This window comes from Microcebus murinus, chromosome 1, assembly GCF_040939455.1.
Source record: "Microcebus murinus isolate Inina chromosome 1, M.murinus_Inina_mat1.0, whole genome shotgun sequence".
Taxonomy (NCBI): Eukaryota; Metazoa; Chordata; class Mammalia; order Primates; family Cheirogaleidae; genus Microcebus; species Microcebus murinus.
In genome coordinates this window covers 81,869,124-81,941,212 of record NC_134104.1, presented here as the reverse complement: position 1 = coordinate 81,941,212, position 72,089 = coordinate 81,869,124, and the positions used below count along the sequence as shown (strand labels likewise).

Sequence of the window (72,089 nt, the reverse complement as noted above, 5' to 3'; positions counted from 1 at the left end):
AAAACGTTATAGACCAGAAGAGAGTGCCATAATATATTAAAACTGCTGAGGGAATAAGAAACCTTAATCATAGAATATTATATCCTGCAAAAATAACCTTCAAACATGAAGGAAAAGTAAAGATTTTCCCAGACAAACAAAAGCTGAGGAATTTCATCAATACCAGACCTGTCCTACAAGAAATGCTAAGGAGTTCTTCAGTCTGAAAGGACATTAATAAACAATAAGAAATCACCTGAAGGTATACAACTAACTAGTAACAATAAGTACACAAATACAAAATACTCTATTGCTATAATTGTGGTCCATAAACGATTTGTATCTTGAGTAGGAAGACTAAAAGACAAAACTATCAAAAACAAATGCAATCATTTTTTGAAAGACAGATAGTATAAAAAGATATGAATGAAAACAACAAAAAGTTAAAAAAGTAGAAGGGGTTGAGTAAAAGGGTAGAAAATCTATTAGATCTCTCTTTGCTTGTTTGTTTATAAGCACAGTTATCATACGTTTAATTCATTATAAAATGTTTTTTGCAAGCCTCATGGTAACTTCAAATCAAAAAACCTACAACAGATACACAAAAATAAAAAGTAAGAAATTAAAACACACAACCAGGGAAAATCACTTTTAAAAGGAAAACAGGAAGGAGATAAGAAAGAAAGGAACACAAAAATGCAAATAACAACATGGCAGAAGCATATTAATAGTAATATTGAATGCAAATGGACTAAATTTTCCAATCAAAAGACAGAGTGAATGGACAAAAACAACAACAACAAAAATGAGCCAACCAAAATTAGGAAGAAAAAATCAAATAACCCCATTAAAAAGTGGGCAAAGGACTTGAACAGAAATTTTTCTAAAGAAGACAGAAGAATGGCCAACAAACATATGAAGAAATGCTCAACATCTCTAATCATCAGGGAAATGCAAATCAAAACCACAATGAGATATCACTTAACCCCAGTGAGAATGGCCTTTATCAAAAAATCTCCAAACAATAAATGCTGGCGTGGTTGCGGAGAGAGAGGAACACTCCTACACTGCTGGTGGGACTGCAAACTAGTTCAACCTCTGTGGAAAGCAATATGGAGATACCTTAAAGCGATACAAGTGAATCTACCATTTGATCCAGCAATCCCATTGCTGGGCATCTACCCAAATGATCCAGTGACACTCTACAAAAAAGACACCTGCACTCGAATGTTTATAGCAGCACAATTCATAATTGCAAGGCTGTGGAAACAGCCCAAGTGCCCATCAATCAAAGAATGGATTAATAAAATGTGGTATATGTACACCATGGAGTACTATTCAGCTCTAAGAAACAATGGTGATATAGCACACCTTATATTTTCCTGGTTAGAGCTGGAACCCATACTACTAAGTGAAGTATCCCAAGAATGGAAAAACAAGCACCAGATATATTCTCCAGCAAACTGGTATTAACTGAGTAGCACCTAAGTGGACACATAGGTGCTACAGTAATAGGGTATTGGGCAGGTGGGAGGGGGGAGGGGGGTGGGTATATACATACATAGTGAGTGAGATGTGCACCATCTGGGGGATGGTCATGATGGAGACTCAGACTTTTGGGGGGAGGGGGGGAAATGGGCATTTATTGAAACCTTAAAATCTGTACCCCCATAATATGCCAAAATAAAAAAAAATAATTAAAAAAAAAAAAAAAATGAGCCAACCATATATTGTTCTTTTTAAGGTTTGGACTTGACCTGATTTGGTCAGACTTTTTTTTTTTCTTTTTCTTTTTCTTTTTTCTTTTTTTTTTTTTTTGAGACAGTCTCACTCTATTGCCCAGGCTAGAGAGTTGTGGCATCAGCCTAGCTCACAGCAACCTCAAACTCCTAGGCTCAAGCGATCCTCCCGCCTCAGCCTCCTAAGTAGCTGGGACTAGAGGCATGGGCCATCGTGCCTGGCTAATTTTTCCTATATATTTTTAGTTGTCTAGCTAATTTCTTTCTATTTTTAGTAGAGATGGGGTCTCGTTCTTGCTCGGGCTGGTCTTGAACTTCTGAACTCAAACGATCCTCCCACCTCGGCCTCTCAGAGTGCTAGAATTATAGGCATGAGCCACTGAGCCCAGCCTAGCCAGACTTTTTTTTTTTTTTTTTTTTTTTTTTTTTTGAGACAGAGTCTCGCTTTGTTGCCCAGGCTAGAGTGAGTGCCGTGGCGTCAGCCTAGCTCACAGCAACCTCAAACTCCTGGGCTCGAGTGATCCTTCTGCCTCAGCCTCCCGGGTAGCTGGGACTACAGGCATGTGCCACCATGCCTGGCTAATTTTTTATATATATATCAGTTGGCCAATTAATTTCTTTCTATTTATAGTAGAGACGGGGTCTCGCTCTTGCTCAGGCTGGTTTTGAACTCCTGACCTTGAGCAATCCGCCCGCCTCGGCCTCCCAAGAGCTAGGATTACAGGCGTGAGCCACGGCGCCCGGCCTCTAGCCAGACTTTTTAATTTATTTTTCTTCATTATTGTTGTTCTACCTTTTGCTCCACTTAGAGCAATAATTTAGTTATTCAGTTATCATCTAACTAGTTATATACATTTAACTACTCCATATTGAGAATAAAGATATCACAACTTCTTGCCAGGAGCTAGGGGGGAGGAAAAAATGGGTATTTATTATTTAAGGGGTGTAGAGTTTCAGTTTTGGAAGATGAAAAACACTCTGGAAATGAATAGTGGTGATGGTTGCACAATATAAATGCCCTTCTTACTACTGAACTACACACTTAAAAATGGTTAAATTGGCAAATTTTATGTCGTGAATATTTTACTGCAATTTAAAAAAATTCAAAATATATTCTCCTTAAAAATAGTTTGAATTAGAAAAATAAATTTCTCAAAATTGCAAAAATGAGATAGTTTAATATGTCTTGTTATAAATGAATCATTTATTATTTTTAATAATCTCAAAGTAAAATTAATTGAATCAATCTCTCATAAAAAAATAAAAACTAAAAAAGATATTACAACTTCAATATTGGTGGCATGCTTGCACTTCATAAATTTATTACGGCTTGTTAAAACATGCCATCTGATAATAGGTATGGTTTAAATGATGTTGGTAACAATAGTGGTAGCAAATTCAAGTCTTATAACTATGTTATAGTTTGAATTGTAGACTGCCCTATTTGTCTGACTTTTAATGCTGTTACAACAATATTCCACATTAAATTGTTTTGAGAGCTTCTGAAAAAAATGGCAGATTAGTGGTGGTTTCCTGGCTCACTGCTCCCAGAGAAGGAGGTGAAGAACTTGGACAGCTACTATGAACAGCTACTCGGAATAGTACTGTGAATCTGCAGAGAAATAACATGGGCAACACAGCACAGGAAAGACGGTGAAAGCGAGATATGTTTGCAAAGATTGGAGAGTGTGAGAAATGCCATAGGGAATAGAGAGCAGTGTGGAAGGGCCGGATGCCCAGCCAGCCAGTGCACTGCAATCTGACCCACAGGGGGATGTCGAGCTACCCCACAGATCTCCACACCCACTCAGACAGGGACATGCCTGAACTTGGTGCAAAGTCGTGGCACAGGATGACAGGCTATGTGGAGAGAAGACAATATAGCAGAAAACATTTCGAACTCTCCAGGGCTCTCTCTGTGCTGGGACCACACTGGGCAGGAGAGGGACTGATCTCAGTGGTTACGTCCGACAACTACAACTGTGCAAGGGAGTTTGGAGACAGGCACCTTGCCTCTGTTGATCAGTGGGACCAGAGCACAGGAGGTGAACACTGAAAAGGGGGCTCTAGCCCCTGGAAACCACTGGCGATTCAGGCAGCTCAGGGTGGGACAAGAAGAGCAGGGACCTCTGCTAGGTAGACGTGAGACTGTAAGACTGTGATGCAGAGGTGACAGCGGGTGGCCTGTCAATTCAGTCCACTAGACACGTTTCTGCCAACTCTTGAGTAGTCATCCCCAATGCTACCTCTCCAGGGGTGGGAGGCCACCATCTTTGGGGTCCCCAGCCAGAAGACACTGCAATGCACAGTGGTTTCAGGCAACACCCCTCCCCCAGCCCGGGGACTTTCGTGACAGGCAAGGTGGACTCTGCCCTCAGAGGTGGGGAGAAGCAAGAAAAGCCACTTTCTCTGTGCTGCCGGTGTGAATCTGTGGGACCTTGGTGCTAGAAAATAGTCAGCAGCCTGTTGATTCAGCTCATTGGACCGGTTTTGACAGACTCTTGAGTGCTCACCCCCAATGGTAGTTCTTCAAGGTCAATCTTTGGGGTCCCCAGCCCAGAGATGCTGCTACATGTGGCAGTTTCAGGCAACACCCCTCCCTCAGCCTGGGGACTTTCATGCTGGGCACAGCAGACCCGGCCTTTGGAGGTGGGGTGGAGGAGGAAAGCTGCTTTCTCTGTGTGGCAGGCTTGAATCTGTGGGACCTTGGAGCCAAAGAAATAGTTGGCAGCCTGTTGATTCAACCCACCAGACCAGCTTAGGTCATCTAATAGGAACATAACTCCAGAGCTTGCTCTCCAGGTCGAGGGCCCACCGACATAGGGATTTATGGACAATGAAGGGAAAACCTGGCCAGAGACCTCAGCAATTGCACCAATTGACCCTTCCCATCAGGAGCAGCCATCCAAGTGTGGTGAAAGAGCCCTGAATAACATATTAGCAGCAGGTCAAGCAATCATAGAAGCAGGTCAAGCAATCACAGAAGCAGGTCAAACATTCATAAAAGCACACACTCCCAGGCTTGTGTACACCAGCTGTGATCTTTCTTGCCTCTACCCCCACCTTAAGAGGAAACAGGGTCCAAGCAACCTTTGGGGGTGGCAAAGCCCCTCCCAAAGATCAGGGTATTTGCAGACCCTATCCTGGGGTCCAGAGCTGACCACAGAGACATCAGATTACCTCAATAACTGGCTCTTCCACACAACCTACAATCAACAACAGAGAGGGTAATTCCATAGCTTAACACTGTGCCTTCCATTTGAAGCTATTAGAGGGCATACCCACAAGTGCAATCCACTAGCTTGGAGCTAAAACTGGGAGACCAAACTCACTAGTCTCCATTCACAAGAAGTGAAGATAACAGATCAAAGTTAACCCAACTTGCTAAAATACCCCTAAGGCAATACAGGACCAGTGCACCTCTCACCAGCACTGTCAAGAAATGACCCTTGGGGACTTGGAGATAGTGCCATAAACCTGTTGTAGCACACCCAATTCTCCACCAAGAAGCCTGATGAGAAAAATCAGCAAAAGAATGCACGAAAATGAAAAATCAGAGAGAAAAGTTACTCCCAAAAGAAATCATTAGATCCTTAACAATGGATGCCAACTTAAATGAAATGTTAAAATGACAAAAGGAAGAATTTCAAATATGCAATGTGGGAAAACACAATGAAATTGAAGAGAAAATAGAAACCCAACACAAAGAAACCACAAGAACAATACAGGAAATGACTGAACAATTATCTAAAGAAATTGAATGAATTACTAAAGAAACAAATAGAAATACTAGAAATGAAAGAGTCATTCAAGGAACTACAAAACACAGTGGAAAACCTTAAGAATAGGTTGAATCATGCACAGGAAAGAATCTCAGAGCTAGAAGATAATGCCTATGTGCTAAACAAATCAGATGAAGAAAAAGAACACAGAAGCAAGAGACATGAACAAAATATACAAGAAATATGAGATTGTGTAAAGAATCATAGCCATCCCAGAGAGAAAAAAAGAAAATACGCAAGGGCTAGAAAATCTATTTCTTGGAATAATATGGGAAAATTTACCTGGCCTGGCCAGAAATCTAGATATCCAGATATCCAGGTATAAGAAGCACACAGAGGGCCGGGTGCGGTGGCTCACACCTGTAATCCTAGCACTCTGGGAGGCCGAGGCGGGCGGATTGCTCAAGGTCAGGAGTTCAAAATCAGCCTGAGCAAGAGCGAGACCCCGTCTCTACTAATAAATAGAAAGAAATTAATTGGCCAACTAATACATATAGAAAAAATTAGCCGGGCATGGTGGCGCATGCCTGTAGTCCCAGCTACTTGGGAGGCTGAGGCAGCAGGATTGCTTGAGCCCAGGAGTTTGAGGTTGCTGTGAGCTAGGCTGACACCATGGCACTCACTCTAGCCTGGGCAACAAAGTGAGACTCTGTCTCAAAAAAAAAAAAAAAAAAGAAGCACACAGAACTCTGGGGAGACTCAATATGAAAAGGCAATCACAATGTCACATAGTTATTAGGCTGGCCAAAGTAAACACAAAAGAGGTGATCCTTCAAGCAGTAAAATGAAAACAACAGAAAACCTACAATGGAAAACCTATCAGACTAACTGAACTTCTCAACTGAAACCTTACAAGACAGAAGGACCTGGGGACTTATTCTCAATCTTCTAAAACAGAATAATAGCCAACCTAGAATTCTTCACCCGGCAAAACTAAGCTTCATATAGGAGGGAGAAATAAAGACTTTCCCAGATAAGCAATGACTCTTGGAATTTGTGAAGACCAGACCTACCCTGCAGGAAGTACTCAGTGTTATACACTGAACAGCATAATAGACACCCTAAAATGTAAAATCACTCAAGAGTTAAAGTCCAAAACCCTAATTCCACAAGAGCTAGAGAGTTTACAAAACAATAATTATCAAACAGTATGATCAAAAATCTACCCCAAATATCAATTCCCTCAATAAATGTGAATCATTTGAATTGTCCATTGAAGATACATAGACTGACTGAGTGAATAGAAAAAGACAAGACAAGCCTCTCCTGTCTCCAGGAAAAACATCTTGCCTAAAAAGATGCTTGCAGACTCAAGGTGAAGGGTTGGAAAACAAACTTCCAGGCAAATGAAAACCAACAGAAAGCTGGGGTAGCTATACTTATATCAGATAATAGAAACTTTAAAACAGCAAAAATAAAGACAAAGATGGTCACTATATAGTGGTGGGGAAAAATCCAACAAGAAGACTTAACTTCACCAAACACAGGAGCACCCAGGTACATAAAGCAAACCCTGTTTGTTCTAAATAACATGATAAACAGTAATGTGATAGTAGCTGGCAATTTCAACACCCCACTGGCTGAACTGGACAGATCCTCCAAGCAGAAAGAATGAACTTAAACAGAGCTCTAGAACAAATGGGTCTAACAGACATTTACAGAACATTTCACCCAAATAAAACTGAATATACATTCTTCTCATCAGCTGATGGAACTTTCTCTAAAATTGATCACATCCTAGGCCACTAACCAAACCTCAACAAATTTTAAACAATTTTAAAAAATAGAAATTATACCGTGTATCTTCTCAGACCACATTGGAATAAAATTAGAGATCAATTTCAACAGAAACACTCAACACTTCACAAAGTCATGGAAACTAAACAATCTATTGCTGAATGACAATGAGGTCAAGAAGGAGATCCAGATGGAAATCAAAATATTCTTTGAACTAAATGATAAAGGGGACACAAGTTATCAAAATCTGTGGGATACAGCAATAGCATTCCTGAGAGGAAAACTAATAGCATTAAATGCTCACATCCAAAAGACACTAAGGTTACAAATCAACAAATTAATAAACCATCTCAAGGAACTGGAAATGGAAGAGCAAATCAGTCCTAAACCCAGCAGAAGAAAAGAAATAACTAAGACCAGAGCAGAAATAAATGAAATCAAAAACAAAAGAACTATATAGAAGATTAATAAAACCAAAAGTTGGCTTTTCAAAAAGATAAACAAAATTGACACCCCTCTTCCTAGATTGATAAGAACTAGAAAGGAGAGGATTCTAATATGCTCAATTAAAAATGAAATAGGAGAGGTCACTACAGACATCATGGAAATACAAAACATTATCTTTGAATACTATACAAATCTATATGCCTCCAAACTACAAAACATGAGGAAATGGATAAATTCTTAGAAACACACAGCCTGCTTACACTCAATCAGGAAAAAATAAAATTCCTGAACAGACCAATATTAAGCACAGAAATTAAAGTAACAATTAAAAATCTTCCAACAAAAGAAGTCTTGGACCACATGGCTTCACACCTGAATTTTACCAAACTTACAAAGAAGAACGCATACCTATGCTGCAGAAATTATTCCACAACATTGAGAAGTATGGTATCCTCCCCAACTCATTCTACAGAGCCAATATCACCTTGATACCAAAGCCAGGAAAGTACACAACAAAAAAAAGAAAACTACCGAACAATATCCCCCATGAATATAGATGGAAAAATCCTCAACAAAATATTAGGAAACCCCAAATTCAACAGCGCATGAAAAAATAATTTGTCATGACCAAGTGGGCTTTATCCCAGAGATGCAAGGATGGTTCAACATCAGCAAATCTATAAATGCAATTCACCACATAAATAAAAGGAAGAACAAAGACCATACGATTTTCTCAATAGATGCAGAAAAAGCATTTGACAAAAGCCAGTACACTTTTATGATAAAAACTCTTAACAAGGGCCAGGCGCAGTGGCTCATGCCTGTAATCCTAGCACTCTGAGAGGCCGAGGTGGGAGGATTGCTCAAGGTCAGGAGTTCGAAACCAGCCTGAGCAAGAGCAAGACCCCATCTCTACTAAAAAAAATGGAAAGAAATTGATTGGCCAACTAAATATATAGAGAAAAAATTAGCTGGGAATGGTGGCACATGCCTATAGTCCCAGCTACTCAGGAGGCTGAGGTAGAAGGATTGCTTGAGTCCAGGAGTTTGAGGTTGCTGTGAGCTAGGCTGATGCCACAGCACTCTAGCCCAGGCAACAGAGTGAGATTCTGGTGGGACTACAAATTAGTACAACCCTTGTGGAAAGTAATTTGGAAATATCTCATAGAACTAAAAATAGAAATACCATTTGATCCAGCAATCTCACTACTAGGCATCTACCCAAAGGAAAAAATGACATTCTATAATAAAGACATCTGCACTCGAATATTTATGGCAGCACAATTCACAATTACAAGGATGTGGAAACAACTCAAGTGCCCATGAGTGCACAACTCAATCCACATGAGTGGATTAATAAAATGTAGTATATGTATGCCATGTAATACTACTCAACTACAAAAAACAATGGTGAACTAACACCTCCTATATTACCCTGGATAGAGCTGGAGCCCATCCTTTGAAATGAAGTATCACAAGAATGGAAAAACAAGCACCACATATACTCACCACCAAATTTGTATTAACTGATCAGCACTAACGTGCTCACATGGAAGTAATATTCGTCAGGTGCTAGTCAGGTGTGAGGGGGTGGTGAGGGTGAGTAAACTCACAATTAATGGGTGCAGAGTGCACTTTATGGGGGAAGGGCATGCTTGTAGCTGTGGCTTAAAAACAGTACTCCTAGCTGAGAGATATTATTAGAATAAAACAGGTATTAATAGAGACCAAATAATTTTTTAAGTTTACTCATTAAAAAAAAACCTCTTTTGAATATAAACGTAAACTCAAGTAAATTTTTAAATATAATATCTTTATTCATTTTTTAACAAATATTTATCAATTGTCTACTCAGGGCAAGGGCTACAACAGTTCCTGCCCTCCTCAGAAGGCTTATAATCTAATTGGGTAGACAGACAATTAAAGAATTCTGATAAAATGAGATAGGTGTTCATTTAGGCCAAATACTAGATGCAAAGGGAGTACATATAAATCATCAGAGAGGGCCTCTGTAGCAGGTCTTTTTGTGTATTAATATTGAGGTCCTACATGATATTATCATTGGTGGAATTATAGATAAGGTCTTCCTGAAAACCAAATGTGGAGGAACTAAACTAAGTAAGCCCTCAAGAGGTCTTTTTGTTTGTTTGTTTTTTGTGTTTATTTCAGCATATTATGGGGGTACAAATGTTAAGGTTACGTATATTACCCATGCTCCCCTACCCCCTCGAGTCAGAGCTTCAAGCGTGACCATCCCCCAAATCTTGCACATCTTACTCATTATGTTTGTATATACCCATACCCTCCTCCCTCCTCCGATCTCCCCAACACCCGATAAATGTTATTCCTATATGTCCACTTAGGTGTTGATCCATTAATACCAATTTGCTGGGGAGTACATGTGGTGCTGGTTTTTCCATTCTTGAGATACTTCACTTAGTAGAATGGGTTCCAGCTCTATCCAGGAAAATACAAGAGGTGCTATATCACCATTGTTTCTTAAAGCTGAATAGTACTCCATGGTATACATATACCACATTTTATTAATCCACTCATGTATTGATGGGCACTTGGTTTGTTTCCACAACTTTGCAATTGTGAATTCTTGGGTCTGAATGTATTCACCTTTCACTGTCCCTACATAGAAACCAATGAGGTGGCTGTTTATAGGCTCACCAAGACTGAACTATCTCTGAAACAGTTAAAACATCTGGTTTTATCATCCCTTACACCTGAGTATGAATGTTTTTATCAGATCCTGTCCAGAGAGCACATTTTGATGAGAAGGAAAAGGAAGCATCTTTAGGCCCAAGAACCCTTAGGAGATGCTGCCACGTAAGAGAAAACAGGGTAAAAAATCGGAATGCATAAAATACTCGAGGCAAATACTGACTATTCAAAATTGGACCTGAAACAGTTTATGAATGTATTGCTATATTCACAAACACATAAGAGAATACTACTTGTGCTAGTATAATGTCTGAAACAGTCCCTACTATTCTCTGTTTCTGACCACAATGGTACAAAATTAGAAATTAATAATAGGAGGAATCATGGAAAACTCACAAATATATGGAAATTAAACAATATGCTCCTAAACAACCATTGGGTCAAAGAATAAATCAAAGGGGAAATTAAAAAATATCTTCAAATAAACAAAAACGGAAGTACAACATACTAAAACTTATGAATCACAGCCAAAGCAGTTATAAGAGTGACATTTATAGCATTAAATGCCTATATCAAAAAAGAAAAAATATCTCAAATAAACAACCTAACATTATACCTCAAAGAACTTATAGAGAAGAACAAAGTAAAGCCAAAGTTAGCAGAAGGAAGGAAATAAAGATCAGAGCAGCAATAAATAAAATAGAGGCTAGAAAAACAACAGAAAAGATCAATGAAACTAAGAGTTGATTTCTTGAAAAGCTAAACAAAACTGACAAACCCTTAGCTAGACTAAGAAAAAAGAGAAAATGGCCATTACTAAAAGGCAAAAAATAGATGTTGGTGTGGGTGCAGAGACATAGGGAACACACATACTCTGTTGGTAGGACTGAAAGTTAGTCCAGCCTTTGTGGAAAACAGGATGAATTCCTCAAAGAAATAAATATAGACTTACCATTCCATCTAGCAACCCCATGGCTCTGTATCTACTCAAAGGCCAATAAGTCATTTTATAAAAAAGACACTTGGGCCGGGCGCGGTGGCTCACGCCTGTAATCCTAGCTCTCTGGGAGGCCGAGGCGGGCGGATTGCTCAAGGTCAGGAGTTCAAAACTAGCCTGAGCAAGAGCGAGACCCCGTCTCTACTATAAATAGAAAGAAATTAATTGGCCAACTGATATATATATAAAAAAAAAAATTAGCCGGGCATGGTGGCTCATGCCTGTAGTCCCAGCTACTCGGGAGGCTGAGGCAGAAGGATCGCTCGAGCCTAGGAGTTTGAGGTTGCTGTGAGCTAGGCTGACGCCACGGCACTCACTCTAGCCTGGACAAAAAAGTGAGACTCTGTCTCAAAAAAAAAAAAAAAAAAAAAAGACACTTGTACTTAAATGTTTATTGCAGCACGATTCACAATTGCAAAGATGTGGAATCAACCCAAGTGCCCATAAATTGATGAGTAGATAAAGAAAAAGTGGTGCATATATATACAATGGAGTATTAGCCATACAAAGGAATGAAATAATGTCTTTTGCAGCAAGTTAGATGGAACTACAGAACATTATCCTAAATGAAGTATCTCAGAAATGGAAAAACAAGCACCACGTGTACTCTCTAATAATTGGGAGCTAAACGATGGGCACAAAGAGATGTAAAGGGCATTGGAAAACAAGGAAGGGGAAGCTGAGTGGGGATGAGAGATAAAAACTTACCCGTCCAGTACAATGAACACTATTCTGGTGATAGGCACACTAAAAGCCCTGACTTAAGCCTCATACAGGTTATCCATATAACAAAAATATTTGTACCTCCTTAATATTTTGAAATAATTTTTTTTAAAAAAATTGAAAATCCAAATAGATCAAATCAGTACTAAGTCTCTCATCAAAGAAAAGCCCAGGACCAGATGACTTCACAGCTGAATTCTATCAAACATTTAAGGAACTAGTACCAATCCTTCCCAAACTCTTACAAAAAATTGAAGAGGAGGAAATATTTCTACTCTTTTTATGAGGCTACCATTACCCTGGTACCAAAGCCAGACAAGGACACTACAAGAAAAGAAAACTGTAGTCCAATATCCCTGAGGTACATAGATGCAAAAATCATCAATAAAATACTAACAAACTGAATTCAGTAGCACTGTAAAAGGATCATTCACCATGATCAAGTGGGATTTATCCCTATATTCAAGGATGGCTCAACATATGTGATATATATATATACATACACACACACACACATATATATATATACATACACATATATATATATCAGATAAGGGGGATTAATATCCAAAATATATTACAATATACCATAATTGTCTCGTTCTTTTCTTTTTTAAATGTTTTACTACTATATGGAACTATTATATAAGGAACTTAGACTACTCAATAGTAAGAAAACAAATAACCAATTAAAAAGTAGGCAATGGACCCGAATAGACATTTCTAAAAAGATGTACAAATGGCCAATAGGTATGTGAAAAAAATGCTCAACATCTCTAATCATCAGGGAAATGCAAATTAAAACCACAAGGAGATATCACCTCATACCTGTTAGAAAGGCCACTATCAAAAAGATGATAGGTAAGTGTTGGTCAGGATGCAGAGAAAAGGGAAACCTTGTACACTGTTGGTGGGAATGTATATTAGTAGAGCTATTATGGAAAGCTGTATAGAGGTTCCTCTAAAAACTGAAAATATAATTACTCTCTGGTCCAGCAATACCACTACTGGCTATAACCCAAAGGAATCAAAATCAGTATATCAATGAGACATCTGCACTCCCATGTTTGTTGCAGCACAATTCACAATAACAAGATATGAAATCAACCTAAGTGCCCATCAACAAATGAATGGATAAAGAAAATGTGATATATGCATACAATGAAATACTACTCAACCTTAAGAAAACCCACAAAATGTTGTCATTTGCAACAACATGGGTGAATCCAGAGAACATTATGCTACATGAGATAAACCCTGCACAGAAAGACAAATATGACATGATCTCAGTTATAGGTGGAATCTAAAAGAATTCAACTCATAGAGAAGAGAATAGAGGCCAGGTGTGGTGCCTCACACCTGTAATCCCAGCACTAAGGCTAAGGTGGGAGGATCGCTTCAGGCCAGGGGTTCAAGGCCAACCTAGGCAACATAGTGAGACCACAGTATCCACACACACACACACACACACACACACACACACACACACACACACACACAAAAGTTAACTGGGGCCAGATGCAGTGGTTCACCCCTGTGATCTTAGCATTCTGGGAGACTGAGGCGGGAGGATTGCTCAAGGTCAGGGGTTCAAAACCAGCCTGAGCAAGAGCAAGACCCCATCTCTATTAAAAATAGAATGAAATTAATTGGCCAACTAAAAATATGTATAGAAAAAAATTAGCCGGGTACAGTGGTTCATGCCTGTAGTCCCAGCTACTCAAGAGGCTGAGGCAGAAGGATTGTTTGAGCCCAGGAGTTTGAGGTTGCTGTGAGCTAGGCTGATGCCACAGCACTCTAGCACAGGCAACAGAGTGAGACTTTGCCTCAAAAAAAAAAAAAAATGTTAACCGGGTATGTTGGTGTACGCCTATACGCCCAGCCACTCAGGAGGCTGAGGAAGAAGGATCACTTGAGCCCAGGAGTTAAAATTGACAGTGAACTATAATTGCACCACTGCACTCCAGCCTGAATGACAGGGAGATCCTGTCTCTTAAAAAAAAAAAAAAAAGAAAAAGAAAAGAATAGGAGTTACCAAAGGGTGACAGGGGTGGGGAGGATGGATGGAGAAAGGGGAAATGTTGGTCAAAGGGTAAAAAGGGTACAAAGTTTCAGTTAAACAGGAGGAATAAGTTCTGGTGATCTAATGCACAGCAGAGTGACTAAAGTTAAAAATAACACATTTTATATTTCAAAATTGCTAAAAGAGCGGATTTTAAATTTTCCCACCACAAAGAAATGACAAGTATGGGAGGTGATGGATATGTAAATTACCCTAATTTGCTCACTTCACAATATATACATGTATCAAAACAGCACATTTTATGCCATAAATAAACACAATTATTATTTGTCAATAACATAAAATTCCTTTTAAAAAGCTATTCTGTGTTTCTGATTGAATCTGAAATCTGCATGGCTTGGTTGAGGTCTGCGTCCTTTGCTTCACTTTTACTCTAGATGGCAGCAGCAGAACAAAATAGAGGAGAAAAAGATGTTCTCAAAGAAATGTATTCTCTATCTGCTATGTAAAAAAGGTCTCAGGATGTTATTTTAAATAAAATAGCCCCTTAAAAATTTTTATTTCAGCATAGAAATACTTTAACTATATTTCAATGATTAAAAATCAATGTACAGATGTCTTTATAATTGTTCAACTTGTCAGACCAGTGATAATGAAATATTTATATAAAAAAGTTTATAACAATATCTCTGTAAAGATATTCACAAATTTACATTTGGAAGCAGAGTTGTCAAGATTGAATATCAAATATACTTATTTTTATTTTTATTTATTTATTTATGTATTTGTCACCCAGGCTGGGGTACAGTGATGCAATCATAGCTCACTGCAGCCTTAATTAAACTCCTGGGCTCAAGTGATCCTCCTGCCTCAACCTCCCAAGTAGCTACTACTTCAGACATGCGCCACCGTGGCCAGCTAAGCAAATATACTTTTTTTCTTAATTAACTGATTTTATTAATTGACAAATAAAAATTATATATAGGTATCCCAATTGCCCCTCCAGATAATACTCCATTTTTTTCTTTATCCCTTTACAACTAAACTCCTAGAAAGACTTACTGTCTCCATTTCTTCAACTCCTATTCTTTTTTTTTTCCTTGAGACAGGTCCTCACTCTATCACCCTGGCTAGAGTGCAGTGGCATCATCATAGCTCACTGATGCCTACAAATCCTGGGCTCAAGGGATCCTCCTGCCTCAGCCTCATGAGTAGATGGGACTACCAGTATATGCCACCACGCCTTGCTTATTTTTTTATTTTTTGTAGAGACAGGATCTCGCTCTTGCTCAGGCTGGTCTCAGACTCCTGAGCTCAAACTATCCTCCTGCCTTGACCTCCCAAAGTGCTAGGATTACAGGCATGATCCAACACACTCACCCTCCATTCTTTTGTTTTTATTTTTTTATTTTAAAACATTAAGGGGATACAAATTTTTCTGTTATGTAGATACTTTTATGAAGCTTAAGTAAGGAAGTTTAGTGTGCCTATCACCAAAATAGTGTTCATTGTACCTGATAGGTAAGTTTTTTACCCCTCATCTCCTCCTGCCCTCCTTGTTCTTGGTTTTCAATGTGTTTTACATTTCTTTGTGCCCATGTATGCCCATTCTTTAGCTCCCAATTATTAGAGAGTACATGTGGTATTTGTCCATTCCTGAGATACTTCACTTAGGATAATAATCTCCAGTTTCATTCAAGTTGCTGCAAAAGACATTATTTTATGGCTGAGTAGTACTCTATGATATGTGTGTGTATATATATATATATGTATATATATATATATACACACACACACACACATATATATACCACATTTTCTTTTCAAATGAAAATATAGCCACAAAACTAGCTTTCCCTTTTTAAAATTATAACTTGTAATTATTTAAAAAGAAGTCATTTTATTATAAAATGACATTTTACACCATTGCTTTCTAAGCTGAGAGGATTTATGATTCCAGAGCAGAATTTGTAGATGAGCTTACAGAAACATTAGAAACATTTTAAAAACAAAGAGATCTAGAGAAGAGCCAAGAGATTAAGAGAAGGATGAAAATTATCATCGCTTTCAAAAAGAAATTTCCAGAAAACATAGTTTACTTAGCTTGACATTATATCCTCACACAATTCTAGCCTGGATTAAAAAGAATATCCTCAAGGGCTTAGAAAATAGAATTGTCTAGGTTTCATGCCTTAGGGCTCTAGAGAGTGCAATTCACACCTCTATATTCATATATTTTTGTATTTACTAAGATAATTTTTCTGCAGAAGGCATCAAAATATCTTGGAGAAGTGTTCGTTTTCTAAGCCACACAAAAATGCCTTTTGGACCACTGGTGGGCCTGTTATCATGAGTTAGAATAGCTTCATCAAGGTAAAGCCCTGCCAAACTCACACTTTTCTTTTTATGCTAGAATTACGGGCTTGAAAATCAGAATTAATTAATCATAATCATTAGTTTACCATTGTTCAATTAATTATTTAACTAGATCAATGGAGAGGCAGCATACAATAGTATCAAGAACCCCGGCTTTTGAGCAGAGATCTTACTTGGGTTTCTAGCTCTGCTATTTATTCACAGACCCTGCTGGTGTTTGTGTGAATTGGAAAGCAACTTGGCAACATGGAATTGGTGCATTAATATTTTTTATTCCCTTTGATCGAATCATTGCAGTCAAGAAATATAACATGAAGGGAAACAATCAGGAAGGTTGAAAAAGTTTTATGCACAAAAAAGTTCATCATTGTGTGATTTACAATAGTGAATGACCTGGAAATCAAGTACAACAGGGTAATAGTTAGTTAAATTATAAGATATAGTAAAATTCAGTAATCAAATAAATATTTAATCAAGGGTTCCTACATGCCATGTATTCTGCTAGGCACTGGAAATTCATCAGTTAACAAGATAGATATGGAATCTGACTTTCCTATGATAACAATTTAATGTCAAGTTAAAAAAAGCAAGAGGCCTTCTGGGAGGAGGGCACGTGGGTGTGGAAGGTCAGATGCAGAGACTCTTTCTCCTTGCTGCTCAAGAAATGTCTTCACTTTCAGAATGTGCCTTGCACGTGCCCCCTCTGAGTGCCCGCCCATTTGGTGAAGTTGCCAGGCCTACTGATTCTAAGTCCACGGAAGGGGTGAAACTGTTTCGTGAACAGCCTTTGGCCAAGAGGAAGCAGACTTACAATTGGTATCAAATCACAACACTTATCTTGCACCCATGGGAACACTCCGATTTCTTGGCCTCTGCAAAGATGAGAGTCAGAAGTTTAGAGATGAGCAAGTGCATCTAAAGAAGCTCCATGGAAAGGGGAAACCAAGGAAAGGAGAAGGGAAAAGAGCAGCAAAAAAGAAATAGCGTTGGCCCATCAAGAAAGAAAATTTCTATGTTCTTAATAAAGATACAAATAAGAAATAAAAAAGGGAAAAAAGTTTAAAAGTTTCTATTTTTAATAAAAATTTTAAAAAAAGAAAAAAAAAGAAAGAAAATGTCTTCCTCAGTGACAGGGAGAAGAAAGTGTATTTATCATCTGTTGACACATTGGAGGAATGTAATCTTCCGAAGTGAAGCTTATTTGGAGGGACACATCATCTCTGTGTTGAAGTCTAATCCAGTTAAATTGTGACTGGTGTCTTGAACACATTCTAACTGCAAAATTATTTTGGCCTCGGCTTTGTAATCTGAGGTTTGCTTAATGAAATGAATACATAAATTTTTTTTAAAGGCAGAGGCAAACTCTTATAATAGTATACTATCTGCTATATAATTTACATACCTATATGTATATATCTGTATATGCAGGAAAAATACTAGAAAAAAATACATCAAAATGTTAATGATTGTTATCTCTTTTGTTATAATAATTGCTATATGCTTTTCAATGAATATGCTACTGTCAAAAAATTTTTTTTTATTATACAAAATGCCATCGTACCAAAGGTGGGCTACAATAGAAAGAAAATCTTATCTAATAATGTACTTAAAAGTCAAGATCACTTCATGGCACAGAAAATCCCTATGGACATAAAGAGAAATTACAGTCTTTTTGTGAGTTTTGATTTCCCTTACAGTGTCTTTTGCAAAGCCGACTTCCTCCTCAGCATCAGCAAAGCCTGTTCTTGGGCAGAGAGGGAATGTCATGCCAGCAGCACATTCCACCCAGGTGACACAAGGGGGTGCACAGGCCCTGCTTCCAAATGCTTCCCTTTGTCCTGGAAAGAAGAGAAAAAAAAGAATAACTTACATTTGATTTGGTGACAAGTTAAAAATGTTTTAATAGGCTTATGTATACAATTCATAGTGGATTTCTAACCTGAGAGGTCTCTGAGGGCATGATCCTACGTACAAACCACCTCTCTACTACCCCACATTTATTTCATGAGATAAAATATCTCAAGAGAATGAATGGTCTTTTAAAGCACAACTAGTAAAACTGGAGACAGCCTAAATGGCCCAGAATAGGGATTGTTAAATGAACTGCGGCACACAATAAACAAATTAGAAAATAATCATTAAAAATTATGCAGACATAGAAAGGACATTAAAAGGCAATTTATACAATAATATGTACAATATGGTCTAATTTTTTATTTAAGCATATTATATGAATAAATAGAAAAATCTAGAATATGTATGCCAAAATATTAACAGTCATCATCCTTCAGAGGTGGAGGACAGGTTATTTTTTATTGCCTTCTTATTGCATATCTACATTTTATAATTTTTGTCTGTAATGAATAAGAATTTGTTTTTAAAACAATAATGTGAGTGCTTCCAAATAAAAATAAATACCAGTTTTTATGACCTTTCTTAATTAAATATATATGTAAATCACTACAAATCGCCCAGAGATATGGTGACACTGTAGCGCCGTTTGCCAAAGACAGTTCCACTTTATGACTGTTGTTCTGTTATAACTATTAATAGTGCCCCTTTCACTCTCAAAAGTCTAAATGATAAGCCACAGGCATATTTTAAAACTTTTCCCAGGAATTTCACAAGCCTTGCAGCTTTTCCCCTTATATCAGCAGGCTGCTTCCGATTCAAAGGATCTTAATCCTCATCTCTGCCAATGTGCTAAGATGAAAGGCTAGTCCAGAAATTCTGAGGTTCCCAGGGCTGCATCAGGGTCAGCACCGGGTCAGGGTATAGCCCAACACCCATCTGAATCGTAGTCAAGACAGGATGTTTTTGTGCTCCATCTTGACCCTTGGCTGAAGTGACGATAAGGCACTCAACCTTCAGGACCCCTCGGACATGTCTTTTGGGCCAGAACCTTAGCACTATTATTAATACGATAGATAACACTTTTCAAAGCACTACCATACGTGTAAAATCAACCATCCTACTGCCTGGGTCAAAATCCTTTGGATTGGAAGTAACAAACACCACTTGAATAGCAAGTGAAAATGGAAAACTTTTGAAATTAAGCTAAGGGTATCTCCTCAGATTTAAAGCACAGAGCCCAACTAGGCTCTGAGTCCTAATTCCCTAGGGACAGAATCTAATTGATTCAGTACTATGAATGGATTGGCTCCTACTGAGTCAGGTGTCTACCCTCACTCAATCAATTATGCCCAGGAAGTGGTAGAATTAGAGTACTAAAGTGGCCTACCCATGTGAATTAGGGGGAAGGAATGTAGTCTGAGTAGACATCTCCACAAGAATATGCTAGTTTTCCATTCTTCAGAGAACTTGGCAGGTTTCTCTTCTTCAATGACACAATCCAACTACACAAGCAGAAATGAAGGAGCTCTTACCCACACATCACAAGTATGGTGATGAAACTTCAATAACACCCTAAACCAGAGTTTTCCCCATAGCTTTCTTAATTCTATTGCCAACTTCCAAGGAACTGAGACCATAGATAGTCTTTATCGACTTTCTTCCATACCTTAAATCAAATCCTGTGATGAAGAGTACTGAGGAAGTCTTGGGTCACTCATCTGAAATGCAAAATTTGTATTCATTTGTTTTTTCATCCATTGACTCTTGTTAACAAACATTTATTGCATTGCTACCAAGTGTCAGGACCAGAGCTGTGGGCAGAGATAAGACATAGTCCTTATTCACCAGCCTTTAACAATGTACTGACAGAGTCAAAGAGATAAAAGAATAATTACGTTACAGTGTGATCTGACATACAACAGAAATATATATAGAGTGTGCTGAGTGCAGAGAAAAAGGGCCTAAATCAACTTTTGAGGAATTAAAAAAGATATCAGAAAGGAGATTGTATTTTGTTTGGATGCTGATAAAAGACTTTTCCTGATGGAGATGAAGAGGACGTTTCCAAGCTAAAATATGACAATAATAAATGGCTACTATATACTTAACATTTACTGCATGTAGATACTCTGCTATATGCCGTACATGGATTATCTTATTTAAACCTTGCAATCCAGTTGGTCTGCCTGTCACTCCATTACCCATATGTATCTCAGCCAGCCATTTAGAACATAAGATCCCCAGGAGGACAGAACTGTGAGCACGTGGGAACTTTAATGAATGCCAACTGATATGCTGAAAATACTCATGCTGTACATGAGAAAACAATAACACTTTTACACTGCTGGTGGAAGTACCACTTCCTGGAGGACAATTTGTCAATGTGCATTAAAACTCACTCCTAGAAATTTGCCTTAGGGAAATAACTGAGAATTTAGGAAAAGGCATAACTACAAGGATATCCATCACAGTATTATTCACAATAACAATCTGAAGTGTCCAATAATGTCATAACAAAAGATAGTGTAGAAGTATAATTATTTAATGTAAAGATGTCCATGGTAAGTTTTTAAAATTCAATATATAAGCAGAATATATAGAATAGTCTTAATTATTTTATCTGTATATATATAAATATATGCATATAAATTTAAAATGTGCATATATTTTAAATGTGCATATTTAAATCTATGTGTTTATAGATTTGGGTATGTTTCTTTATGTATATATTTTAGTTTATATATGTATATACACTTATATTAAAGACTAGAAAGAAATACACTAAAGTACCATGGAGTACTATTCAGCTCTAAGAAACAACAGTGATATAGCACATCTTGTATTTTTCTGGATAGAGCTAGAACCCATACTACTAAGTGAAGTATCCCAAGAATGGAAAAACAAGCACTACATATACTCACCAGCAAACTGGTATTAACTGAGCAGCACCTAAGTGGACACATAGGTACTACAGTAATAGAGTATTGGGCAGGTGGGAGGGGGTGGGGGCGGGTATATACATACATAATGAGTGAGACGTACACCATCTGGGGAATGGTCACGCTTGAGGCTCAAACTTGTGGAGGGAGGGGGGGCAAGGGCATTATTTGAAACCTTAAAATTTGTAACCCCAAAATATGCTGAAAAAAAAATTTGAGGGTTGGATAATCTTTCTTTTGGCTTACTGCTATTTTCAAACTTCTCTACAATAAGATCATATTACTTATGTAAATAAAACAAAGTGATACCTTTCAATGCCATTTATTAATAGTAATTAATAATCTAATCATTTGTTTAAATTTACCAAATCAAGGAACAAGATCTCAAGGTGTGACCTACACTTGACATAAAATTACTTGGTAGTTTGATTTTTGTTATTTTTGAGGCAAGAGTCTTACTTGGTCACCCTGGGTAGAATGCATTGGTGTCATCATAGCTCACTACAACCTTAAACTCCTGAACTCAAATGATCCTCTTGCCTCAGCCTCAGGAGTAGCTGGGACTGTAGGCTAGTGCTATGATGCCCGGCTAATTGGCTAATTTTTCCTTTTTTTTGTTTTTTTGTTTTTTTGTGGTTTTTTTGAGACAGATTCTTACTCTGTTGCCTGGGCTAGAGTGCCATGATGACAGCCTAGCTCACAGCAACCTCAAACTCCTGGGCTCAAGTGATCCTCCTGCCTCAGTCTCCCAAGTAGCTAGGATTACAGGCGTGAGCCACCTTTGTTATTCATCTAGGCATGCTTTTTTTGAAAATGGTGGTAAATTTTTGCATCTTTGAATAATATTTTCGTAGAGATTATTTACATATCCAAATTATATCCTATTCCAATGAAGCTGAAGAATACAAAAAGGAAGAAATTCCTAATCTGCCACTTACCAGTAATTTGAGCATTGGTAAGTCATACAAACTCTCTGAGCTTCAGATTGATTATCTATAAAACAGGAAATTATAACCTATCTAACCAGTTCTTACAAGCATTGAATAAATGAGCCTGTGCACACTTTATAAACTTTATACTAATGTTCAGTGGAATTTTAACAAAGATCAGATGTTAGGTCTTAAGTTCTCCTTTGGGAATCTTCTAATTTTTAAAAATATCCAACAGCTTTATGGACTACACAGTTATTCTTTTTTATTCAATCATACTTAATCCATGAGGTATTGCCAACCCAGGAAAATTATATTGTTCTCATAAATGGGTTTGGCCACTGCTCTTCTAGTTTTAGAGATTCACCATTGAGAAGAAATTTCACATTGCTACTAGAAACCTTTTATAAAACTGATTCAAATTTCTTAATGTATTTAATTGCCCCATACAGCAAAGTGCTAAGTCTGACAGAGTAGCCAAGGAGAATGCTCGTGCTAATTTTAAATCCCTACTCTTTCTGTAATCATTCACCCAAGGATTCCAAAACTGAAGTCACTCTTCTCCCTGTTGTGGTCAAAAAGTCAGTTATCTGAGTCATTGGTATTCCACTTCTAGTCTAGCTTTTTGTGCCCTTCCTAATCTGAGGAACCGTTTTTAAACATGCTGACCATGAGATCTGATTCAACCCAATTTCATCTGTTGAGTTCTATCTCTGTCTTTTATGGCTTCATAAGACACCTGTTTCCTGATACATTATTGGAAACCACAATGTAATATGACATTAGAGTCTAGTTATAGAAAGTGAGTTTCTTTACAATAAATTTTTTTTCTACTTTTCACAAACATAGTCTTTCCTTCAGGTTAGCTTTTGACAAATACTCATAAAATCATATTGGCAATACTGGTAAGCATATTTGCTTGGAGAAAGAAAAGAGATCCTAATTTTGGAATCTTAAACTCTTTTGGCATCTCTAAATTTGAAAGATGATCCGGGTGGTGAACTTTTAACGGTGTGTTCTACTTTGGGCCTGTGACACCATTATGAGCACATTCGGACACATCTGAGGGATGTTTCCCTTCCCCACCCTCCCATCATCGACCAGCCCAGCCAACTGTTCTGATTTACTCCAATTCTCTACCCTTAATGTTTACAAGGGTGGGTAATGGAGTAGCAACTGAAAAGGGAAGCTGAACTCAAAGCATTCTTCTTTGTCTATTAAATATACTTCAATTCAAGACCTTTTATTATAATTGCTTATTTAATTATAATTTTCTGTATTTGTTTCACCTGTAGACCATAAATTCTGCTGCTGTTTCCCCATTAGCTAACATAATACCTGCTACAAAGTAGGTGCTGAATAATAATATATGAAATGAATGAATTCTCTCTCCTAATCCTGGTTTTCATTTTTATTAACAACATTAATCAATCAAGTGGGGGCTCTCAAGGGGATGGCTATATGAGTCAATTGCAAAAAATATGGTCTACCAGTGAGAGGTGGCAAAGTTTGGCCTCTGGAATGTGAATCAGTCCCCAGTGTTATCCACAATAAAGATTGGGATGTGTTTTTTGTTTGTTTGTTTGTTTTCTAGTGGTTTTTAAAAAATAACATTAATATTTATTGCTTTATATGAATATTGTATTGAAAGCCCAAGCATTCAGTTATACCACTTCACAAAGACAGCAAACACATCACATCCTACAAAATCTACTTTACAGAAATTTAAAAATTCTAAATATCAAAAGGTACAGCTGAAGAAACAGGTATAAATTTGGCATACAGTAGTTTTGGCAGGGAAGTTGCAGCTTGCATGACTTTAAATATGTGAATTTGAAAGTATTGAGTGTAATTATTGTGCTTTGTGTTGATCTGAAAAACATAACACTGGCTGTTAAAGAAACATGTTCAGAAATAGTTAATGCATTTCAAAATGTTGTACAAATTATGGTGGTTCTATGCACCTCTAAAGTTTCAGTCATTTAGCTCATGTACATTACTAAAGCAATATATTAATTCTTCCAGTACAATGGTATTTCATACCATTGACATCTGCATACTCTAGAATAATTCAGAAAGAAATGTATAATATTCACAATGTTCAGAAAAGCAAAAGGTCAACGAACCTGCCCAGTTCTTCTGAGATGGTCTCATGTCAGCTTCATAAGCATTCATTCTGCAAGATAGTAAGATAATGTTTGAGCACAATTTCCAAGATAAAGCACATTTTCTCATAAATAATGAAGTCTTTTTTCTCAGGCACCTCACAAGTATACAAAAGAATTTCAGTTTGAACAGATCTCTTGGATTGTGTTTAACCTGGTATTTCAACAGACCTAAGATTTCCAGGGTTTCACAAGGGCCAGATTTTATTTGAATTAGTCAGAAGAGAAAGAAAATGTCTTCTGAAAGAAATGAACTCAATCATTACCAATAGAAAAAGTACCACTGTATTCATCTCTTTTCTATAGAAACAAAAAAACATTTGCCCCCTTAGAATCCTATATATATGTACATATGACTTACATTCCATTGTACATAGTCAAACAATAAAATCTGGAAACTATCATGAAACACTATAATTCACATGTTAAAATGTTGAAACTATGACCAAAAATATGAAAACTGTTAGAGCTGTCAGAAAGAGACAAGACAAAAAGCTTTTTTGCATATGAATAAACTAAATGTGATAATATCAAAAATTTTCAAAATTATAATTATTACTTTCCAATATAAAAAGTTGAATTCTAAATTCAAACAAAAAATCTAGGCCAGGCGAGGTGGCTCACACCTGTAATCCTAGCACTCTGGAAGGCCGAGGCGGGTGGATTGCTTGAGGTCAGGAGTTCAAAACCAGCCTGAGCAAGAGCGAGACCCCGTCTCTACTATAAATAGAAAGAAATTAATTGGCCAACTAATATATATACAAAAAATTAGCCGGGCATGGTGGCGCCATGCCTGTAGTCCCAGCTACTCGGGAGGCTGAGGCAGAAGGATTGCTTGAGCCCAGGAGTTTGAGGTTGATGTGAGCTAGGCTGACGCCATGGCACTCACTCTAGACCAGGCAACAAAGCGAGACTCTGTCTCAAAAAAAAAAAAAAAAATCTATATACAAACTACTGATTTGATCAGAACAAAAAAAAAGGTCAGCAGTAAGCAGGACCCAGAGGAGCTGATATTCACAGTTCTTACATGCACAACTCTTATTTTACAATGTGCTTCTCTTATAAAAAGTAAAGGTCCACTTTTACATAAAAGTTTTATATAGGCTGGGTGTGGTGGCTCATGCCTTTAATCCTAGCACTCTGGGAGGCCAAGGTGGGAGGATCGCACAAGGTCAGGAGTTCGAAACCAGCCTGAGCAAGAGCAAGATCCCATCTCTAGTATAAATAGAAAGAAGTTAATTGGCCAACTAAAAATATATAGAAAAAATAATTAGCCGGGCATGGTGGCGTGTGCCTGTAGTCCCAGCTACTTGGGAGGCTGAGGCAGTAGGATCTCTTAAGCCCAGGAGTTTGAGGTTGCTGTGAGCCAGGCTGACACCACAGCACTCCAGCCCAGACAACAGAGTGAGACTCTGACTCAAAAAAATAAATAAAAAGTTTTATACAGTGTTAAGGCCAGAACTGTATGCAAAATACCACATCTGAATGTTTCTAAATAATCTTGTTCCATTGGTTCATCTGTGACTTCTGTGGCTCCATCATGATTTTCAATGGATGATTCTGAGAGAATCTCTCTGGTTTTACAGGAATTGGATCCTATTAATTCTTCTGTTTCCTGCCAGTCAGAAGAACTATAGGGTCTGTGTTTTCACTATCTTGAGAATGCAGTAAATCTTCATCAGCTTGAGACAGATCAGATCCCTCCATTTGATTATTTTCCTCAGAAGTCTCTTCATTCACAGTTAGGTGATCTTCAGTTCTTTTCCTTGAGTTTTTTCTTTCTGGGATCATTTCTCTTGATGTCATGAAAGACTCTAGAAATAAGCAAATGTTATTACAGTTAAATTTATTTTTAAATTACCTCCACAGTTAAGTTTCATGAATTCTGATATTCTATAGTTCAAATCATATCCCCTGAAATTCTGCAGCAACTACATACAGGTGGGAGAAAAGCCCAACATCAGCATTATAAGGAGTTCCATTATGTTAAGATCTTTCAGGAAAAAAAAAATGAAGTACAAGAATTTGAGGATCTCCTTGCTCCACCCTTTTACAGATGGTCTCTAAATACCTTCTTCTTTCTCATCATCCTCTTCTTCATTGTCTTCTGTACGGTGCTGCCTGGTACACCTACTTTCTTTGTCCTTATCCTGAGATGAAGATGATGCCTCCGTTTCTTCTACCATAACTAAAGAAATTTCACTGGCAACTGTTTGGCCGTTTCTCTGACTTTAGCTTCTTGGTAAACCTGAGTCTTTTTACCTCATGTCCCTCAGCTTTCACACTGTCTTCATCTGGGCGTTTATTTTTTACAGGGCTCACTGAAGAAACTTCCAATTCAGAGATCGGAGAGTCCCTGTGATTTTTCTTTTCATTTGAGTTTCATTCTTTTTCGTCTGTGCTCTCAGGCAAACCATTTGTTGTCATGGGGCTGACAAAGAAACCTTTGGTTGATTTATATACACCTCTCAGTATAGCGTGGTGAATCTCCAGAAAACATAACACCATTCATTTGGTTTAAACTATTGGAATTGTTTTCCTCTGAAGACGGATAAACACGGCTAACAACCATCACATTCTTTTCTACTCCTCTGAGAAATGTGTCTGTTCCTGTATAGTTTCTCCTTGGATCTGTTAGCAATTCACATAGTCACTGAATAGTAAAAGGGATACCATTAAATCCAGTGACAATTTTCAGTGTTCTTTTCCTTCATTTCATCAAAGGAAATATATTCGACAGAGGTTTAGGAGCTGAAGTTCTGAAATTATCCATTTATTTTCTCCAGTTTGAAAATAAAATAGCCCTTTAATTTGGGACCACTGAATCATTGTTTCTCCAGTCTTGGCTACATGACAAAGAAACTGATCCAGGACCAGACAAATACCAGCCCCCCTTCTCAAAATCTTTCAGCACCTCCTGCAGCCTCTCCACGTCCATGGCTTCCCAGAATCCCTTGCAGCCTCCACCTCCCATCTCCCTCCACAGGGCTCCTGGGGGCAAGAATGCCTCGCTTTCACCAAGCCCATCCCCTCCCTTGCACACACTCCCCCATGCAGGCAAGTGTGGGGGGTACGGAGGGAGCTGAGGAGAAACGAGCAAGATAGTGAGATCGAGGAGAAAGCAACATCATGCCCCAATAAAGATGTTTTTACAATGACAACTGTGGATACTCAAGAAAAATGTTAAAATAAATTAAGTTATTAATGTTAAAATAAATAAGTTATGCTAGATCAATGGCAAGGAATTCATCACACTTTACATTATTTTAAAATCAAACAGCTGCTGCCACTCCTTGTTATCAATAATCATGCCTCAAGCAAAGGCTCCTTCCTCCCCATAAGAGTAGCCAATTAGACACATACAGGTGAGCCAGGCATGATGGCATGCACCTGTAGTCAGGAAGCTTCAGCAAGAGAATCACTTGGGCCCAGGAATTTAAGTCCAGCCTGGGCAACATAGCAAGACCCCACCTCTTAAAAAAGAAAACTGCACATAAGTGATGAAACTGTCCTAAACACTTTATGTGTTATCATCACTTTAATCTTGACAATATTGTGAGATATAGATAATTATTAAGCCCATTTTATAAATTAGAGAATACAGCAACCAGAAATTAAATAAATTATTCAAGGTTCCAAAACATGTACGTAACAGAACCAGAATTCAAATCCATTTATTTTAATCCAGAGCCCAAGAGCTTATCTACCAAACGCTACCATTAGCAGCTAATACTTAAAATTACCAGGTTCATTTTAGTTTAATTCTATTATATTCAGAGGCTATGCTTTGTACAATTTCCATTTTTTTTTTTATTTGCTGAGTTTGTTTTATGACAAAAACACAATATTATCTGTCTTGGTTAATGCTCTTGGTACATTTGAAGAAAACGCATATTCTGTTATTGTTGGGTGGAGTTTATGAATGTCAATTACATTCAATTGGTTGATGGTGTTATCTTTGTCAATTTTATCTCTACTTGCTCTATCAATTGCTGAGTTGATAGAACAAGAAAAATTGAGTTGAAGTGCTCAACTATAATCTGTATTTATCTAGTTTTATCAATTTTTGCTTAATATATTTTGGAACTCTGTCGTTAATGTGCATTTAGAAGTGTTATGTCTATTTGGTTGATTAACCCTATTATAATTATATAATGTCCTTTATCCCTAGGAATTTTCCTCTCTCTGAAGTCTACTTTGCCTTATATTAATCTAGCCACTCAGCTTTCTTTCAAATAGTGTCTTCATTGTATATATTTTTCTAGTCTTTTTTTTGTTTGTTTTCTGAGACAGAGTCTCACTCTGTTGCCCCGGCTAGAGTACCGTGACATCAGCCTAGCTCACAGCAACCTCAAACTCCTGGACTCAAGCAATCCTTCTGCCTCAGCCTTCCTAGTAGCTGGATCTACAGTCAGGCACCACCATGCCCAGCTAATTTTTTCTATATATTTTTAGTTGGCCAATTAATTTCTTTCTATTTATAGTAGAGACAGGGTCTCGTTCTTGCTCAGGCTGTTTTCGAACACCTGACCTCGAGCAATCCTCTCGTCTTGGCCTCCCAGAGTGCTAGGATTATAGGCATGACCACCGCAGCCAGCTGAGAATGAGTTTTAATAAAAAGAAATTTGGGCCATATCTTTGGTTGTATAATAGCCTTTTTTTATTGTTTAGAGCAAGCTGCAGTTGCATTACAAATAATCAAAATCTCCAAATAAGTTTTTATAATATTAGGAATTACTTTTATAATTGAAAATGATAAATGTTATTTTAAAAATAAAATAGCTATACAGATTATTAAGTGGTTTTTCCTAAATCTGTAACTTTGCTGGTCACAAGCACACATCTCCACTATTCCCCCACAGATAGACACCTGACCTTCCCTAGCTTGGAATACCACATGGCTGAGTTCTAGTCAATGCAAAGGAATGAAATGAACCTTCTCATTGCGTGAAATTCCATGTTCTCTTTGTTTCTACATTATTGTGGCTGTTCACAGTGGGGGACAAAAGGGCGGGACGTTAGCTTTCAAAAAATCAACTTGGATAAATCATTGTAAATATACTCCTGAACTCATCTGCATGATTGAGCCTTCAATTAATTCCTTCAGACAGAGGATGTCCTTTAAAAGAGTCTGGCATGACCATGAAAACATTTTCATAAAATTCATCTCTTACTGCTTTCTTTAATCTATCCATGGTTGAAGTTCAGTGGGTCAGGAATAGTTGAACAATTAATAGTTTTATCTTAAAGAAATTGAATCATTAAAGTTCATATTTTTTTCTTTGAGACAAAATCTTGCTCTGTCACCCAGGCTAGAGTGCCGTGACATCAGCCTAGCTCACAACCTCAAATGCCTGGGATTAAGTGACTGTCCTGCCTCGGCTTCCTGAGTTTCTGGGACTACACACATGCACCACCACACCTGGTTAATGGTTTCTATTTTTAGTGGAGACAGGGTCTCGCTTTTGCTCAGGCTGGTCTTAAACTCTTGACTTCAAGTGATCCTCCCACCTTGACCTCCCAGAGTGCTTGGATTACAGGCATGAGCTTGCCTGGCCAAAATTCCATATTTTGAAAAGAAGAAATATAATAGAAAAAAGTTCTCCTCCCTTTAAGGAAATAATGGGGGAGGGAAAATGGGTGACTAGAGACATCAGTCACCAGATCATCTCAGAAAGAAGGAAAAATTTTAGATGAAAAATACATAGCCCAGGTGAAATTCTGGGGGAAGAGTGCCAGAACCTATTGGAGATTTCACAGGAAAAAGTTACAGAACAGAACAAGAAGGAGCAAGATTTCAACAGGGATCAATCCCTGAGTAATATGGAGCCCCATAGACAGGGGCATGGCTGACTCTTATCCTCAAGCACCACCTACTGTCTAGGACATTAAACTGGTTGTGCCAATATCATTCACAGTTAAGAAGTTCACAGTGCTGGGGGAAAAGAAAGGATTTGAAAGACCTCCATCCTCCCTCACCAAAGAGAGACGGGGCATCTGCCCATGCACATAGTACACCACTGCTATAGCCTAGCAATTGAGAAAACCACCGCACTTAGAATATCCATAACCAAGGTATCTATCCAGAACCTAGACTCCCATCAAAGTACCCACAAGCAAACCAAAGCTCCTTATCCAACATATGCTAAAGATACACCCTTAACAGTGAAAAGGAAAAAATACCATCTAAACAAATGAAAATCCAAAAACAAGAAGTGACAGCTGCCCAGATGAGAAAGAATCAGTGCAAGAACTCTAGAAGTGTGAAAAATCAGAATAAAAGGATTTCCCTAATCTAGTACACCAGCTGTCTAGCAATGGATCTAAATCAAAATGAAAATACTGAAATGACAGATAAAGAATTCCAAATATGGATTGTAAGGAAGATCAATGAGATACAAGAGAAAATGGATAACCAACTCAAAGAAACAGGAAAAATAATTCAGGATATGAATGAAAAATTTACTAAAGAGATAGATATATTTAAAAAAAAATAGAACTTCTGGAAATAAGAAGTTCATTTAGGGAAATGCAAAACACAGTGGAAACTTTTAATAATAGACTAGACCAAGCAGAAGAAAGAATTTCAGAGCTTGAAGACAGCTCTTTCTAATTAACCCAGTCAGCCAAAAAAAAAAAAAAAACAATTAAGAAGAACAAAGAAAGTCTATGAGAAATATGGGATTATGTAAAATGACCAAAAATAAGAATCATAAGCATTCCTTAGGCTGAAGAAGAAAAAGTAAAAGGCCTTGAAAATATATATGAGAGAATAATTAAGGAAACCTTCCCTTTACTCACTAGAGATTTAGTCATCCAGATACAAGAAGCTCAATGAACACCTGGGAGATTCATTGCAAAAGGGACATCACCAAGGCATAATCATCAGACTGGCCAAAGTCAACATGAAGAAGGAACTACTACAAGCTATGAGGCAAAAACATTAAGTAACTTACAAAGGAAAACCCATCAAACTAACAGCACACTTCTCAAAAGAAACCTTACAAGCCAGAAGGGAATGGAGTCCTATTTTTAGTCTCAAACAGAATAACTGCTGGCCAAGAATTTTGTGTTCTGCAAAACTAAGTTTCATAAATGACAGAGAACTAAAGTCTTTCCCAGACAAGAAAACACTAAGAGAATTTGTCATGATTAGACTTTCCCTACAAGAAATGCTTTAAAATGTTCTATCCATGGAACAAAACAATTGATACTCACCAGTGTAAAAACACCCAAAGTTAAGACTCACAGCTCTTGTCAACCAAAACATGAGAGAGAGAACAAAGCAACTAAGAAACAATCAAAATGATGACCAGAATAGTATCTCACACATCAATAGTAGCATTGAATATGAACAGTCTTAATGCCCCCTTAAAAGATATAGATTGGCTGAATACATTAAAAACACAACCGAAATATACATGTCTCCAAGAAACCCCTTTAACTTCCAAAGATTCTCATAGGCTGAAGGCAAAGTGGTGGAAAAAAATATTCCATGCAAATGGAAACAAAAACAATCAAAAGTAGCTATTCTTATATCAGATAAAATAGACTATAAATCAACAATGGTAAAAAAAAAAAAAGACAAAGATGGTCATAGTATAATAATAAAGGGATCAATTCCACAAGAAGATATAACAATCCTAAATTTGTATGCACCTAACACAGGAGATCCCAGATTCATAAAGCAAATTCTACTAGATCTAAGGAAAGAAATAAACAGCAACATCATAACACCTGGAACTTCAACACTTCACTGACAGAATGAGACAGATTATTAGGGCAGAAGATCAACAAATAAATACTGTACTTAAATGGGACTGTAGAACAAATGGGCCTAACAGACATTTACAGAACTTTCTACCCCAAAACTATAGAATATACATTCTTCTCAGCACATAAGACATTTTCCAAGATAGATCATATGTTAAGCCACAAAATAAGTATTAGCAAATTTAGAAAAATTGAAATCATACAATGTATCTTCTCAGACCACAGTGGAATAAAACTAGAAATAAATTCCAAGAGGAATTCTCAAAATTACACAAATGCATGGAAATGAAACAACCCACTGCTGAATATACTTGAGCTATTGATGAAATTAATATTGATATTGATCAATATTAATATTGATGAAATCAAGACAGAAATCAAGAAATGTTTTAATTGCACAACACAGGCAAAAAGCTTCCAAAATCTATGGGAAACAGGAATAGCTGTGCTAAGGGGAAAGTTCATAGTCTTAAATGCTTACATCAAAAATACAGAAAGATCACAAATGAACAAGCTACTGTCACACTTCAAAAAAGTAGGAAAAGAAGAACAAACCAAACAAACCCAAAACTAGCAGAAGGAATGAAATAATAAAGTTCAGAGCAGAACTAAATGAAATGGAAACAAATAAACAAAAATACAAAGGATCAATGAACCAAAAAATTTATTCTTTGAAAAGATAAAAAAAATTGATAGACTACTAGCTAAATTAACCACAAATAGAAGAGAAAGGACTCAGATAAGCTCAATTAGAAATCAAAAAGGAAACACCACAACTGATATCACAGATATACAAAATACCATCTGTGACTACCATGAAAAACTCTACACACACAAAACTAGAAAATTTAGAGGAAATGGATAAATTCTTGAAACACACAAGCTCCCTAACCTTATTTAGGAAGAAATAGAAATCCTGAACAGACCAATAATGAGTAGTGATATTGAAACAGTATTAAAAAACAATGTTCTAACAAAAAAAAAACCCTAACCCAGTTGGATTCAGAACCAAATTCTACCAGGCTTACAAAGAAGAACTGGCACCTATTCTACTGAAACTGTTTGATAACATTAAGAAGGAGTGAACCCTCCCTAACTCATTCTATGAAGCAAGTATCACCCCGATACCAAAACCAGGAAGAACAAAAGGAAAACTATAGACCAATATCCCTTATGAACATAGATTTAAAATTCCTCAACAAAATACTGGCAAACCAAATTCAATTACACATCAAAAAGATAATCCATGTTGGGCACAGTGGCTTACACCTGTAATCCTAGCACTCTGGAAGGCTGAGGTGGGCAGATCGCTTGAGGTTGGGATTTCAAGATCAGCCTGAGAAAGAGTGAGATCTCATCTCTACAAAAAAAAATAGAAAAATTAGCTGGGCATGGTAACACTAACCTGTAGTCCCAACTACTGAGGAGGCTGAAGCAGGAGGATCACCTGAGCCTCGGAGTTTGAGGTTGCAGTGAGCTAAGATGATGCCACTATACTCTAGTTGGGTGATAGAGTGAGAACATATCTCAAAAAAAAAAAAAAAAAGATAATGATTCACCATTATGAAGTGGGTTTCATCTCTCAGGGATGCAAGGATGGTTCAACATATGCAAATAAATAAATGTGATTCATCACATAAACAGAAGTAAAAGCAAAGACTATATGATCATCTCAATAGATGTAGAAAAAGCATTTGGTAAAATCCAGCACCCCTTCATGATAACAAAAAAAAACCCTCAGCAAAATGGGCATATAAAGAATATATCTCAAAATTTTAAAAGCTATATATGAGCAACCCACAGCCAACATCATACTGAATGGAGAAAAGTTGAAAGCATTTCCCATAAGAACCAGAACAAGACAAAGGTGCCCAGTGTCACCACATCTATTTCAACATAATAGTGTAAGTCCTAGCCAGAGCACTCAGGCAAGAGAATGAAATAAAGGGCATCCAAATCCAGAAAGAGGAGGTTAAATTATCCCTGTTGGCCTTGCATACAAGATATGATCTTGTATCTATAAAACCCTAAAGACTCCACCAAAAGATTCCTAGAATTGTTAAATAAATTCAGTAAAGTCTCAGGTTACAAAAATCAATGTACACAAATCAGTAGCATTTCTATTATACACTAGTAAGAGACAAGCTGAGAGTTAAATCAAGGACGCAATACAATTTATAATAGCTAAAAAGAAAATAAAATACCTTGGAGTATACTTAACCAAGGAGGTGAAAGATCACTACAAGGAGAACTACAAAACACTAGCAAAAGAAATCATAGATAACACAAACAAATGGAAAAACATCCCATGGTCATGGATTAGAAAAATCAACATTGTTAAAATGTCCATACTGCTGAAGTGATATACAGATTCAACACAATCCTCATCAAAATATCAATGTCATTTTTCATAGATCTAGAAAAAAATAATCCTAAACTTGATATGGAACAAAAAAAGAGTCAACATAACCAAAGAAATCTTAAGCAAAAAAGAACAAATCTGGAGACATCACATTACCTTACTTCAAATTATGCTACAAGGCTATAGTAACTAAAACAGCATTGTATGAGTATAAACATAGACACACAGACCAATGGAACAGAATACAGATCCCAGAAATAAAACCAACTGATTTTTAACAAAGCAGAAAAAAACATACACTGAGAAAAGGAAGCCTTATTCAATAAATGGTGCTGGAAAAATGAACTAACCACAAGCAGCAGAATGAAACAGGATCCCTATCTCTCACCACTCACAAAAATTAACTCAAGATGGATTAAACACCTAAATGTAAGACCTAAAACCATAAAAATTCTGAAAGGAACCATAGGAAAAACTCTTCTAGACATGGGCCTAGCCAAAGAATTTATGACTTAGAGTCCCAAAGGTAAATGCAGCAACAGCAAAAATAAATAAATGGTACTTAATTAAATTTAAAAGCTGCTGCAGACAATGGAAATAACCAACAGAGTAAAAACAGACAACCTACAGAATGGAAGAAAATAGTCACACACTATATATCCAACAAAAGGCTAATAATTAGAATCTACAAAGAATTCAAACAAATCAGCAAGAAAAAAAACAGCCCTATTAAAAGTAGGCAAAGGCAAGAACAGAATTTTTTCAGAAGAAGATAGACAAAGGGCCAATACACATGAAAAAATGCTCAACACCACTAATCATCAGGGAAATGCAAATTAAAACCACAGTGAGATACCACCTTACTCCTGTCAGAATGGCCATTACTAAAAAATAAAAATAAATAAAAAAACAGTAGATGGTGTGAATGTGGTACAAAAGGAGCACTTATACACTGTTGGTGGGACTGTAAATTAGTATAATCTCTATGAAAAACAGTGCGGAGATTCCTCAAAGAACTAAAAGTAGATCCACAGTAGATCCAGCAATCCCACTTTTGGGTATCTACCAAAGGAAGTCATTTTATCAAAAAGACAGCTGTACCCAAATGTTTGTGGCAGCATAATTTACAACTGCAAAGATGTGGAATCAACCTAAGTACCCATCAGTACTTGATGGGGATGAAGTGGATGATAAGTGGATGAAGAAAATGTGGGATATATATATCACAGAATTCTGCTCAGCCATAAAAAGGAATGAAATAATGTCTTTTGCAGCAACTTGGATGAAAACTGGAGACTATTATCCTAAGTAAAGTATCTCAGGAATGGAAAAACAAAACCCACATGTTCTCACTAATAAGTGGAAGTTAAATGATGGGTACACATGGTCATAAAATTGTGTAAAGGACATTGGATACTAAGAAGGGGGGAGTCTGGGAGGGGAGTGAGAGATAAAAACTTACCTATCAAGTACAATGTACACTAGTTTGGTGGTGGGCACACTAAAAGCCCTGAATTTAGCATTGTACAGTTCATCCATGTAACAAGAACACTTGTACCCCCTAATATTTTGAAATAAAAATCTTTAAATAAATAAATAAAATAAAATTCCTTGGCTCTTTGATTAAGAGATTGCTTTAAAGACTCAATAAGGCCGGGAGTGAGACTCTGTCTCAAATAAATAAATAAATACTTCAATAAAAAGAAAGTAATCAGCTTTAATTAAAGGAAAACAAATCAATTGACTTGAGAGTAGCTATTTTTTCCCCAACACTTTGTTGTAAGGCTCTGTGTTGATATATATATATTTTTTTAAACAGAGTCTCACTCTGTTGGCCGGGCTAGAGTGCCGTGGCATCAGCCTAGCTCAAAGCAACTTCAGACTCCTGGGCTCCAGCAATCCTACTGCCTCAGCTTCCCAAGTAGCTGGGACTACAGGCATGCACCACCATGCCTGGCTATTTTTTCTATATATTTTTAGTTGGTCAATTAATTTCTTTCTAATTTTATTAGAGATGGGGTCTCGCTCTTGCTCAGACTGGTTTTGAACTCCTGACCTCAAGCAATCCTCCCACCTTGGCCTCTCAGAGTGCTAGGATTATAGGGATGAGCCACCGCTCCTGGCCTGTGTTGATAAAAAGCTAAAATATACAGCATATGCATCACCTAAGGCAATAAATAAAAACATTCAGTCAACTCTGTCTCTGCCACAGAAGTAAAATTGTTATCTCAGAAGAGTTTGGGAAGAAGAAGAAGAAGAGGAGGAGGAGGAGGAGGAAGAGTTTAGGTAATATTAACTAAGATAATGTATGTGAAAAAAAACAAGCTCTAGAGAGAGAAAGCAGACCAGTGTTTGCCAGGGGCTGGGAGTGGGGAAAGGAGTTGACTTTAAAGGGCTTGGGGAAATTTTCTAGAGTGATGGAATTCTTCCATGATTTAGTTGTGGTGCATTTGTATGCATTAGTCAAAATTTGCAGAGTAAATATTACTGTACCTAAATTATACCTTAATGACACATAGTTAGTCGTCAAAAAGAGAAATACAAAAATTACTTTTCACTTTAGCCAGGCATGGTGACACATGCCTGTAGTCCCAGCTACTCGGGAGGCTGAGGCAGCAGGATTGCTTGAGCCCAGGAGTTTGAGGTTGCTGTGAGCTAGGCTGATGCCACGGCACTCACTCTAGCCTGGGCAACAATCCCTATCAAAGTACCATCATCATTCTTTACAGATCTAAAAAAAATAATTCTACACTTTGTATGGAACCAGAGAAGACCTTGTATAGCCAAAGCAATCTTAAGTAAAAAGAACAAACTGGGAGAGGTATCAGTCTACCAGACTTCAAGCTGTACTACAAGGCTATAAGAACTAAAATAGCATAGTTTTGGCACAAGAACAGAGACATAGACCTTTGGAGCAAGACAGAATCCAGAGATGAAACCGTCCACATATGATAATCTAATCTTTGACAAAGCAGACAAAAATATACACTGGGGAAAAGAATCTCTTTTCAATAAATGGTGCTGGGAAAACTGGATAGCTACATGTAGAAGAATGAAACTGGATCCCCACCTCTCACTTCTCACAAAAATCAATTCAAGATGGATAAAAGACTTATACCTAAGGCATGAAACCTTAAGAATTCTAGAAGAAGATGTTGGGAAGACCTTTTCAGACATCAGCCTCGGCAAAGAAGTTTTGAAGAAGGCCTTCAAAGCAATCACTGCAGCAACAAAAATTTAAAAAATGGGATCTGATCAAATCAAAAAGCTTTTGCACAGCCAAGGAAACTATCATTGAGTGAATAGACAGCCTACAGAATGGGAGAAGATATTTGCTCTCTACACTTCCAATAAAGGGCTAATAACATACAGTTGGATGTGTGTCTAAATTTTTCACTCATATCTCGAAAGCTGACATGCTCAGTTTCACAAGCTTTTAGATACTTACAAACTTTGTTTCTGTCCTTTTCCATTGATAAGATATACGAATAGGATTTATAAAGGGTGGTGGCCAGGCAGGCCCTGCCAAGTCTCTCTCTAGTCTCTAATTTGGAGATGGAAAAGAGAATTTTTCAATTAAAATGACTCAGTATGATTGTATTTAATGGAACTTTTTAAAGTGATGGCTGAAAAAAATAAAATAGAGGGTTAAAAGCTATGGAGTCATAACACTCTGGGTCATAGTAACACTGACCAGTGACCTTTCAATGACTAAAGCATGAGATTTCCCCACACTTCTTACAGACTTTGAATGACATGATTCCATAGGTATGTGGCTGGGTAGGGACTAGAACATGAGGTGCATGGCAGCCACTAAAGCAGACAGTAGTGAAATAAGGTCAAGAGCATTTTTCAAGCTGAAATCTTTGGAATATTGCAAGTTTATTCATTGTTAACAATGTTACAAAGTTAACATTTCTTGAGTTTTTGAAATTTCAAGAACTTTGTTAAATGTCTTACTTTTATCACTTAAGACAATGCATTGCCTCCTTTTTACAGATGGGAAAAATTGAGGCAAAAAGACTGAGTTACTTGCCCAGTATCACAAAGTTGGTAAGTGTAGTAAAGTTGGAATTTAGATCCAGTCTTTTGAATTCTAAAGTTTATGCTTCTGACTGCTATCCTACAATGACTATTTGCTCAGGGAAATGCTTTTGATCATATCTTCTGATAGTGATGTAATATTTATTGAAGAAAAATATTCTTTTCTTTTATAAATTGCATGTTGTAAAAAAAAAGACCTTGCGAAGGAAGCTGGATGGATCGAAAATTTAAAGTACTTTAGATTTTTAAGTAAGTGCCCAAGAACTTACTTACATCTGTAATTTGAGGCTTAAATACATCTTTACTTTTTAAGGAGAAAATAGCAAAACATTATGAAGGAGATTGACAGCAAGAACTGCACTTCCAACATAACTGTAGGGCACTCTGACCTTGCCCTGAAATAGACCAGACAGTATAGGAACCAAGGGTTGGAAAGCTCTGACTTTTACAAATGGGTTGGAACAAGCCAGAGTCTTGAAAGATAGCTGAGCAAATATTGAGGTTAAGAACTCTATATAAGTCTTATTCTAAGTTTAATCTAACTCCTGGAAATCGAATTCTCTATTTCTTAAGAATAACAGTGATCCTATACTTCTTGAGGCCAATTCATGGAGTGATAAGGTGTTGTACGCATCCAGGACACAGAGTCTTTATTATTTGATGGTTCAGCTTTGATGAAAGAAAGTTTTGAAGAATCAGAGCTACTTTCCTTTGTTCAAGAAAAATTAGGATTTATTTCAGAAACTGTACTTTCTCTGTTAAAGGGCCCATGTTAAATTTGAACATACCATGAATCATTCAATAAAATTGTTTTTACTTTTCTGGAAGGGAAAACTGGAGCCTATAATTATCTTATTCCTTTTCTGATAACACAGAGGACTTATTATGTGTAGCACATACTTCAGCTCTTGAACATATGCAGCTTAAATATCTCATTTATACTAGTCTTTAATTGCCCCATCTTTGCTGGTCTGGTTTTCTTATGCTTCTTATGGGAGGGAAGAGACACATAATTTCTCTGCAGTCAAATGTATGAGTATTCACATTAAGTGGAATAAATAGACTATAAATAGTTCAAGTCAAATTTTACTACAAATTATTTACAAAAAAACCTTTGTTCTTAAAATATTTTTGAATTTAGGAATTAAAGATACAGTGTACCAGTTTGTGGACCTGCAATACTATGCTAGAAAGGAGCTTTATTTGTTTATACTGCACAGAGATTTTATTTTTCAATTAAACTGAAAAATATATACATGCATTTACCCATACAAATTGCAAACAAGTATTAAAATCGTGCTCTTACGGAAAGTCTTAAGATGAGCATATGCATTGACAATATTGAATTAGAAATTTGTTTGAGAATATGGATGCTATTAGCAAGATAATAATCTCTTACACCTTATTTTATATTTTGTCAAGCACTATTATATTCACTATCATATCAGTCTGTACACCAATTTGGTGAAATAAAGGCAACAATTATTACTTTTTAAAAAAAATCACACCAATTTTTTCTGGTTCTCAAAGACAGATTTCTTGCAAATAATGTGAAAAATAACAAGAGAGAAAAAGCCAACGGTTTTTCCCCATGTTTTTACTGAAGGAGAAACTTAAGGTCAGAGAGATTCAAGGACTAACTCTGCAACGACCAGCTGGAAAGTGGCAGAGCTGGAGTTGAAAACGTGTCTGACTCCGAGATTGCAGATTATTCTTTCCACAATACCTAGTGAGCACCGACTTTGTGTCCAGCTGTCTGGTAAGCACATCCTCTATACTACAGCATCTTTCAGCTAAAAAAAAAAAAAAAAAAAAAAAAAAAAAAAAAAAAAAAACAGAAGAAAAGACATAGAATCTCACAACTTAAAACATCCGTGGAAATCTAGGTCTGAAGAAAGCAATGGGACCATATGGTTGGCAGAATGACTTATTTTCATTTTATGGGGAATGTTGCATTTGCTAAATAAAGTAGAAAAACTCTGTTTAAACTATTTGATTGCTCCCTTGAACCCAACAGTCACGTTAGTGCTGGTTGGGGGCCTGCTCACCGATGTGGACTGGAGCTACCTCAGAGCAGCTGCTCCTATAATTGGCCACACTTGTTTGGTAATTTATGAACTTTAACCTGTGCAGCCACTGGAGTCTATTGATGGTTGGGGTAAAGGAGCGGATGTAGGCCAGTTATTTCCAAAAACTTAGTCTTTTCCCTGATGCTGTGGTGAAATGGTTATCATTAAACTGTTATTGAGGGTTTTTAGAAAACTGACTTTTAGTGAATTGACCTAGACATATTTGGTCCAAGGGTCAACTTTATAATGAAGGGACTCAAATTTAGATTTTTGATGTTATCCCCAACTGAGGTCATACATACATTCTGTATTAGTTTCCTGGTGTTGCCATGAAAAAGCATCACATACTGCGGGGCTTAAGCCATAGTAATTTATTATTTCACAGTTTTGGAGGCTACAAGTCTGAAATCAAGGTGTCACAGGGTTGGTTCATTTTCGGAGGGTACCAAGGATTAGGACTTCAACATATCTTTTGGGGTGGATGAAGGAAAATTTTTATGTGTCATCTTGAAGGGAGATTTTGGATGATATTAAGATTTAAGTTGGCAAATTTTGTGTAAATTAAATCCCCCCCCCATGATGTGGGTGGGTTTCATCAAATCAGTTGAAAGTTTGAATAGAACAAAAAGACTAGCCTTCTCTAGCACAATTCTTCAGCAGACTGCACCTGCACCATCAGCTCTCCTGGGTCTCCAGCCTGCTGGCCCACACTTTAGATTTTGAACTTGCAAGGCTCCATAACTGCCTCAGCCAATTCCTAATAAGAAATCATATATATATCCTATTGGCTCTGTTTCTCTGGAGAATTATGACTAATAGAGGGGCTGGGGGAAACAGAGACACAGAATTCAACTCATAACACGGTCAGTCATAAAGACACCCTAGTAAGATTGAAAAGATACACATGTCATAGAACCTGAAAATTTGAGCTCCGTTGCCATAGCACATCACCTATGTGTAGTAAGAATTAAAATCTTTTTGAAAATCCTGTAATCATCTTGTGAATTGTACAATTACATTGCATTATATTTTCTGGTGTTTCCAAGTATCAAATAAATGTCTTTGAATTATACCATAAATTTTTCAGTTCTGTTTTGAAATGTATTTCTCTTTTAATATTTTGGAACCCTTAAAATTAGAAATAACTTAGGTATTTTTCAGTTTCTCAGAGACTCTACTTAGCTGTTACCTCCCCACTTAATACCATTCCCATTTGCTTCCTATTGCCAGGAAATCCTTGCTAATTCCTACCTAGTGGCCTTTGCACAGATTCTTCTCCTACCGTCTCTCCCCCAGGTCATGTTCATCATCTGCTTTAAGATCTCATCCCAAATAAATGCCAGCCTTATTTAATCACTGTCTAATTAATGACATATTTAACTTGTGCTAATGTAAGAAAAATTATTTCCCAACCTCCTTTATAATTAAGTGTGCTTTTGTGACAAAGTTGTCCTCAATTCAGACTAAGGAAGTTAGATTCTATTGTATAGTAAGAAGCCAGTGAAGTATCAGGAGCAAGCGAATGATACAATTCCATTTTTCTGGGAAAGATTCCTCTCACTGATCTATAAAGAATGAATCAGAGGGGGCAAAAATATATGCAGGGAGACAAGTTAGAAAGCTCAAATATTAATCCATATAAGAGGATTGCAGTTTTATCTGGGGTGGTTTCAATGGAAACTAAGAAAACAATACTTGGTAATGGGTTAGGTATGGGGAGGAGGAAGGAAGGAGGTGTCAACAACAGCTAACAAATATAAAAAGATGGTCAACCTCATCCATAATAAGATAAATGCAAAGGAAATCTATAGTGAGATAACATTTCTCATCTATTTTGGGAAAAATTCTAAATTTTGACAATGTGCTCTGTTGACTTAGGAACACAAACACATTCGTTTAATGTTGGTGGAAATGCTAAATGGTACAGCCTCTTTAAAAGAGAATTTAGCAACATGAACATTTATTTTTTGACTCAATAATGCCACTTCTAAAAATCTATCCCAAAGATACACTGGGAAATATACAATATTCACACATGTACAAAACTATTCATCACACAAATATTTATAATAGCAACCAATGAATATACCAAAGCTAGCTTGTATCCACTTACAAGAATCGATTATTAAATTTTCGGTAATTTTGCAATTTAGTTTTTAAACTCAGCCATTGTTAAAAAATTATGTTACATAAACTTATAATTAAATAAATTATTTAAAAAACATAGGTAATAACTATTCAAAACTCATCACTTCCTAATTATTTCACCACACTTTACTATTATCTATGCTCTTGAGATTCTTATTTACATGAATTATATCCAAATGCTGGAAATACTGTATAATGGTGTGCTACTGTACCTCACTTCCCAATTTCACATTCAGTGGCATCATGTTAATAGCTTGAAATCAGCCATGGTGGGAGTATTGACACCACAGAAATTTGCAAACACTCCAAATCAGAACGTTTTCCCCTATAGAGAACTGGTTTGTTAGATATATAACAACACACACTGGAAACAAGACAAACATTTATCAAAACAGTTCTGGTTGACTAAACCATGATATATCCATTCAATTAAGTATTATGTAATTATAAAAAGGAAATAGGCTATTTTTATATACTTCTATAAAAAGTGACCTTCAGAATATATAGGCAAGTGTAAAAAGCAAGTTGGAGAAAAATATTTATAACATGTTACCACTTATTGGTATGAGAAGGAATAGAAAAGAAGGATACAAAACAGGGAAGGATGCAAAGACATATATGCTTTTGCTTATTTTTTTTAATAAAAGGCTAAAGCCAAAAGGTTTTTAAATGGCTATGTATAAACAGAGGGAAGAGACGGGCAAATGATAGACTTTTTTGAAAAGTCCTCATTTGGTAGATTTCTTTGGAACCATGTAATTGTTTTAAATAGTTAAAAATTAAAATTAAATTTTAAAAAAGTCCCTAAAATTCTAAAGCAATATGAAACCAATCTATGTAATGAGTTGATCATGTAATAGCATAGAGAAAAATTATTTCAAATGAATTGAAAACACAGTAATTTCATTTGCATAGTAAGATATATCCTGAAGAGCAAAATAAACAAATAAAATGGACAAAATTTAAAACAATTTTCAGCAGTTATATTTTCTGAAACCATTTTATACAATCTAGGATAAAGAAAATAAGTAATTATATATGTGCCACTAGAAATCAATTTTTTTACAACAGTAGGAAAGATATAAATATAAAATCAAAGAAGTAAAAACATCATAATCTTTAAAATTAAAATATAAACTCATATTTTCTCTTAAAAAATATTAATGTATTTACTAGCTCTGTTCACTGAAAAAGCATAGAAACTATGACTAATGCAGCAGCAATGACACTCCTAAAATCTAGATGTCGTCTCTAAATGCCATTTCCCAATACTGAGATCCTTGGAGAAATGATTTCAGTACTGGAGCAGAAGATGTCTAAGATAATCTTGGCACATCTAGAAAAGAGTGAAGCTATCAAATACGTGGGAGCCAAACTGGGTTTGTCAAAAGGACTTGAGAGTCAAACTGAAAAAGCTCCTGCTATTTAAAGGTGGCATAATTTGAGTATCAATAAAAATAACTACTGCAAAGTATTGAAACACATAAAATCATTTTTAAAAGTTCATTGGTCTCCCATGTAGGATGATACAGAATCAACTTACTATGTTGAAATGAAACAAGATTAGCCATGCTAATTGTTGAAGTCAGATATTCTCCCTAGTTTTGTATATGTTATAAATTTTTCATATTAAAAAGTTAAAATTTGAGGAGAGAGACACTGATCAAGATGACCAAATAGAACACTCCAGAGATCATCCCCCCACAGGAATACTAAGTAAAGCAAATATCCACACAAGAAAGCATCTTCATAAGACCCAAAAATCAGGCCGGCGCCGTGGCTCACGCCTGTAATCCTAGCTCTCTGGGAGGCCGAGGCGGGAGGATTGCTCGAGGTCAGGAGTTCAAAACCAGCCTGAGCAAGAGCGAGACCCCGTCTCTACTATAAATAGAAAGAAATTAATTGGCTAACTACTATATATAGAAAAAATTAGCTGGGCATGGTGGCACATGCCTGTAGTCCCAGCTACTTGGGAGGCTGAGGCAGAAGAATTGCTTGAGCCCAGGAGTTTGAGGTTGCTGTGAGCTAGGCTGACACCACGGCACTAACTCTAGCCTAGGCAACAAAGCGAAACTCTGTCTGAAAAAAAAAAAAAAAAAGAACCAAAAATCAAGTGATCAATCACAGTACCTGGTTTAAACATTACATCAAGGAAAGAAGCACTGAAGAGAGTAGAAAGGACAGTCTTGCATTGCCTATGCTACCCTTCCCCCATCTCTGACAGCACTGCACCAGCCACCAGGTAGAGAATCTGTGTGCCTGGGGGATGAACAGTTCAGTGATTGTGGGACTTTGCATTGGAACTCAGGGCCTCCCTGTCACAAGGAAAAAAAACACCGGGCAGAATTCTGCCAGCACCTCTCCAGCCCACAGGGGGAGCATTTGGACCAGCCCTGGCCAGAGGGGAATCCCCCATCCGAGTGGTAGAAACCTGAGTTCCAGCTAGTTCCACCACCAGCTGATAAAAGCGGCCTGGGACCTGCAATAAATTTGTAAGGCAGTGGTGCTAAGCACTGAGCCAGTGAGACACCAGTGGTGACAGCCAAGCAGGTGCCTCTGTCACCACCCCTCCCACAACTCCAGGCAGCGCAGCTTTAGGATAGTCTTCCACTTGGGGAAAGGAATGGGAAGAGTTCAGAGGACTTTGTCTTGCAACTAGAGTATCAGCTCAGCCACAGTAAAATAAAGTACCAAGCAGATTCCTGAGGCTCCTGATTCCAGGCTTTAGCTCTTGGACAGCATTCCTAGACCCACCCTAGGCAAGAATGAAACCTACTTCCCAGATATGAAGTCCTAGGAGAATTCATCACCTGCTGACTAAAGAGCCCTTGGGCTTTGAATAAACATCAGAGGTAGTCAGATAACAGTCATCATGTGCCTTAGGCAAGAATAGGCTAGCCTTAGGAGTGCCAAAGCACAGTCCCAGGTTTGGTGGCCATGAAGGAGGGCTCACATCATTCCTACCCCAAATCCAGGCAGCCCAGCACAGAGAGTGAAACTTGATCTGTTTAGGGGAAAGTCAAGGAAAAGAGTGAGAAATTTTGCCTGGTAATCCCGGGAATTTGCCCACATCTTACCCAAGCCCACCAAAGTAGTACTACCAGGAGTCTTCAAAAGTCATTACTGGGCTTGGGGCACCACCTAGTGCTGATACAGCTGCAGTGACCAAACTTAGACCACAACACTCAATTCCCTTTGAATACCTGGAAAACCTTTTCAAGAAGGATGGGTTTAAGTAAGTGCAGATTGCAATGATTAGAATAAATAACTAACGTAGGATGATTGACGAACACCCACAAGCATCAAGAACATCCAAGAAAACACGGCTTTACCAAATGAACTAAATAAAGCACCAGAGACCAATCCCGGAGTGATGGAGATATGTGAACTTGCAGACAAAGAATTCAAAATAGCTCTTCTGAAGATCAATGAACTTTAAAACAACACAGAGAAAGAATTAAGAAGCCTATCAGAGAATTTTTTTGAGACAAAGTCTTGCTCTGTTGCCCCAGCTAGAGTGCAGTGGCATCATCATAGCTCACTGCAACATCCAACTGTGGGCTCAAGTGATCCTCCTGCCTCAGCCTCACAAGTAGCTGGGACTACAGGCATGCACCACCACACCTGGTTGGTTTTTTCTATTTTTTGTAGAGACAGGGTATTGATTTTGCTTAGGCTGGTCTTGAACTCCTGAGCTCAAGCGATCCTCCCCCTTCAGCCTCTCAAAGTGCTAAGATTACAGGCATGAGCCACCACACCTGGCCCTATCAGAAGAATTTAACAAAGAGATTGAAATAACAATTTAAAATGTCAAACAAAATTCTGGAGCTAAAAATTCAATTGACAAACTGCAAACTGTATCAGAGTCTCTCAGCAGCAGCACTGATCAAACAGAAGAAAGAATTAGTGCACTTGGGACAAGCTATTTGAAAATACATTGTCAGAATGGAAAAAAGAAAAAAAGAATAAAAAAGAATGAAGTATGCCCACAAGATCTAGAAAATAGCCCTAAAGAGAAAATCTAAGAGTAATTGGGCTTAAAGAGGTGGTAGAGAGAGAGATTGGGATAGAAAGTTCATTCAAAGAAATGATAAGAAAGAACTTTCCAATCTTAAAGATATCAATATTCAGGTACAAGAATGTCATAGAACACCAAGCAGATTTAATCCAAATAAGACTACCTCAAGGTATTTAATAATCAAGCTCCCAAAGGCCATGGATAAATAAAAGGTACTAAGGAAAGAAAGAAAAAAAATAACATATAAAGGGGCTCTAATACATCTGGCAGGAGACTTCTCAGTGCAAACCTTACAGATCAGGAGAGAGTGGCATGACACAGCAGTCCCTAGCCTTTTTGGCACCAGGGACCAGTTTCATGGAAGATAACTTTTCCACAGACCAGGGTTGAAGGGATGGTTTCAGGATGATTCAAATGCATTACATTTATTGTGCACTTTATTTCTATTATTATTACATTGTAATACATAATGAAATTATTATACAATTCATCATAATACAGAATCAGTGAGCTCCTTGAGCTTGTATTCCTACAACTAGACGGTCCCTTCTGGGGGTGATAGGAGACAGTGACACCTGAAGTGTGTTGCTCATGTCTAGTTTACTCTGTAATCTCATTTTGGATGCTGTTACTACAGAAAACTCTGCTTCACAAAGATAGGATGTTGGAAATGGAAGCAGGTTTTTGACTGCTTTCGTGGCAATCACAGGATATTCTGCCTTGACTTCAACCCAGAACGTATGGACATTTGAAGTTGTCTCTAGTATACTTTTAAAGCTACTATCATTTGTGATTTCAAGCAATTGATCCTCTTCTAGCATGAACTAAGTCGATTTACCTGGATTATTCACAAACAGGTTCATGGATATATTTCTTTCCAGTTCAGGGGTCTTTTTTGCTTTTGAAAGCTGAAATAGATGATCATGCACCATCTGGGAGAAAGGAGGCTCTGGTTCAGTCACTTTCAAAATCTCTGCTAATGTTTGAAACATGTCAAAAATCCCAATGTTCACTCATCACCCCCATAATTCCAGTTTGGCTTGAATCAGTCACTTTATTTGCTGACCTGAACACAGTTGTCATTTTCCCCTGAAGTGACAGATTGAGTTTGTTGAGCAGGTTGAATATGTCACACAAGTAAGCGAGTTTTACATCCCATTCTGTGTCACTGAAATGTGCTGCCAGTGGTGATTGTTTTTCTAAAAGAAATCTCTGGAGTGGCTCTCATAACTCAAAAACTCTGGCCAGTGACCTAACTTTAGAAAGCCATCTCACGTCTGTGTATAAAAGAAGACATGTGCTCTGTGTCCATCTACTCACAGAGCTACACAAACAGATGTGAGTTAAGGGCATATATTTGAATGTGGTTGATAATTTTAATTACATGCTGCAAAATGCTGTTTACTTCAGGTGACATTTTTTGGCTAGCCAGCATTCCTCTATGAAAGACACATTGTGTAGACTCACATTCAGAAGTGACCTCCTATAGCTATGTAGTGAAACCAGAAAGCCATCCAGGCTTGGCAGGCGCTTCAGTGCATATAACAACACTAAACGTCCAATTCAGTTTTCCTGAATTCAGGTTTCCAATTCAGTAACCATTCAAAGACTTGCATTCTGAAGCTATGGTGTTGGTTGGCAACAAAAGTTCACATAACGTATCCACATGCACATCCTCCTGAGAAATATATCACACAAAAACAAGTATTGTTGGCATGGTGTTAACACTGGTAGACTCGTCAACCTGGATTGCATACCATGGTGACTCATTAATCCTCTCTAAAAATTGTGCCTTAATATCCTCTGATATTTCACCAATTCATCTAGTTATGGCACTAGATGAAATAGGAACATGTGGCACCTTTTGAACCGCATCCTCTCCTGAAAGTTCATGGCAAATATCCTTAGCAGTAGGCAGGATCAACTCTTCACCAGTACCAAAAGGCTTCTTAGCTTTAGCAATGTGGTTAGCCACTAAGAATTATGTGCTCTGTGCAGACCCACTTGATGAAATGGTGGCCTTTAATAATTGCTTCTGTTTTTCATGTTCACATTTTTTTTCTTTTGAAAAACTCCAAAGGCTTATCTTTTTTTTTGAGACAGAGTCTCACTGTGTTGCCCAGGCTAGAGTGCTGTGGCGTCAGCCTAGCTCACAGCAACCTCAAACTCCTGGGCTCAAGCGATCCTACTGCCTCAGCCTCCCAAGTAACTGGTACTACAAGCATGCACCACCATGCCCAGCTAATTTTTTCTATATACTTTTAGTTGGCCAATTAATTTCTATTTTTAGTAGAGACGGGGTTTAGCTCTTGCTCAGGCTGGTTTTGAACTCCTGACCATGAGCCATCCACCCACCTCAGCCTCCCAGAGTGCTAGGATTACAGGCATGAGCCACTGCATCCGGCCTCAAAGGCTTATCTTGTAATGCAGGGTGCTTGGTCTCCATGCGGCAAAGCAGTTTTGAAGGTTTCATGTCTTCATTGAATAGCTGATCACCACATATTATACAAAGTGGGCATGGAAAATGTGAATCACCTGTTGCAATGAACCCATAATTTAGTGGAAGTCTTGGTATTTTCTTTTAAATGCAACTTTCATTTTGTTGGCAATTTTAGAGTCTTCTGCTGTCTCATCATTGGGTCTTTCCTCCTTTTCAAAGAAACTCTCCAGCAACTTTTGTTTTTTCCTCATTGTTGCTAGTGTTAGCTTGTGGGCTTACCAAAACTGTAGCAAAGAAAAGTGTGCAGTGTGAGAAAGAGGTGCGGATGGAAGTGGAAAATAAAATAATGGATGGGACACCCACAGACTAAAATAAGTGTCAGATTCTGACTTAAAGCCTGCCACCAGATTCAGTTGTACAATTGAAGTACATCAACTCACTTGCCACTATAAAGCCTACCACCAGATGCAGTTTTACAATTGAAGTAAGATGCTCACTTGTTATTATAAAGCCTGCTACCAGATGCACCTTAATTGTTACTTGCCACTGACTAATAGGGTTTTGATATGAGTCTGCAAGCAATTGATTTATTATGGTCTTTGTGTAGTTAAACCTCTCTGCTAATAGTAATCTGTATTTGTAGCCGTGCCTCAGCAATAGTGTCTCTGCCTCAGCTCCACCTCAGATCTTCAGGCATTAGATTTTACAGTAGGGTTCATGGTCCTACAGAATATAATACTACCACTGATCTGATGAGAGATGGAGCTCAGGCAGTGATGTGAGTAATGGGGGCAGCTGTAAATACAGATGAAGGTGCGCTTGCTCACCTGCCACTGACCTCCTGATGTGTGGCCAGGTTCCTAACAGGCCACGGACTGGTACCAGTCTGTAACCTTGGGGTTGGGGACCACAGGCATGACATATTCAAAGTGCTGAGGAGGGGGAACCTTAAACCAAGAATATTATATTCTACAAAAATATCCTTCAACATGAAGGAGAAGTAAAAGCTTCCCCAACAAAAGCTGAGGTTTTTCATCAATATCAGCCCTGCCTTATAAGAAATTCTAAAGAGAATTCTTCAATCTGAAAGAAAAGGATAGCAACAAAAAATAAGAAATCATCTGAAGTTATAAAACTCATGGGTAACAGTAATACACAAATACGGAATACTCTATCACTGTAATTGCAGTACATAAACCACTTATATCTTGAGAAGGAAGACTAAAACACAAACCTATCAAATATAATAACTAAAACAAATTTTTAAGAGATAGTATAAAAATATAAATGGAAACAACAAAAAGTCAAAAAACAAAGGGTGGGGCATGAAGCTAAAGGTAAAGTTTTTATTCAATTTCCCTTATTTGTTTGTTTGTAAGCATAGTTAAGGTGTCATCTGTTTAAAATAATTATTTATAAAATATTTTTTGCAAGCCTCAGGGTAACCTCAAATCAAAAAACATGCAATGGATACACAAAAAATGAAAAGCAAGAAATTAAAACATACTACCATAGAAAATGACTTTTACACAAGAGAAGACAGGAAGGAAGGAATAAAGAGATGACCAGAAAACAACCAGAAATCAAATAACAAAATGAAAGTAGTAAATCCTTGTCTATCAATAATAACATTGAATATAAATGGACTGAACTTTCCCATCAAAAGACACAGAGGCTGAATGGATTGAAAAAAAAAAAAGACCCAACTATATGTTGCCTACAAGAAACCACACACATAGACTGAACATAAAGGGTTGGAAAAGATAATCCAGACAAATAGAAACCAAACAAACAAAAACAGAAGTAGTTATACTTCTATCAGATAAAATAGATTTCAAGACAAAAGCTATAGAAAAGTGACAAACAAGGTCATTATATAATGACAAAGGGGTCAATTTAGCAAAAAGATATAGCAATTCTAAATATATATGCACCCAACACTGGAGCACTCACATATATAAAGCAAGTACTATCAGAGCTAAAGAGAGAGAGAGACAGGCTCCAATACAGTAATAATTAGAGACCTCAACAGCACACTCAGCTTTGAACAGATTATCCAGACAGAAAATCAACAAAGAAACATTGGACTTAACCTGTGCTACAAACTAAAGGGACCTAATAGATATTTATAGAAAGTTTTCTCCAATATCTGCAGAATACACATTATTCTTTTCAGTTCATGGATCTTTCTCAAAGATCAACCATATGTTAGGCCAAAAAACAAGTCTTAAAAAATTGTTTTAAATTCAAATCATTTCAAGTATTTTCTCTGACCACAATGAAATAAAAGTAGACATCAATAACAAGAGGAATATTAGAAAATATACAAACACATGGAAATTAAACATTATGCTCCTAAATGACCAGTGGGTCAATGATGAGATTAAGAAGAAAAATTTAAAATGTCTTGAAACAAATGAAAATGAAAATACAATATACCAAAATCTATGGAATACAGCAAAAGCAGTAAGTACTAAGAGGAAAGTTTATAGCAATAAGTGCCTACATCAAAAAAGTAAAAAAAACTTCAAATAACCTAATGATGTATCTTAAAGAACAGATAAACAAGAGCAAACCATATCCAAAATTAGTAGAAGAAAAGAAATAATAAAGAACAGAGAAGAAATAAATGAAATTGAAACAAAAAATACAAAACATCAACAGTTTGTTTTTTGAAAAGACAAGCAAAATTGACAAACCAGACTAAGAAAAAAAGAGAGAAGACCCAAATATATAAAATCAGTGATGAAAAAGTAGACATTACAACTGATACTACAGAAATCCAAAGGATCATTAGAGACTACCATAAGCAAATATATGCCAATTAATTGGAAAACCTAGAAAAAAAAGGATAAATTCCTGGAGATATACAATCTACCCAGATTGAACCAGGAAGAATTCCAAAATCTGAATAGAGCAATAACAAATAACAAGAGAGAAGCAATAATGAAAAAGCCTCCCAGCATAGAAAAAAGCTCAGGACTCATTGGCTTCATTGCTAAATTCTTCCAAACATTCAAAGAACTAATATAGGCCATCCTCAAATTATTCCAAAAAATCAAGGAGGAAGGAATACTCCCTAACCCATTCTACAAGGCCAGTATAATGCTGATACCCAAACCAGACAAAGATACAGCAAAAAAAGAAAACTATAGGCCAATATCTCTGATGAACATAGATGCAAAAATCCTCAACAAAATATTAGCAAACCAAATTCAACAACATGTTGAAAGGAGTATTCATCATGATCAAATAGGATTCATCCCAGGGATGCAAGGATATTTCAATATACAAATATCCAATCAATGTGATACATCATATAAACAGGATGAAAGATAAAAGCTATATGGCCTTTTATTTGATGCTGAAAAGCCTTTGATAAAATTCAACATCCTTCATGATAAACACTCTCACTCAACAAACTGGGTATGGGGGGAACATACCTCAACATGGTAAAAGCCTTATAACACAGACCCACAGCAAATGTCATATTGAGCAAGGAAAAACAGAAAACCTTTCCTCTAAGATCTGGAAAAAGGCAAGGATGTCCACTTTCACTAATGTTATTCAAAATATTATTAGAAGTTCTAGCTAGAGCAATTGGATAAGAGAAAGAAATGGGGGGGAGGGCATTTATTGAAACCTTAAAATCTGTATCCCCATAATATGCCAAAAAAAAAAAAAAAAAAAAAAAAACAACTCACTAGGAAATACAACAAAAAAAAAAAAAAAAGAAAGAAAGAAAGAAAAGGCATCCAAATTGGAAAGGAAGAAGTCAAATTATCATTGTTGGCAGATGATATACATTATCTTATATCTAGAGAAACCTAAAAACTCAACCATAAAACTATTAAAACTGATAGATAATTTCAGTAAAGTTGCAGGATACAAAATCAACATACAAAAATCAGCAGCATTACTCTATGCCAACAATAAACATTCTGAAAAAGAAATCAAGAAAGTAATCCCATTTATGACAGCTACAAATAAAATAAAATACCTAGGAATAAAGTTAACTGAAAAAATGAAAGATCTCTACAATGAAAACTATCAAACACTGATGAAAGAAATATAATAGTGCACAAAAAAATGGAAATGTATTCCATGCTCATGGATTAGAAGAATCAATATCGTTAAAATGTCCATACTACCCAAAGCAATATACAGATTCAATGCAATCCTCATCAAAACACCAATGACATTTTTCATCAGAATATAAAATATAATCCTATCATTTGTATGGAACAACAAAAGACTCAGAATAGCCAAAGCCATCCCAAGCAAAAAGAACAAAACTGGAGGAATCACATTACCTGACTTCAAATTATATTACAGCAACCAAAACAGCATTGTACTGTCATATAAACAGATGCACGGACCAATGGAAGAGAATAGAGAACCCAGTAATAAATCCAATCATCTGTAGTGAACTCTTTTTCAACAAAAGTGCCAAGAACATATGTTGGGGAAAAGATAGTCTCCTCAAATGGTGCTGGGAAAACTGGATAACTATATGCAGAAGAATGAAACTACCTGACCCTCACTATTTACAAAGATCAAATCAAAATGAATTGAAGACTTAAATCTAAGACCTGAAACTATGAAACTACTAAAAGAAAACACTGGGAAAATGCTCCAGGACATTGTTCTGGGAAATGATTTCTTGAGTAATAGCCCCAAAACACAGGCAACCAATATTTATTGCAGTACTGTTAACAATAGCCAAGATTTGGAATCAACCTAAGTATTCATCAATAGATGAATGGATAAAGAAAATGTGGTATATATACACAATGGAATACTACTCAATCATAAAAAAGAATGAAATCTTGTCATTTGCAACAACATGGATGGAACTAGAGAACATTATGTTGAGTGAAATAAGCCAAGAACAGAAAGACAAATCTCACACATTCTGACTCATATGTGGGAGCTAAATATTAAAACAATTGCCCTCATGGATTCAGAGAGTAGAATGATGGTTACCAGAGGCAAGGAAGGATAGCAGGGAGATGGGAAAATAGGTACGGTTAATGTGTGCAAAAATATAGTTAGATAGTTAGATGCAATGAATAATAATTTATAGCACAACAAATTGACTATGGTCCACAATAAGTTAGGGTATACTTCAAAGTAACTAAAAGAGTAGAATTTGAATGTTCATAACACAAGGAAATGATAAGTGCCTGAGGTGATGATTACTGTGATTTGATTATTACACATATGTATAAAACTATGTATTACACATATGTATCAAACTATCACATGTAACCTATAAATACATAATACTATGTACCCAAAATAATTATTTAAAAACTTTTAAAGTTAAAATTTTTTTTAAATGACTGTCCTCTTCTATTTGCACTGGGGAGGAAGAGTGCCATTTGTTAGCATTGTAAAGTTTTGAGGAGGATCTAGTTTTGAGGGGAAGAGACCTAGAAAAAAGGAAATCAATAATTTAATTTTCAGTTCTGAGTACAAATTGAAGTATCTGAGAGACATCCAAGTGAAAATGCTAATAGTTAGATATAAAGTCTGAATATCAGAAGAGAGATCTTAAATAGAGATATAAGTTAGGATTTATCAGCATATGGATAGGAATTGTTGCAATACTTAAGGAAAGAATATATTAATATTACAGAATAAAAACAATTAAAAATGCTGAGTACCTGTTATGTACCCAGGCACTATTCTAAATTCCTTAAATGTATGTACTTAATCTTCACAATAACTCCATGAAGTAGGTACTATTATTATTATTATCTCCTTTCTATATATTAGGAACTAAGGCACACAGAGTTTAAATCTTGCCTATCATGAGTCTAAGCACTGAAACCAGGATTTGGATCCATGTAGTCTGGCTATCTAAAAACAGTACAGCCCCAGAAATATGACCTAAAGAGCTCTAATATCTAGAGGTAGAGATACTTAAAGGTAGAGAAGGAGAAGACAGAAAAAACAAAACAAGCCAAAACAAACAAACAAAAACCAACTCTGAAGAAGCAGCAGCCAGAGGTAAGAAGGAAACAATTGAGACAAGTATCTATACAAGCCAAAAGAAGAGCACATTCAAGAAGGAGATAGTGACCAGCAGTATTGAATGGTGCTGAGGTCAGGGAAAGAATTTTCCCACACTAAATTTAATTCTAGCACTGGCAGCTAAAGCAGCTCATGACTCACATTATAGTTTTATTTCCTTCAGGATATTTTACAACAGAATGACTTATGCTGCAACTCTAACTTGATAAATAAAAAAGAAATGCTTTTACAACAGCTTCTACTATTAATATAACATATCTTGCCTTAAAATGCATGAAATACACAAATTTAGACACTCAAAATGTAATTTTGAGAAGATTTTTCTGTGGTTAACATTAGAATTCCTTACTAGAATGATTCATCTCAGGATTATTTGACATGGGGAGTTCTCCCAATACATTTAAAACATGATTCAATTTTCAAATCTGTCAATGATAAAACCTTAAAGACACATTTTCTGTACACCTGTACTATGATTTTTATGTGTTGTAGTATTTGCTAAGATTAGGAAGAATTTAAACTTTCAGGAAAAATGAAGTTTAAAAGCTGTCAAAGAAAATTGATTAGCTTTTTCTTCCACTCAAAGATTATCTCCTTTAATTTTTCAAATCTTATTTTCAGTCTCAGTGAACAAATTGTTAGCATTTATATTCTTGGATTTGTATGGATAATTTCACATTCTCAGAAAATTTATTTTTGATAAAGATAATAGTAAAGAACTCCATTTTCATCTGTATATGTGCAGTTCTTAAGGAACTTTCAAGCACGAAGTGCATCATACATGGTGGAAAACGGATTAGAGATCTTCTCAAAAAATATATTTGTAATCATCAGTGTAAAATTAGTTTATGTTTAAAAAACTTTTATAAAAGAGCTATATATCATGTAAAGTGCTTTTTGGATTAAATTTCTATGATAATACCAGAAAATGGGAGATACTTACATTCCCATTTATGTTTGCTTGACCTAATATGTTGACCTGAGGATCAAGATGCAATTATTAGCAGCCTGTCTGTCATCCCCCCCAAAAAATGAACAGAGGAAAATGTGAGGTACACTTGACATGAATTGCATGATATGAAGAAGCCTGTGGAAAATGCTCATACCACTTCTCTTCTCTAGCATCTATGGTAAAATGGAAATAATAGCTATATTGGAGCTGCCAACTATAGGACCAGACCAAGTTCATCACCTAGGACTATGACTCTTACATAGTGGGTGTTCAGTAAATTGCTGCAGAGCAAATAAATGAAAAACAAATGAAGCTTGTATTTGCACCAATAATCAGAAGCAAGAGGCAGTGTGTTAAACAATAATTGCCAATTTTGGCCCATGGCACACTTCTGTAATCCTAGCACTTTGGGAGGCTGAGGCAGGAAGATTGCTTGAGGCCAGGAGTTCAAGATTAGCCTGAGCAAGAGCAAGACCCCATCTCTACAAAAAAGAAAAAAGAAAAATTAGGCAGGTGTGGTGGTATGTGCATATGATCCCAGCTACTCAGGAGGATTGCTTGAGGCCAGAAGTTTGAGGTCGCAATGAGCTATGATGATGCCACTGCACTCTAGCCCAGAGACAGAGCAAGACAATGTCTCAAAAAAAAAATTTTTTTGTCAATTTGTACTGCATGGTTATCATGTGCCCAGCACTGCAAATAACTATAATAGCTGAGATTAACTAATGTTTACCATGTGTTTTCCTATCTATGAGACCATTCACTACTTACTTATTGAAGGCTCTGTAGGTAGCATTATTATCATAATCATCCCTCATCATTTCATCTTACAAATGAGTACACTGAAGCATAGAGAGGCTAAGTAACTTGCCCAAAATCTGGTAAATTATAGTTTTGGGCTTTGAACAGTTTGCTTTCAAAGCCTGCTCTTTTAACCACCAGGCCATGTTGTACATTGTATATGGTTAAAAAATTCTATTTGCTGCATTTGCTAAAATTCGTCCAGTTCCATCCCAAATCTTTTGAGTTTATGTTAGTACTAAACTCTTCCAAGGCTGTCTATGGAGTCTGTTTCTACTACCAGCAACCTAATCCGCTGCTCCTTAAATATATTTGTCTTCCAGAATCACTGATTTTACAGAGATGGGTATAAGGTAGTGGCCAAGTACACTGGCTTTGGCTTCAGATCAAATCCAAATTCTGGTCTTGCTCCTGTACCAAGAATTTATTAAAGGTCTGTTTATTATTATCTCACCTTGGAAAAAGAGACAAGTATAGTGAGAAGAAAGCACCTATGTACTGCTCACCAGGTACTGACTACATTAGTTCAGTCAGGTACTGCTATTAAATTCTGTCTCAGTCAGCAAGACAGGGCAATCTAGTCATTAAAAAGTGGGTCCCTCCTTCTAATGAGTAGTTCTCAGTGTCAATAATTTCTTACTTTTGATGAAGCAACTTCATGGGAAATGGAGCAGTGAGAACCTGGCCCTTTCTTCTGACAACAGAATGGGAAAAGTCAAGACTATAGTAATGAACTCTAGTCCAGAGGTTTTCAAAACGCAATCCACATACTCCTAGGATCTCCAAAACCCTCTCAAGAAGTCTGCAAGGCTAAAGCTATTTTTATAATAAAACTAAGATGTTACTTTTTCCTTCATTATGTTTAATAATTACCAGTGGTGCTAAGGCAATGGTGGGTTCCGTAAAACAAATTGTCACATTCTTTACCACCATGCACTCACAGTAAAAATAAAGTGCCAGTTTCTCTTAAGAATATATTTTATAAAGCAATAAAATGATTAACTGTATTAAATCTAGACCCTCGAGTACATGTCTTATTCATATTCTGTATGACAAAATGGGAAGTGCACATGAAGCATGTCTACTGCATATTGAGATGTGATGGTTGTTTCTGGGGAAAAAAAACTTATGCAATTAAGTTAGAAGCAGAGCCAGCTTATGTTTTCATGAAACATCATGTTTACTTTTAAAAAAAGACTGACAAATGATGAATTTTCAGATTGGGTATTTGGCAGACTTTTTTTTTTTTAATGGATAAAGCAAACCTGTGACTTCAAAGTAAATAACAGATGGCATTTATTGCCCATGATAAAATTTGAGTCTTGGTCAGCCATGGTGGCTCACGCCTGTAATCTTAGCACTTTGGGAGTCTGAGGGAGGAGGATTGCTTGAGCTCAGTAGTTTGAGACCAGGCTGAGCAACACAGTGAGACTCCCTCTCTACAAAAAATATAAAAATTAGACAGGTGTGGTGGGACACACTTGTGGTCTCAGCTACTTGGAAGGCTGGGCAGGAGGATTACTTGAATCCAGGAGTTTGAGGTTGCAGTGAGCTGTGATGACACCACTGGACTCTAGACCAGGCAACAGAGCAAGACCCTATCTCAAAATAAATAAATAAACAGTAAAATAAAATAAAATCCAGGCCTTCAAGAGAAAATTAAAATTTTGGAAACCTGTCACTATGAATTTTATAGCTTCTCAACACTTATAGGCTTTTTTTATGAGATCAGTGGTAATATTAACAAACTAATTTTTTTATATATATGCTCTTGAAATCTAGGGGAAGCAAAAAAATAATAATTTTTTATATTGAATAATTAAATGGATCAACATTCAGAAAATATGAATAAGTCAGTGAGACAATATTTTCCCAATGATCATTGAATGATGTTGGGTGAGTAGAAGATTCATTCCAAGCTCAAGATCAGTGGATTTTAACACAACCAAGTATACAAAATGTATTTATATGATTTCAAATTCTACATTTCAATTCACTTTAAGAAACTAACATTTATAGGGGTTTGGTATACTATAAAAGATAAGAAAACAGGCCGGGCACGGTGGCTCATGCCTGTAATCCTAGCACTCTGGGAGGCCAAGATGGGAGAATCGTTTGAGTTCAGGAGTTCGAGACCAGCCTGAGCAAGAGCAAGACCCCATCTCTACTAAAAAAAATAGAAAGAAATTAATTGGCCAACTAAAAATATATAGAAAAAATTAGCCAGGCATGATGATACATGCCTGTAGTCCCAGCTACTCGGGAGGCTGAGGCAGAGGATTGCTTAAGCCCAGGAGTTTGAGGTTGCTGTGAGCTAGGCTGATGCCAAGACACTCTAGCCTGAGAAACAGTGTGAGACGCTGTCAGAAAGAAAGAAAGAGAGAGAGAGAGAGAGAGAGAGAGAGAGAGAGAGAGAGAGAGAGAGAGAGAAAGAGAGAAAGAGAGAAAGAGAGAAAGAGAGAAAGAGAGAAAGAGAGAAAGAGAGAAAGAGAGAAAGAGAGAAAGAGAGAAAGAGAGAAAGAGAGAAAGAGAGAGAAAGAAAGAAAGAAAGAAAGAAAGAAAGAAAGAAAGAAAGAAAGAAAGAAAGAAAGAAAGAAAGAAAGAAAGAAAGAAAGAAAACAGGGAGAGAATAAGTGGATAGCCAACATCAGAAATAAATTGCTGAAGACCTGAGATTAGAAACCTGGCTCCTAAATACCTATCTGTCAAGAAAAAGCTTCTAATACTATTATCCCTATATTTGTAATATTTAACCTTATTAAGATCATAAAGAAATATGGCCCCAGCCAAGTGCAGTGGCTATCCCCATAGTCTCAACTTCTTGGGAGGCTGAGTAAGGAGGATTGCAGCCTGGGAAAAATAGTGAGACTCCCATATGCAAAAGACAAACAAACAAAAATATAAAAGTAATGAGTAATTAAGAAGAAGAGGGAGGAGGAGGTGGAGGAGGAAAAGGAAAACATTGTCCCAACTTGACTCCCAATTATCAGAACTTAAAAAGAAAAAAAAAAAAAAGATAAAAAGAATTGGCCAGGCACATGGTTCATGCCAGTAATCCCAGCTACTCAAGAGGCTGAAGCAGGAGGATTGCTTGTTGCTTGAGCCCAGGAGTATGAGGCTGTAGTGAGCTACAGTTGTAGCCTGAACTTCAGTTTGGGTGACACAATGAGACTCTATCACTTTAAAAAAAAATTAGAAAGAATTGGTCTACAAAATAGTTTCCAACTTTTTAATGCTAAGACATTTTGAGAATCTCTACATGTAGTGTTTACATTTTAAGCATCCATTGACAAAACACTACAAGGAATTATATTCAGTCTACAAGCAATAAATTGTGTGCATTTTCATTCAGGTACCCCATCCAAGGATCTAAATCCCACAAATTAGGAACAGGTGGGGTGGCTCATGCTTGTAACGCTAGCATTTTGGGAGGCCAAGGAGGTAGGATTGTTTAAGGCCAGAACTTCAAGACCAACCTGAGCAAGAGCAAGATGCCCCAAAACAGAAAAAATTAGCCGGGCATGGTGGTGCATGCCTGTAGTCCCAGCTACTTGGGAGGCTGAGGCAGAAAGATCTCCCGAACTCAGGAGTTTGAGTTTGCAGTGAGCTATGAAGATGCCACTGCACTATAGCCTGGGTGATGGAGCAAGACCCTGTCTCAAAAATAAAATAAAATATAAAACAATTTAAAAAATTATAAATCCCACCAATTGGAATTCAAAGGTCTCAATCTAAACCCTTGAAAGTGCTAATAACAGGGGCAGCCCTCAGATTCAGACAAACACAGAATGCAAAATGTGTCCCATCAGCTACAGACAAATCTGAATTTCTTTTATGTGTATGGGGGGAGAGGAGAGAAGGGATAATTTTCTCAAAAGGAATCTGGTTCTTTTTCTGAAATTCTAGTAGCTTGGGACCCTGGGAGAAACAAGACTCTGTCTAGTCTCCTTTATGAAAGTAGTACTACACTGTCTTTAACTAGTGTTTCAGAAAAATCTCATTCAATCCAAAGATAAAACAGCACTATATTATTCCATTGCCAAACTACTTAATAAACCTGGAATCGAAGCAGGCCAGAGATGCAAAGTAAAAATGGCTATATGCAAATATAAGATATTGTCAGTGTCTGGTCACATTCTGTCTAAGATGTAGAATAAGAGAATTTCAGATTCAGCAGAAGTCTTCCACATCACCTAGCCAATCCTCCCTTTTCAAAGATGAGGAAACGGTGACCTGGAAAAATTAAGTGGCTTGCTCAAGTTTTTATATAAGCTAATGTTCAAGATGGGACTGAACACCATGAGCTTTTCCCTGTACCACAACTTGATCATCTAATTGATTTCTTCCTTGATTGTCCATTTTCTATTAATATCTCTAAACCCAGACTGAAGTTTTCCTAACCGCAACCAAAATGACACAGCATGCTAAAGAATTGGTTAAATAGAATCAAGGAGCCCTATTTACTTTCAAAAAAATAAAAGATAGAAACTTTTGTTAAATACTAAGAAGTTCATAATAGTCTAGTCAGTTGACATAGGTTCTTAGGTTTCAATTGCAGAAAAACATTATTGCCAAAGTCCCCAAGTGCTATCCTAATTTATCAGATTACTTCCTTAGAAAGCGTGCTTTTGATCTGCTCTTCCAAAGAAGAACAAATGTGCAGACATCAATGCTTAATAAACTTGAAAGCTTCTCCCTGGGGTAACTGAAATTTTTATCAAAGGGGCGATAGACCTGGTTGCAGCTGCAACAAAGAAGTGCCATATAAAGCCAAGTGGAAAGCAGTTATACATCATTGGTGGTACAGGACCATTGAACATGGCCATATTAATTGGAATGTATTGCACAGGACATTCTACTACATGCTGGGCAAATGACCCTGAAAGTTTTGAGTCTCTCTGGTGTATGAAAAAAGTTCAGACGTAAAAATAATCACACAGATGGCAGATCCTCTATCCTTGAATGGGCATAGCTACCCTGAGATCTGGGTGACTGGAAAATTTCTTTTTTAAATAATGCCCTTTGAGTGAGTCCCCATATATGCATCTTCTTTTACAACCATTTGAAAACTTGTCTTCTAATAATTTCACACAGAGCTCTCAGCGTAGCAACATTCAAAAGAATGAAACTAATGAAACACAGCAACTTTTGTATTTTTACTTTTTTGCTTTGGGAAAATTCTGATTAAAAGATATGAGGCAGTTTAAGTTAAAATTTCTTTAGTGCCCCCAAAATGAATAACTTCTAATCTAATAGAAAAATTAAAGAACATGAAAGCCAGGGTAACGTGGAATATGTTTCAGGCACATCAAGATGCAAACCTTATGCATGTATGATTTAAATTATTTTAACATTAGATGTTATATTGTTCCCGATTTAAGGTTATATGTAAAGAGCCATCACTGTATTTGTCTTTCAGGTAGATGCATTCCTGATCTTTTTTTGTTTTTTTTAGACCTACTCTTCCTGAAGGACATTCCTGATCTTTATTAGAGCCTCTTTATCTTATTCTTTAAACTAAATATTAAAATAAAACCCCACAAGATATCATAATGTTGAGGAATAATAACCTTAAAATGTCAGAAATGTTATCAAGGTATGCCAACTGATAAGAATAATCCTTTCCTAAGTTTCCCAAATTTTGCTTAATTTTATAAATAATTAGCCTAGAATGTAAATCAAAGAAAGTGTAATCTCTAGCTACATGATAGCCAAAGGATGAATGTCCTTTACTCTAACCTGGAACTTTCAAGATAACTTTCCTTTACTCTAAACCTGAAGCCCCAAATTGTTAACTAAATCAATCTATTATTTCAAGACATACACCATTCAAGAAAAAGATGCTGAGTTTATACTACACCCAAATTCTACCTTCCACCAGGGATCAACACATACCATTGACTGGATTTTTTAATTAAGTTTTAAATTAATAAGTAAAAATTGTATAAATTTATGGTGTACAACATGATTTACTATATGCATACATTGTGGAATGGATATGTCAAGCTATTTAACACATGCATTGTTTCACGTACTTATCATTTTTTGTGGTGAGAACACTTACAATCTCCCTTAGCAATTTTCAAATATACAATATATTATTAGCTGCAGCCATCATGATGTATGATAGATTTCTTAAAATATTCCTTCTAAATGAAATTTTGTGTTCTTTAACTAACATCTCCCCAATCCTCCCAACCTCTCATGACCACCATTTTACTCCTGTTTCTGAGTTTCTTTCTTTTAAAAGTCAAACAGCATTTTATTTTGTATATGCACCACACTTTCTTTATCCATCCACCCATCAATAGACACTTAGGTTGATTGCATATCTTGGCTATTGTGGATAGTGCTGCAATGAACATGGGAGTACAGATATCTGTATGACATATGGATTTTAATTTCTTTGGATATATGTCCAATAATGGGATTGCTGAATCAGATGGTAGTTCTAATTTTATTTTTTTGAGGAAACTCCATACCACTTTGCATAATGGCTATACTAATTTACATTCCTACCAACAATATATAAGTGTTCTCTTTTCTCCATTTTCTCTCCAATACTTGTTTTCTTTCATCTTTTTGATAATAGCCTTTCTAACAGCTATGATGTGATATCTCATTGTGGCTTTGATCTGAATTTCCCTGATGATTAGTGAGGTTAGGCATATTTCATTTACCTGTTGGTCACTTGTATGTTTTCTTTTGAGAAATATTTATTCAGGTTCCTTGACCAATCTTAATTGGGTTCTTTCTTTCTTTTTTTGTTTTTGTTTTTTTTGGAGATAGAGTCTCACTCTGTTGCCCTGGCTAGAGTGCCATGGCATTAGCCTAGCTCACAGCAACCTCAAACTCCTGGGCTTAAGCAATCCTTGTGCCTCAGCCTCCCAAGTAGCTGGGACTACAGACATGAGCCACCATGCCCAACTAATTTTTTCTGTATATTTTGAGTTAATTTCTTTTTAGAAAGAAATTTCTTTTTATTTCTAGTAAAGATGAGCTCTTGCTCTTACTGAGACTGGTCTTGAACTCCTGACCTTGAGCGATCCACCTGCCTCGGCCTCCCAGAGTGCTAGGATTACAGGCGTGAGCCACTGGACCCGGACTTAATTGGGTTATTTCTTTTCATGTTATTGAATTGTTTTAAGTCTTTATATGTTTTGGATATTAATGCCTTGTCAAATTTATGGTTTGCAAATATATTCTCTAATTTCCTAGGTTGTCTTTTCAATCTGATTGTTTCCTTTACTGTGCAGAAAGTTTTTAGTTCCCTTTTGTGTACTTTTGTTTTTGTTACCTGTGCTTTTGGTACCATATCCAAAAAATCTTTGCCCAGACTAATGTTATAGAGTTTTCTTTCTTTCTTTTTTTCTTTTAGTAGTTTTACAGTTTTCTGGTCTCACATTTAAGTCTTTAATCCATTTTGAGTTAATTTTTGTGTATGGTTTGAGATAAGCATCTGCTTTCATTCTTCTGCATGTGGATATCCAGTTTTCTCAATACCACTTATTGAAGAGATTGTCCTTTCCTCATGGTGTGTCCTTGTCACTTTTGTCAAAAATCAATGGACCATAAATACATGGATTTATTTCTGGGCTCTCTATTCTGTTCCATTGGTCTACATGTCTGTTTTTATGCCAGCATTATGCTGTTTTGGTTACTAAAGATTTATAGTATGGGCCAGATGTGGGGGCTCCTGCCTGTAATCCTAGCACTATGGAAGGCCAAGGTGGGAGGATCGCTTAAGCTCAGGAGTTCGAGACCAGCCTGAGCAAGAACAAAACCCTGTCTCTATAAAACAAACAAACAAAAAAATTAAATAAAGATTTACAGTAGATTTTCAACTCAGGTAGTTTGATACCTCCAGCTTTAATCTATCTGTTCAAGATTGCTTTAGCTCTTTGGGGTCTTTTATAGTTCCATACAAATTTTAAGGTTATGTTTTCCTTTTCTGTAGAAAATGACATTGAAATTTTGATGAGGATAACATTGAATCTATAGGTCACTTTGGGTAGTATGAATATTTTAACTATATTAATTTTTCTAATCCACAAATCAGACTATCTTTCCATTTATTTGCTTTAATTTCTTTCATCAATGTTTCATAGTTTTCATAAAAATTTTCACCTCCTTGCTTAAATTTATTCCTAAATATTTTAATTTTTTGCAGCTATTGTAACTGAGATTGTTTCCTTTCTTTTTTGGATGGTCCACAGTTAGTGTATAGAAACACTACGGATTTTGTATGTTGATTTTGTGACTGCAGCTTTGTTAAGTTTGTTCATTAGTTCTAGCTTTTTTTGGCAGAGTCTTTAAGGTTTTTTCTCTATAAGATCATGTTGTTAGCAAACAGAGAATCTCACTTCTTCCTTTCCAATTTAGATGTCTTTTATTTCTTTCTCTTGCCTAATTGCTCTGGCTCCCACCAGATGGCTGATACCAATAGCCTCTGCCTTTCTTCTTTGCTCCTAGCCATCTCCTGGTACTTCAGGTAAACTGATGTCACCAGTAATTCTTTCTATGCGAATATTCTCTGGGTATTTTTGCTCCACGGTTTCCCTACAGATTCTTTCATGGTCCCTTGAGCCCTCCCTGGACTATTTTGGTTTGTGAATATCTGTCTATATTTGCTTTTGTGTGGAAAGATAAAAGCTGGTATCTCCTACTCTGCCATCTTGGTGATAGTACTCTTGACTGGATTTGTGGTTGACCTATTTATCCAAAACATAACATCCATGAGAAGTCCAAACACAGAAATCAACCCATTTAGCTGGATGCAGTGGCTCACACCTGTAATCCTAGCAACTCAAGAGGGTAAGGCAGGAGGATTGCTTTAGCTCAGATGTTCAAGGTTACAGTGAGCTATGATAGTGCCACTGCACTCCAGCCTGGGTTACAGAGTGAGATCTCATCAATTAAAAATAATTATTTTTAAAATTAAAAAAACACATTTACAAACATCTTTTCTTAAACTAATTAAGGCAAACAGCATAACCATATTTTTCCTTTCATAACCATAACAAGTATTTCCTCTATATTTAACTTTTTATCAGAAAGTAGAATGTCAATGATTTGCACCTTTAACAAAATAATTAGTTTAGAATTATTTGGAACCCAAAAAAGGTATGCATTATTATTGTTGAGGAGAACAGAGAGAATATTTATAACCTGAGCTGGTTAGATGTGGCAGCATTTATGGATAACCTACCTCTTTCCCAAGGGTCAAATATCAATGAATATAACATTTAAGCAGAAGCAACACGACCTCCTGAGTTACACTCCACTAATAGAATACAGCTGATGAAAGACAAATGACAAATGAAAGAATATGATATTCCACTGTGGGTCTTGCTTCCCTCCAAGTAGTGGCTTACATCAAGGAAAAGCCAATGGAGATTACAAAATAGGTATGGTAGACCCTGGCAAATTATCTCCTTTTAATGAATAACTCTGGCTGTCACTAGTTTCATTAAAGAGTACAGTAATATGGCTGGGCGAGGTGGCTCACGCCTATAATCCTAGCACTCTGGGAGGCCGAGGCGAAGCGGGCAGATTGCTCAAGGTCAAGAGTTCGAAATTAGCCTGAGCAAGAGTGAGACCCCGTCTCTACTATAAATAGAAAGAAATTAATTGGCCAACTAAAATATATAGAAAAAATTAGCCGGGCATGGTGGCGCATGCCTGTAGTCCTAGCTATTAGGGAGGCTGATGCAGTAGGATTGCTGGGGCCTAGGAGTTTGAGGTTGCCGTGAGCTAGGCTGACCCCACAGCACTCACTCTAGCCTAGGCAACAAAGTGAGACTCTGTCTCAAAAAAAAAAAAAAAAAAAAAAAGAAGGATTACAGTAATAATCCAGTGTGGCTATCATTGAGAAAAAGGTTAGCAAGACATTAAATGAATCATTTTCCTACCAGGTCACTATGGTGTCCACAGTACTTCTGCCATTGCTCTCTACTGAAATTAAACATGGCTATAATTTTCTTTAAGGGGTGTGAGCATGCACTATTCTATAAGTGGTCTCATCACAAAACATAGCAGTAGGTGGAAAGCATTATTGGGAATATGCTTTTCCAACACTATCTAATTTCCTAAATTTTCGTCTCATTATTAGTCAAACAATTTTTCACAATACGCATTGGTTAATTAAAGTAGAGAATTTTAATTCCAAGTCAAAGTACAAAGGTTTTTAAACAATCATGTTACTTTGTATTATTTTTTTTAGTGACTAGGAAATCATGATCAATTTACTTGCCTACAAAACCTAACGGGATATTTGAGGAATACTTAATAGCTAATACTTAACTAAAAATCTGTCTCTGACAATATAACATAGTTTGTTTGGAATCAGATAAATCTAATTTAAATTTAGACTACAACACATAATAATTCTGTGACTTAAATCAGGCTACATACATTCTCTAATCCTCAAGGTTTTTTTTTCATTTTTAAAATGAAAATGATAATACTTTCCACATAGGGTTGTTATGAGGATTAAATGTGATATGTTTAAAACCCTTAGCACAGTGTCAGACACATAGTAATTACAGGGATAAACGGTAACTATCAGGGCCACCACTGGCATTTATAGTTCATTTCAATTAGAAAAATTCCTATAGGTATTTGATTTGGAAAGCAGAACATGAACTGGATTTAAGCCTCCCTTAGCCACCTTAGGTGTTCCGTACAAACTACACAACTGCATCCAGAGGTCTTGGAGGTACTATCAACTATAGCACCTGAAATTTCCATGATTTAAATAATTTCTTATGAATAAATTTTTCTTTCTTCAATCTAGGCAGTCCCTGCTATTTTGATATTCTATGAAAGTAATATGATAAGTGCTTTTATGCACTACTGGTAGTGGTAAAAAATTCGTATAAAATTACTGGAGGAAAAAAAGTGATGATATTAGCTAAGAGCCTTAAACAGGCTTATACCTTTTAGTCTAGTAGCTCCATTTTAAGATTTTATTCTAGAAATAATCAGAGAAACCAAAAAAATCTGTATAGTATTATTTATATATATATTATAATGTTAGAAAAGATTCAATTGTGATTATAGTGAAATGGAATACTCTGAAATCATTTAAATTGCTCTTCAAAGAAGTTTCAATAATATAGCAAAAGTTTACTAAAATGTTGAGTGATAAAAACAGGATGCAGAAATGCATATTTATATGATTCTATTAAAATATAGATACAGATGATCCCCGAATTACCATGGTTCAACTCAAAATTTTTCAACTTTACTAAGGCATAAAAACAATACTCATTCAGTAGAAACCATACTTCAAGTATCTATGTAACCATTCTGTTTTTCACTTTCAATATAGTATTCAACAAATTACATGAGATAGTCAATACTTTATTAGAAAATAGACTTTGTGGTAGATTATTTTGCCCAACTATAGGCTAATGTAAGCATTCTGAGTACATTTAAAGTAGACCAGGCTAAGTAAGCTATGATGTTCAGTAGATTAGGTGTATTAAATGCATTTTCAACTTACAATGGGTTTACTGAAATTTAGCCCCATTGTAAGTCGAGGGTCATCTGCACATATAAAAAATCCTGAGATAAAATAAAACATTTACAGTATTTCTCTCTGAATAGTGTAATTACAGATGATTGTTAAATTCCTCTTGACACATTCTCCTTAAACTGAGCATTTTTACTATGATAAGCAGAAAAAGGGTTATTTTCCTAAAATTTTCTGAAAAATTCAATGGTTTAGAATACAAGATATATTAGTTCATTAGCACTGGTTCTTTAGCAAGGCAATTAATACACAACACAAAGAAAGAATGAGCAGATAGAAGGTGGTGGGAGGGAAGATGGGCAGGAATTGCTGGAGCTGAAGTTAATTTGGGCAGTCTGATTTACAAAGCAGAAGAAACCTGAGGCCTTATACTTAGTTGGGCAAATAAGCAGTTAAATAAATGGTACAAGGGATGTCTGCTTCTGGCCAAGGTGAAGATACACTGTCCCACCTGAAATAACCAAAAACCAGACAAAATATATCAAATAATGGCATTTATATATAATTTCTTCTTATTTTATTTTTCCCTAGCTTTATTAAAGTATAATTGGCAAGCACAAATTATATATATCTATGGTGTACATGATGTTTTGATATATATATATATATATACACACACACACACACACACATATTGTGAAATGATTAAATCAAGTTAATGAACATATACTTAACATTTTGGGGGTGAGAACACAAAATATATTCTTTTAGCAATTTTCTATTATATAATGCATTATTATTAATTATGGTCATTATGTTCTACAATAAATGCTCAGAACTTATTCATGCTATCTAACTGGAATTTTGTATCCTCTGATTAACATCTCCTTATTCCTGCCGTCCTCATGTCCACCCCCAGCCACTGGCAACCATCATTCTACTCTTTGCTTCTGTGAGTTCAAGCTTTTTGCATTCACATATAAGTGAGATCATGAAGTATTTGTCTTTCTGTCCTGGATTATTTCACTTAGCATCACGTTCCCCAAGTTTATTCACGTTGCTGTAAATGACAGGATTCCATCACTTTTAAGGCTGAAGGGTATTCCATTGATACAGTTTGAATGTTTGTCCCTCTCCAAATCTCACGTTGAAATTCGACCCCCAGCTCTCTTCCGGTTATCGGGGTGCGAGCGGCCACGAGCAGCCAAGTCTCTCTCGCGACACCTACGTAGCGGTGAGGGAACCAGCACCCGCGCCGCCGGAAGGTTTTGGAAACCGTGGAGCCGCAGATCTGCCTGGAGAACTATGATCCTCAGAAGGACAAACGCTTCTCTGGCACCTTCAGGCTTAAGTCCACCCTCCGCCCCAAGTTCTCCCGTGTGTGTCCTGGGACCAGCGGCACTGCGGCGAGGCCCAGGCTGCGCACATCCCCGACATGGACATCGAGGCACTGAAGAAACTCACCAAAAATAAGAAGCTAGTCAAGAAGCTGGCCAAGAAGTATGAAGCCTTTTTGGTCTCAGAGTCTCTTATGAAGCAGATTCCACGAATCCGTGGCCCAGGCCTAAGTAAGGCTGACAGATTTTCTTCCTTGCTGACACACAACGAAAACATGGTGGCCAAAGTTGATGAGGTGAAAGCCCACAATCAAGTTCCGGATAAAAAAGGGTCTGTTGTCTGGCTGTGGTCGTTGGGCATGTGAAGATGACAGACGATGACCTGGTGTACAATATCCACCTGGCTGTTAACTTTTTGGTGTCATTGCTCCAGAAGAATTAGCAGAATGTCCGAGCTTTATACATCAAATGCACCATGGGCAAGCCCTAGCACCTGTATTAATAAGGCACATTCTAATAAATCCTATGGCTGCCAAAAAAAAAAAGAAAGAAAGAAAATAAATTCAACCTGCAGTGTTGGAGGTGGGGCCGAGTGGAAAGTGTTTGGGTCATGGGGCAGATTCCTCATGAATGTCTGGGTTCCATTCCAGTGGTAATGAGTTCTTACTCTATTAGTGTAATGAGAGTGTTCCTGGAGTATTCAGCCAAGTACTCATCAGTGCACACATGTAAGGAAACTACAAAAGACCAGGAAAACAACATTCTAAAGTTATAAAGTTCAGACCTTAGAATCCTCAGACCTCATGCAAGACTGGAAACCATTCTTTCTCTCATCACTCAGACTGGAAAACTTCATAATCCATACAATATAAGGTAGAGCACATAGAAAGGTTTAGACTCAGAAGCGGGGTAAAATTAACTGAGTCAATATTACTCTGGTAGTGCTTAACAAAATTTGATCCAGAAGGATCGAATTATTTCCATGTAATTTAACCATATCTCAGAAGAAAGTTGAAGAATATTCACAAGGCTAGAAAAATAATTAATTTTACCCAATATAGTAAAATTATAATATCTCAAATATGATAAAAAAATTACCAGGTATGGCTGGTCCAAAATCAGGGAGTTATCTCAACTAATTGTTCACAGTCAATTACAGATTGAACTCCTTGTTCTACTCTTTCCTCCTTCTCACTATTGCACTTGACTAGTCTTAAAAATATTACCAGGTATGAATATAAATAGGTAAACAATGACCCATAATGAGAAGAAAAACTAATCAATAGAAACTCATCCAGAAATTACTCAGATGATAGAATTAGAAGAGGACATAAAAACATGTATTTAAAACATTATAATTGTTTTCCATACATTCAATAAATTAGAAGAAAGATTGAAGAGTGAACATGTATGAACTTGTATAATGTCTAATGTGAAAAAATACACTGAATGGAGTCAATTACAGAAATACATTGCAGAAGAAAAACTTAATGAATAAACTAATGTAGAAATAGAAACTATCCAAAGTGAAACTATAGAGGGAAGAAAAATGGAGAAATTGCCAGGCACAGAGGCTTACACCTGTAATCTCAGCACTTTGGGAGGCAAAGGCAGGAGGATCACATGAGGCCAGAAGTTCAAGACCAGGCTGGGTAACATAGCAAGAACCCATCTCTACAAAATATAATAAAAATTATCTGGTGTGGTGGCACATATCTGTAGTCCTAGCTACTTGGGAAACTGAGGTGGGAGGATAGTTTGAGCCCAGAAGTTCAAGGATACAGTGAGCTATGATTGCACCACTGCACTCCTAGAGATGGGAGCAAGATCCCATCTCTAGAATGAATGAATAAATAAATAAATATTTTTAAATAAAATAAAAATTAGCAGAACATTTTTAAGCTACAAAAGAGAGGTTCAAGTAGCCTAATATAAGTATAATTGAGATTTCCAAAGGAGAAGATAAATGGGAGGGCACAAAAAACTTTTAGAAGAAATAATACCTGAAAATTTTCCAAATTTTAGAAATGCTATAAGCTCTTATATTCAAGAACCTGAAGAATCCATAAGCACACGAAATGTGAAGAAAAGTAGAGCAAGTCACATGATAAACAAATTGCTTAAAATCATTGATAAATAGAAAATCTTAAAAGTAGCCAGAGGGGAAAAAAAAAGACTTATTATGTACTGATAAGCTAAAGGTAAAAAAGAGCACAGATTTCTCGTCATAACCAATGCAAGCTAGAAGACAGAAGAGTAACATCTTTAAA

General features: G+C 36.7%; 1 long non-coding RNA gene and 2 pseudogenes across 1 annotated transcript; 1 reads left to right on the top strand and 2 right to left on the bottom strand.

Annotated features, from left to right (window-relative positions):
* Positions 1-17,613: 17,613 nt before the first annotated feature.
* On the bottom strand, positions 17,614-24,508 carry LOC142861037 (uncharacterized). The gene is made up of 3 exons (XR_012922101.1): positions 24,322-24,508; positions 19,994-20,045; positions 17,614-18,311 (listed from the first exon to the last, which is right to left on the bottom strand). It is a non-coding gene; the product is annotated as an uncharacterized LOC142861037 (long non-coding RNA).
* A 277-nt stretch (positions 24,509-24,785) lies between these two features.
* Positions 24,786-27,298, bottom strand: LOC105855749 (serine/threonine-protein phosphatase 4 regulatory subunit 2-like; annotated as a pseudogene).
* On the top strand, positions 27,297-70,309 carry LOC105855806 (large ribosomal subunit protein uL1 pseudogene; annotated as a pseudogene).
* Positions 70,310-72,089: the final 1,780 nt, after the last annotated feature.